At 38.4% G+C, this 71,883-nt stretch overlaps 2 protein-coding genes and 1 long non-coding RNA gene across 3 annotated transcripts in view; 2 read left to right on the top strand and 1 right to left on the bottom strand.

Annotated features, from left to right (window-relative positions):
• Positions 1–9,529, bottom strand: part of LOC143693453 (uncharacterized) — a 19,639-nt gene extending 10,110 nt beyond the window's left edge. The window contains exon 1 of the long non-coding RNA XR_013181148.1: positions 9,409–9,529. This is a non-coding gene — a long non-coding RNA (uncharacterized LOC143693453). The remainder of the gene's footprint in view (positions 1–9,408) is intronic.
• A 14,706-nt stretch (positions 9,530–24,235) lies between these two features.
• On the top strand, positions 24,236–31,245 carry SULT1C4 (sulfotransferase family 1C member 4). Its single transcript, XM_054655052.2, has 8 exons — positions 24,236–24,424; positions 25,254–25,430; positions 27,046–27,183; positions 28,436–28,533; positions 28,845–28,971; positions 30,184–30,278; positions 30,486–30,666; positions 30,825–31,245. Exons 2-8 carry the CDS (start codon positions 25,265–25,267, stop codon positions 30,935–30,937), a joined length of 918 nt encoding a protein of 305 aa, XP_054511027.1. The 5' UTR covers positions 24,236–24,424; positions 25,254–25,264; the 3' UTR covers positions 30,938–31,245.
• Positions 31,246–38,103: 6,858 nt separating this feature from the next.
• Positions 38,104–69,772, top strand: GCC2 (GRIP and coiled-coil domain containing 2). The gene is made up of 23 exons (XM_054654912.2): positions 38,104–38,260; positions 41,167–41,229; positions 41,891–41,975; positions 43,049–43,116; positions 44,255–44,359; positions 45,175–47,637; positions 48,315–48,384; positions 49,065–49,165; positions 49,243–49,341; positions 50,917–51,036; positions 52,423–52,587; positions 53,002–53,106; positions 54,054–54,216; positions 54,761–54,861; positions 54,992–55,069; positions 55,748–55,885; positions 57,907–58,028; positions 59,597–59,773; positions 61,289–61,506; positions 62,901–63,095; positions 63,892–64,031; positions 64,826–65,027; positions 66,132–69,772. Exons 1-23 carry the CDS (start codon positions 38,159–38,161, stop codon positions 66,200–66,202), a joined length of 5,151 nt encoding a protein of 1,716 aa, XP_054510887.2. The 5' UTR covers positions 38,104–38,158; the 3' UTR covers positions 66,203–69,772.
• Positions 69,773–71,883: the final 2,111 nt, after the last annotated feature.

Below are 71,883 nucleotides of genomic sequence, written 5' to 3'. Positions count from 1 at the left end.
AGAGGAGGGAGCTGCCTAGCATTAGGAAGAAGAGCCATGTGATCCTGAACAAAACAGAAGTTCCCAACATGTGTTTGAAACACAGTGAAGTGAGGTACAGCAGCTGCTCTGACTGGCTACCCAGAGAGCTTGGCCAAGTTAGCTCACCTGGAGCCAGAGCAGGGGTAGAGTTCAGTTTAAGATGCAAGCACTTAAATTTAGCATTTGCACGTAAATATATTCATGTGACCAAGGATTTGAAGCACATACTCTTTGAGTAAGTGGAGACTTTGAACTTAATGCAGCTGCCAAAACACCATGCCTGTTCCAAAGGCACGCTGGCTATTGAGGTCTCCCTGGGAGGGCTGGAAAATCCAGCAAGGCCAGGACATACCAGAGGCCCAGGGCCCCTGGGACAGCCACCAGAGGCCAGCAGAATAACTGGGGCATCTCACCAACACTTCAACAACAGAACCGTGCCTTTGGCTCACAAGTGGAAAACTGCTTGCCTGTATCTAAATGTAGGTGTTTTAGTCTGGATCTGAGTAAGACTCATTAGAATCTACACATGGTACCTCTGCCATGGTAACACTCCTGCCATGCGTTTTTCTGTGTCCATATGGGATCCAAGACATGAAAAGCAAAACTGTTCCTGTGTCCACAGGCACTGATATTTGTGCATGCAGTATGACACATCTCTGCCACTATTTTAGCAATCACAGGAATACTAACTTTGGGCAGGAGAAAAAACAGTCTTAATTCAAGAAACCTATCAATAATGACAATGTCTTCTATGTATACATCACTTTTTTTTCCAGAAAATACATTTACAGGTATCCAAAACACGTATGCAAGCTGCTCATCTCCCCATAGAACACTTCTTTTTATTTTTCAATACCTAGCATTTTAAAAGGTCTGGCCAGTCTAACAGCATTTTTACAGGCAAAAAAAAATAAATAGAAAACTTTCTAGTAAACTGAAATACATATCTCATTTCATGTATTGATTCCTCTCAGAACACTTTGAGGCTTGCAGAGACCTTGAATAAGAAATTCTGATGAATGCTTTTTCTCATTTCCCTCTCAGAAACTAAACAGCATAAATAAAATAAATAGCAAACCAGTCTCTTTCTACTGCATGACACACAAGCAAAAATGGCATTAATCATATTTAAGATTTCCATGGGCAAAGTTTGCTCAGTGCTCTTTGACTATCAGTTTACAAATGAGAGTTTAATCTTTTACATGTCAAAGGTAACAAGTAGGACAAGGGAAAGGTTTATTAAGAGTCATTATCAGTTTGCTTCATGTCTGAACAGAATCTGCTTCTTGGAAATCTGTTCAAAAAAATACCCAGTTGTTCATTTCAGCCCTAAATTGAGTGACCCTGAACACAGCCTAATTGGCTTCTCCATTTACACTCAATGCATTTGCAGCTTGCTGTTGCAGCAGGACAGAGCCAACATTCCCAGGCTTACCACACCCAAAACACATCTTTTGTTTATAAACCAAAATCTGAATTTTATCTTTGTCTAATACTTGATTTCAAGATTATTACACCATCTAATGTCTTTTCTTTTTCCCCTAAATTACTGCTCTGTAGCCTCAACCTTAACTGCAAGCTGAAATGATTTGTATACTGTGAACTGTCAGAGGACTGAATTTTTATTGCAGATGGGATGACTGCAACAAATGTGTGACTCATCACCACATCTTTTATTGATGGGGCTGGGGGTTACACTGCAGGACACTAGCAGAGAAAGAAAGATGATTTGCAAATTAAACTCTGTGGAAAGAACAGCATCTTGCAGGAGACTATGGCCAGAAATTAGGTGCCTCCTAGAGGGGTTGATCTTTTACAATCATATTTTCATTGGTTTAGCATTTTTCAATCTTTAGTCTGATTTCATTTCTTAACAGTCAATTGTCTGTCTCTTTGCCCAGCCATGTTGTCATTGCTTTACACCAAATAAAACCACTTAAATACAAAACACACAGTGGCAGGCAATTCACAATTTGTCTCTTCTTGAAAGCATTCTCACATACAGTCAATCAATGCAGAAGCAAATCCCTGCTCCTGAATCTCTCTTCTCCAAACACCTAGATACCCTCATTTCCTCACCTACTTTGTTTTTCTTCCCCAGCTTTCTAAACCAAACCAAACCAACAACTTGTGGCACTACCTGTGGCCATGTCCTTCTGTGAAATAGCAATAAACAAAGCCAGAGCCTGATGAAGACCAAAGGTTTGACAAAGACCATGCATTTCTCATGAAGGAACAAGATCTTTCTCAGCTCCCCTGAATTTCCACAGGCCAAACAGCAGTGAATTAACAGAGCCTTGTAAACCTATCATTGAAGTTGGCAACCTACAATTATCTCAGGCAAGGCAGACTGCCTAAGAGGAGAAAGGGCTGCAGGTAACTATAAAATATTCATGCCCCTTCCCAGTGACAAGCTGGTTCAGGAACGGTGGGATAGTTAGGAGCCAATTAGAGAAGTTGCTGTTCTGGCCTCTGGCTAAAAAGACATTCATGAGAGATTTTGTCAGGAGCTGTTTTAGCACTGTGTGTGAGATAGAAAGTGAATTGGAGAGGATGAAGGATGGGACAGAATCACAGAATCAGTGAGGTTGGAAAAGATCTCTGAGACCATTTTCTCCAACACCACCTTGTCAAGTAGACCATGGCACTGAATGCAATGTCCAGTCCTTCCTTAAATACCTTCAGGGACAGTGACTCCAACACCACTCTGGACAGCCCATTCCAATGTCTAATCACCTTTTCTGGGAAGAAATTCTTCCTAATGCGCAACGTAGTCCCCCCCAGTACAGCTTAAGTCTACATCCTCTTGTCCTGTTGCTGGTTGCCTGGGAAAAGAGGCCAGGTTTTGATAGCTGGGAAATACAGGGGTGGCTTCTGTAAGAAGTTGACAGAAGCTTCCCCCATGTCCAATGGAGCCAATGCCAGTCAGCTCCAAGACAGGCCAAGGCTGAGCCACTCAGGGACAGTGGCAGCACCTCCGGGAGAACAGATTTTAAGAAGGGTGAAAGTTACAGCACCACACCAACTGCAGACAGAGAGAGGAGTGAGGGTATGTGAGACCAGTACCCCTGCAGACACCAAGGTCAGTGAGGAAGGAAGGGGAGGAGGTGCTTCAGGAGCCAGAGCAGAGGTTCTCCTGCAGCCTGTGGTGCAGCCCATGGTGAGGCAGCTGTGCCCCTGCAGCCCAAGGAAGTCCACAGTGGAGCAGAGATCCACCTGCAACCCCTGGAGGTCCCCATGATGATAACTGATGAGTGATGGCTCCCTGTTCCTTATCTCAACCCTCAGGCCTTTCATTGTTTTATCTTTCCCCTGCCCAGCTGAGGAGGGGAGTGATAGAGGGGCTTTGGTGGGCACCTGGCATCCAGCCAGGGTCAAAACACCAGAGGGGAAAGTAACACTAAACTTGTGGTAAATTACTTGGGACTGAAACTTAAACATAATATAAATCTACTTAATGTTTCTGGCCATTTAAATGAGACATTAAATAATAAATTTCAGTGTGATAAGTAGTCTGAGACCAGATAAGGATGCAGAGATCAAATAGGAAAAAAAGGCTCATGTAGAGCCCAAGGCAATTGTCAGGACTCTTTGGAGCCATCACATATGCTAACTGCTTTGGAAAGATCAGACACAATTTGACCTTATCTAGGAAGTCTTCCTTCACTTACAGAAAATGATCCCACAGGTCCCATCATGCAAGCACTTTAACCAGAATAAATTATACTACTTAAAACCAAACACACTGTTTTCAGCTTCACTCAGTGCTCACAAAGCTGTCTTGTTGCCAGACACACAGCTCTTCAAAAATTACAATATTGGATTTTGCCATTTTTTAATTGTTTGTTGATTATTTGATCTTGCTTTTCATTATCATATTTTTGAAAAGTTTTGAATACCTTGTGCAGTTGTCCTTTCAATTTATAGGTCTAGATAAATTCATAAATAGTTTTTCAAATATTCTAGTGTCCAGAAAATATCATCATTCACTCCAACTAAATAACAGACATACTGAATGTGTCATAAGTTCCTTGTGATCAAAAGAATATATTTAAAAGGCAGAATGAGCAAGTTTAAGGCAGAGGTACTTAAAAAAAAATAAAGAAAGAAGGGGAAGAAAGCAACATTATTTAACATTGATTATTTTGAGTATGCCTGAATGAGCAGACAGGGCTAACCACTCAAGGCCATCACTAGTTTTAAGGATATGCTGACATCACCTCTACCTGTTCAATGCAGTGCTACAATTGGCTTAATTTTGGGAGAGAAAAAGGTTTGCAGGGGACCTTTAGCAGCAGTGGCCTAGTAACCAGCTCATCAAAATAGTGTCAGAATTTAGACTGTCTTCACAGACAATGAGGTACTGTCCATGACTTCTGTAAAATTGAAAACAGAAGTGAAAAATGTGGCTCTGATGAATATCTAAGGCATTTCACTTGAAACAGCTATTCCAAGAAAGACTACCTTGCCATCAGTTGAGGGTATGTGGCAGATTAAACATGTTTTTGGAACACACTGGGAGCCCACTGAAACCCAACCAGCCTATAAATGACATACAACCTTCTTTTTTTTCCTAATATTGCCCATGTACGTCTCTTTGAATTCTTTTTAAAGAACTATTATTTTAGCCTACAAAGGGTTTTTACTGCTGTTAGCTTCCACAGACACTGCACAAAGAAAGAATAAACCCATTGCACTCATGTTTTTCTGCTTTTATCCTTTGATGAGCTTGGGGAGGGGAAAGAAAAAAAAAGAAAAATCTCCCACAGGCAGAAAGTATTCCTAATAACCATGCTCATGTGCCTCTAACAGGAACAATTCACTCTCATTTTTAATGATAGTTACTTCTTATTTGCCCTCACAACTTTATAATAGATTTGAATGCTTACCACAATGAAACCTCAAGTCCTTACCAATGTACAAAATCCGTATGTGCAAAAATGTAAATTATTCCACAGCTTCCCTTGCTGAATGGTATCACATTGAGCCATGTTTTATTCATCAACCACAAGCCTGACTTTTTAAAAAAATTCTTCCCAGCTGTTTAAAACTGCAAAAAGACCCTTTATGTCAATTTATTGCTTAATAAAATGCAGCTCAGAGGAAAGACCTTGGCTTTGATAAATGCATCTTCATAGAAGTCCATGTAGACATCATATAAGAAAGCTGCTGCAAACCTGTTTCTGATGAATCCTGTCATCAGAAACAGGATGGAAATGGCAATGCTTTCTGCCAAAGAGGATGCAGCTTTTCTTACCAGACTAGAAATCATGCTCTGATTTTTGATTTATGTTTTCCACACCCACTTTCATTTCATCTTGTACCCTACAGTCTCATATGGCTGTGTACACGGGTTTCCTCCTCTTCTGAACGTGTCCAAAGGCATCTGTGGAAAAGGCATCACTGGAAAATAACTCCCTTTTGGCATCATCACTACAAGTTGTTTTTTTAAGTGTACTGTGGTGGGTCAAACAAAAAAGTATGGGCTTTATACAATTTTGAAAAAAACCCACCAAGTAATGCAGCAGCGAGAGGGAACACCTCATCTCTCCTAGCCTGCATGGTCAAGAATGGGTCTCTGATCTGAAGATACAGCTAAACACCTAAGAAAGGGGTCTTCAGCAGTCACAGCTCCATCTGGCTTGGGCCTCAAGGCTCACCAATGGCATATTGGTATTTTAATTACGTCTGTCCTAGGTGTGCAATAAATCCATAGCTTTGCAGTTACCCCTGACATACTTACTCAGCTGTATAGGCAAAGACTAGAGAAGGCAGACACAACATGTCCTTCTGATGTATCTGCACAACAAATAACTGCACCAAAGGTAAGACAGGCAAGGCATGAAGACTTACTCTGATCCTTTGTTATTTCTGTGTGCGTGGGCTGTGTGCAAGCCACAAGCTATTGGTTATAAACTGTGAGAAGAATGGACATTTAAGGATGAAAAATTATTCTATGCAAATTTTAATATTTATGACTGAGGATGTATCTAGGACTAAAACAAATTGTGCCTAATTACTACCTGTGGAGCCATGGCAGTGACTCTATTCTAAGTTAATAGCAGCCACAGATGGACAATCAAGAACAAGATTTGGCCAGAAATCAGGATGAGAACCTGTGAAGAAGTTATGTTTACCACATCGCAGGCAATACACTAGGGTTAAAAACAACACCATCAATAATTCAGCCACCAGACAGATTCGCTTCTGCATCAGAAATCTCCTGCAGGACAAATCTAATGCATATTCTTTATTCTGGCATTCAGCTATGTTTACTGCTTTATTAGAGATGGCAACAGGAAAGTGTTTTCCCCCTCTCATCTCACACTGATGAATATGTCTTTCATAAGGAATAAACTGGAACAGCCACCAGCTGGTTGAAAATAACTGATTGTTAGTGCTGACTAGGACTGACTTTGAAACCACAAAGTTCCTAAGCTCCTTCTATCATTTTGCAGCAATCCCTGCCCCATATCCAAGAAGCTGAGAGTGTGTAGCTCTCTTGGCTGTAATGTTTATGGGGGGTAGTTTGTTTTTCATGGCACCATGAACAGTCTGCCTCAGCAGGCTCTACTAAACAAAGTAGCAAAGTGCTTTGGTCTGCTGAGGAAAACCAAACTCCCTTAACAGCACTTTCCAGAGTCTCAGCCAAGTACCTGGTAAATTGCTCAAAGAAACAAAAGTCATAAAGCCACCAGCTGCTGGTGGATCATCCTGCATGGTGATACACAGACAGTGCATCTCATTGGAGACCATATGAGCCTGGTGACCTTGATTTTGGAGCATCTGCACAGAGCTGGCATGGTTCTGGATATGTTAAAGAGAATGGAATAGAGATGCCAAGTTAGCTCCCCTGCAGCAAGAGTTCTTTCATTTTTTTTACTTGCCTTTCACTTTTTTTCTTTCCCCTTATGTAGGCAGTTACGTCTTCTGGCCTCTTGTGTGACAAACCAAGAGCTGGGGTTTTATAAGTGATTCCAGTAAAGAGAAGCCAGTGAAACAGTTAGCCATCATTGATATAACTTTTTATTTAGAAGAATTCCCAGAGAGAAAGAAAAAAATCTAGGTTTCTGCTTTTGTCTTTCCACCCTTACATAAGTAACATGGAGGTGACTGTACTACACCCTAAATACTCTTCCCTTCTAATTCATACTGCTACTTGCAACCTGCTGTTGTTTTACCTTTCCCATTTCAAGGTCCAAAGAAGATGACACCAATTGTTTCCACTCTGCTGGCTGCAAGAACCAGAAAAACTAATTCAACTTCTTCCTTCTGAGAATTACCAGCCAGTGGTGTATGATTCAAGGACCTTATCCTTGCTGAGAGGCAAAATCTGTGGAAAGCCTTCCACTGAACCTGATTAGAGCCCTTCTTGGGCTACTGAAAATTATTTGTGAAACAGTTGAGCAATGAATAATGTGCAACAGTAAAGCTGCACAGCAGCAGCTTCAGAGGACAATCTATCCTCAAACAGCTTCCCTGATGCTGGTTGTCCCAAATTAGGCGACTCACTGATTCAGCCTCAGGACAGGATCTCTTTCTCCCTTTTCACCCCTGAACTTCAGGATGTTGTTGCCAGGGTAACTTCTGAAGATGTTTTAGGTTCAATTTCCAATATTTGCATGTTCGGTGTTTGTCTCTCCCTTCACTCATCCTTCAGTAAAATTCTCTCAGCAAATTCATCTGCTAGGAATTTACCAAACAACCAGGTGAAAGGGACATGGCCATGGGTGAGCAGACTTTTTTTCCTAAAGCAGAAGAGAGCTGTGCAAAGGAAGTTCAGCCAGCTACAAAACTTCAGCCATGCTCATCTCATGATGGGTGGTACCCTCAAATCCCACCACTCCTACCCTCACAGCTGGTGTTAATCATGCTAGATTATTTTCTGCTTTTCTGGGACCAGGAAAGTTTGGATACACACTGAATATTAACACAGACATGGGCATTACATGCATGAAGAACTGAGCTACAAAAAACATACAGGTTAGAAAAAGGAATTTGAGACTCTGACAAAAAGGGCCAAGGTCACCAGGATCCTGTTGAACAGATGTGATGTTCTACTCCATGCAAAACTTGGTGATTGCATTAGGGAACTCTGGGTTAATTTGTCATTTTTTACATTCACAAGGATATACAAAATCAAACTTCCACAAAAGTCAGGTGGACTGAACGCTGAAGGGTTTTCCCCACTCTTTCAATCCAATATCTCAACACTGTACACTCTTGTCATGACAACACACAGATGCTATACAATATTCACTGTGATTTTTTCCTTTATCGTTTAGAGTTAGTCTCTCACCACATACCCTGTACTTCCAAAATAATAGATAGACCCAGCTCATCCACACATATCACTTACATTTCCAAGCTGCCTTGACTGTCTCTACCTGAGGCTGAAATGTATGCCTATGATCTTCATAAACTTATTTTAAATGAAAGATCTACTAATTTCAGCAAAATTTAATCTAACCCATAATGAGATAACCTAGTCTGTCAAGCAGTTAACACATTTTGAATGGCCAAACTGCACCTGAAACCTGCTTATTCTAAACAAGACTGGTTTCTGACTTCAGCTAAATAATTCACACCTGCTAACACTACTATAATTGCAGCCTAGTAACTCTGAAAGTGCTTGTTCCAGAATTAATGTCTGAGGCTTATTGTCAAGCCCAGAGGCAAACACATTTAATGTGTTTTTCAATTGGCAAACGTAGACACAAGAATTAAAATCTTCTTTGAAGAAAAACCCTTTTGAGCCTCACCGGTTTGGGAGATAAAATTTCTAAAGAGGAAGGAAGGGAAATGACAAAAGAAAGACAACAGTGTTGTGCATGCTGCAGAACCACAATGAAGGAGCAGTTAAAAATGTATCCTGCTGTTCAATTAAGGAACAGAAGAAAAGGAAGTGCCCATAGGTTTTAAAATGTCATGACATTCTTATTCAGAAAGAAAAAAAAAGTAAGAACAGGGTGCCCAGAAAGGCCTCTGTTTTCACATTCAGGCAAAATTGCAACAGACCTTACAAATTTAGGCAACCAAATATATTATTAGATTAATGATCAAAGTTTCTACCAAAGGCTGAAAAGGACTGGACAGTGGGTTTTGCCTCATCCCTTTATGATGCATAAATTCCACCCCTGCATTAAATAATTTTTAAAAGAGCATTACATTGTGAGCCTGGCCAGTGAAGGCTGTGTCTTGACTGGTAGAGTACTCTATTCCCCAGTGGCAATGGCTGCCTTTTTATATTTAATTTCTAAGCCATCCTTTATTGCAGCACATATCTATGAAAGCACTCAGACGTGCAAACAATAACAAAGCACAAAGGGTGTTTGTATTTTAAGCCGTACATTGTAAATACAGAAAAGATGACCTCAAACTACTTACCTCAGTAGGAAATGGCAATAGACAATGTTCATATTCACTTGTCTGAAATTTTGTTTTTAGGGAATCATTTGCCTGGGGTAAGAGATGGGGGAGAATTCAGTGTTTCCTGCTCTGGCTGGTCTTATTTTGGTTTTTTGAAGAGTGGCACACAGCACAGTGAGCCGTTGTATGCACTTGGAAAACACCAGCTCTAATTCCCACTGAAAGTTTTAAAAATAGAAATGTTGGAGGAACAAGCTGCTCAGGACTGCTCAGTGAAGGCTATTTTTCTTGAGCCTTTAGAAAGTGAGAAAAAAGTGCCTAAGTTATCATTCTCCCCTGCTAAAGCCTGTGCTTTACACAACTTCAGTTATGGAACAGCTGCTGAAGGCAACACTCCCCCACCTCCATGTCTGGCCAGCACCAACAAGACAGAACACAATTCACAAATAGCTAAGTAGGGTTGTGTCAAAGAAATAATTTGCCAGGTTGCCAGGTTTCTCTTGTTAGGGATATAATCCCCAGAGCCTCCCAATCAGGGAATGAGTCCTTCCAAGAGTGTCTTGCCCTCGGGTGTCTATAAAAGAGATGTTTTGCTCCACTTTGTTTTTCCTAGCAGTCAAACTAGTCAGGAGAAAAATAATGCTGTTTCCTTCAAGAGGCTGCTGACTCGCGCAGCACATTGCCAGCAAGTTGCCCCTGGGGGTTGCTGATGGAAGATGACAAAAAAGGGGGGAAAAGGGGAAGCTGGCATTTCTAAGTCTTCCATGTGAGAACTGAAATAAAACCAGTTAGTGGCAAGAAGAAAGGAGGTAAAAATAAAAAGGAATACAATGGATACAGTGAAGGCTGGGACCTGCAAAAGCAAAGAGGGGTGGATCTTACACAGGGCTAAAAGTAGGAGCTACCAAAACCTGCAGGCTGAGCAGGGAGCTGCCTGAACTGCACAACAGGGGCTTGATGGAGAAGGGTAGGGCTGACCTCTAGTCTGCCACCAGCAGTCCTGCTCTCTCCTGAAAGGACATATCAACCTACAAGGGAAGGGGCTACCTTCAACTCCAAACAAATTCTCCTTCCACTTTCTTGGAGCACCAAATCCCGGGAAGATTTCTTCCTGCCTTTCCAACAACAAAATGGAAATTCCAACAAGGATATATGATTGTGATCCTCCCAGTCTACTCATTCCATTTTATATAATTTGTCTTAATAGATGTTGGCCCAAGTGCTGGAGAGAATAATCTGTGCAATAGGCTAGTGATTACACCAGTTACTCAGCTTCAGTTTTAGTCCACAAGTAAATAACTACCTCAGGGGAAAAAAAAAACAAAAAAAAAAAAAAAACCAAAAAAAAAAAAACAACCCAGCACTTGTTTCCCAGCTGAAGAGGACTGGGTCCAAAAGAAGCGAACAAAGACCAGAACTCCTCATGCTGTTCTCAAACTGAAGAGAATTATCTACCTGTAGAGACAGTTCATCCCAGGTGATTGTGGCCACTTGCAGAGAAAGTGCAGGTCCTTCCAGCACAAGGATCCAGAAAGTTTGTGGTTTGTAATACCCAGGGGAAGAAGAGGGAAGTGACCTATTTTCAGAGTTCTCACCTGCTTGATAACAAGAATTAGCTAAAAGTTAGATCCCTCAAATTACAGAATCCTAAGAAGGAAGCTGTGTACTCCCTTCAGCAGCTCATATCAAAGCCATTCCTCAAGTTAATGTCTACTTCCCCTCCAGCTCAGAGGTACTGAAGGCACTCACAGTTTCCTTCCCAGAAATCAAATTGCCAAAGCCAGCAGTCAAAAAGTGATGCAAAAAATGTCCCTGTTTATTAACCTGAGAAGAGTGGTGTGATTGAAGCACCAAACTTAAGAAGGGAATTCACCAATAAAAGTAGGAAACAAAACCAGAAAAGGAACTCTGTTCACCCCGAATGTGAACACCGTGTCCAGTCTAATGCCAAAAGTACTCTCATTCAAGGAAGCCTGAGCTTCTAATTAAGGACAAAAGATTTTTCTAGGCAGTAACTTATCTGAAAGTTAAATTTCCCAGTCCCTGAGGGCATTTGCAGGGGGAGCATTTAGGTCCCTGTTTCCCTTTATGGAAGCAAATCAGCAGCACACGCACGTCCAAAGGCAAGCCCACCCCTCAGCAGAGACACAATCTCTCAAAGCAGCTCAGACGGTATCAGGAAGGGAATTCCTGTCCCTGTCCCCATCACCAGTGACCTGACAGAATGAAGGCTGAATCTGCTGAAAACCAAAACGGGCAGAGGGAAGAGTTATCATGAAGTGAAGCAACAGGTACCAGCAGCAGCGAGCAAATCACGATTACAGCAGTGGGTACAATTATTTTTTCTCGCTAGCAACAAACTCTTGATTACTTTAACAAAATATAGCAAAAATCTCTCAGGAGAATGCAAACGCCTTCTCACGACGGTGCCTGGACATGGCTCAGTGTCGCTGCCCAGGTGCGGGGCAGGAGCATCCTGCGGAAATCGCTGGATCCTGCTCAAATTATTCAGAGCAGTGCCATCTACCGGAGCCAGCTGCCGCCGGAGCCTTGTTTTTCTTGCGTTTTGTTCCCGTTTCCAATTAACTTGGGTGTTTTGATAGACGAGACAAAGGCTGATGAATGCTAAGGATTTTAGAAGTACCCTTCACATTTCATTAAAATGCCTCACAAAATGTTTTCTAAAGGTTTGACTTCTCGGTATGGTGCTCGCTTTCTTTAGATGTTTTGAATCATGAGAGAGACAAGGGACTTTTTTTTTTTTTAATTGATACTCTCCAGCACAATAAAAGCTCAATCAGTAAAGCACTTAAGCAAATCCTCACCTTTAAGTGATTTCTCCGATGGTGGTAGAAATAATTGCAGATCCTCAAAGTCCTGTAGAGCAAGGAGTGAGATCAAGGGGAAAAAGAGAAAACATAGTTCTAAAAGCACCTGCCTCTTACCTACCAAAGAAAAAGTATCTGTCTGTTATTTACCAAGGAATCTCCCAGAAATATTCTGGATTCAGAACCATCCATGGGGGGAAAAAAAAGCAAAAGGAAGAGTATGTGAAGTAAAACTTTTATTCTTATATGAAGAAAAAACACATATTGCAAAATCACTCCACTGCCTGAACTAGAACTAATCGACAATGGAGCATTTAAAGTCATTAACAAGTTAGTATTGAGGAATCCAAAAATTTTTTCTTATGTTTTAAAATTATTCATAGACTTTGCAGAACTTATAACCTGAAATTTTTTCTGAACTTTTTAAATAATTCTAATTTAGAAACCTGTATACCAGTTCTACTTTTACCCTCTAGAAACTCAGACACAGAGGGTGTCTAAAGCTAGAACTTAAGCTGTGCTAATCAATCTTGGGTGACCAACCTGAGTAATCAGTGGAGCCTGTGGCAAATATAAAAGGTGTTTGCCTTACCACTTTTTAGACTGTACAAAGAAGCTGATAAGGAAATAATTTTCAAAAGAAAAATACAGGACCTTTAGTGAAACTTTCCTGCTTATATTTTTAAAGAAATAAATTCTTTGAACAACTTGTGGACTTCTGTGCAACACTTTGTTAAAGGTATCAAAAGTATAGAAATATGCTCCAAAAGTACTATCTTAATTTATGGATGATAATTCCATCAAAATAGTTATAGTGCCACATTCTTTTTTTTTTTCAAAACGGCCTTTTTTAAATTTTTATGTGTACTTAAAACACATTTGCAGTCAGCTCCTGATCAGTTGTGAGTGTGCTCAGCACCACCACAAATCTGTCCCTAGGTCTTTCCCTCTGTTCTCCAGACAATGTGACACACATCATTAGCGGCCAGCTGTGATCATTTTGCCTTGCAGCTTACTGCCACATCTACAGGAAGGTTTTGAGCACTCATGTGTACTGTGATGGCCTCTGTTGGCAGTCTCTGAAGAGCCAGGCAGCTCCTTCAGAGTGGTGGAAGTTGCTTAAATCCCTGGTATGCAATTTTAGCCAGCACATTTTCCTAAACCCCACTAGGATGGAATTTCCTCAAGTGCTGGTGATACCTTCAACATCTAATCCAACAGAAAGCATCAGAGCACTCTTTTAGGATAAGCTTCATGCTTCAAAGGGGAACCATAGCTCTGGAAGAAAAAAAGACTTCTGAGAGAAGGCTGGTTGGTTTAGGACCTGATGAGTGGCTACAGCTGGCACAGGAAGCTGTACAAAGTGAGAGAAATAAGAAATATTTACTATCTGTCCTGACTGCATGCAGGCCCACAAACACCCAATTCCAGCCATGCCAGAGTCAACCAGCAGTGCTTGCTGTCTGTACCAAATCCATCAGGGCCTGGTGCAGCATTGCAGTTTTTGGGATTAGAAGTCTTCATCTCAATATTAACTTCCTATATCAATTCTCCCAGCATCCTACATCATGATTTGAGGGCTTTTTAAAGATGAAAGTAGGGGGTTGTAAATTCATGAAATAATAAGGCATTGAAAGCAGCTCCATGGTTATGAAAGCATCTGCACTGATCTAAGAGCAGAGGAGAAGTGCAAGCAAGAGAAGGCTCTGGCAGAAAAGCAGATACAGACAGAAAAGGTCTGGAGATCAGCCAGTCCTTCTTATTGGAACAAAAAACATCTCATTTCAATCTTGGAGGATGTGATTGCTCCTGTGGCTTGCCACCACTGTTGAGTGACAATAAGAGAGCTGGATTAGTGACCAGTTGACACGGAAAATAATATTAAATAAAAAAATAATATTAGGTTTTACAGTGAGAAAAGTGAACGTGCAGTGAGGACAGTCACCCACTAACTGGAACACTTCTGAGCACTCACAGAGCACTGGTCAAAGGACATTTTTGCTGCCTGTTCCCAAGCAAACTGCAGAGGTTTTAATCATTTAGTTGCTGAAGAACAATGGGTTTTTACCAAGAAAGGAAAAACCAAGTCCGTTTGACAAGATACCAAGAAATAAGCTGAATTTAGAGGGAAAAAATGTGCTTATAATTCCTTTCCTTTCATTTTCCATTTTACATGTAAATTGCATGATATTGTACTTTATCTTATTCTGAACTACAACACAGAATTGGCAGGAATATCTTTGTCTGGAATGTAAGCACAATGGGAGTCCTGAGGCATCCTTCAGTCATACGTGACATACACACATATATGTACACAGTCACATAAATGACTCTACACATACATGTAAATGCCCATAATTTGAGATTAATAAATACATATGACAATGTCTCTTAGCATTAATGCATTGTCCTGGAGCAAAAGGACAGGATTGTAATTTATTTGTAAGATTAGTTTTTGCAATGTGCAACATGGCTGCAACAGACTTTTTAACAAAAGGAAAACCACACTACTGTACAGTTACACTCACCATGCTGAATTTAATCACATGTAGTTTTTATGCCTGCCATAAATTGATAGGATTATTACTGGGAGACATCTACAGGAAGGAATTGAATGTGTTATTAAGTCTTTAAAATGAGTGATCCTGTCACAGATGCTCTAAAGCTCTGTGCTGAATGCAATGCCTGGTTGCTCCCTACTAGCTCTCCATTGCTTCACTCCCAAGGCAGAGGACTGTGATGCTAAGGATCACTTTTAGATCCCTGGGCTCAAGAGAATCCTGAACAATCCATTCTGAGGGACAGTCAGTCTGAATGGGTCTTAGGAAGCACAGCCAAGGACCAAGGACAAGCACTCACTGGTGCAGCCTTGCTGGTCCAGCTCTGGGATGGAGGCAGGATGGATGATGGAATCCAGGGCATGTGGAGGCTTCTGGGTTACTGCAGACCTGGCTTCCTCCATGAGTGTAATTCAGTCTCTGAGTGCAGGCTTGTATTTGCTGGGCCAGGAATCTCTCTCTCATTCTCTTTTATTTAATTCTGTACTCCCTTGGCACTGGATTTTAAATAAACCTACAAGCAAAATACAACATAAATAGAGCAAGAAAATCTGCTTATGGATTTAGTATCACATATCCAACTGTGATATATTACAGAAACCTAGTCTCTTCAGCAGCCCACAACTGAGTTACCTTCTTGCAGATACCAGGGATAGGACAAGGCAGCTGGTGGGTGCTCAGGTCACTGTAGATGACATCAGGTGAGATGTAGTCCCTGGATTCAATTTAGACAGAAGGCTTCTTTCTGCAACAGTCCTCATGATAGTGCTCCAACCCACTTCTGACATGTGGGAGATCTAGAGACACACTAGGAATGTTGATAAGTAGTGCTCTTGGCTTTCACATGCTGGAAAAGGAAGAAAATAGTAAATAGTACATAATCCTACTGTAAAACAACAAAGTTTAAGTATTTATCCCTGTAAAAATACTGGCGGAAGCCTTGCCAACACCAGTTGCTTAAATAGAGGTGGCCACTTGGTTTCAAATTTTGAGTGAGCATTAACATTAAAAATAAACGTTCACTTATGACCTACTTCTGCATGTCTATCATGAAATGCTCACAATTCTGATAAGTATGAAAAGGCTTCTCATATGAGTGTTTCCTGACCTTACTTTCTGAGTTAGATTTGCTGCATGTTGGCTGCCAGCTGACGAGTTAATCCAGTCATGTGTTTCTACACTGGCTGTTCTGGGACAGCAGCTTCAGGTGCTAAAGTCTTGAAATTGGCTCTGTGCAGTTTTAGACAATAATTTAGGGGGTTGCATTTCCTACATCCGTTGGGATGTATCCACTGTCTTTGTACACTGATTGCTGAGTTACATACACAGAGTCCTTCAAGCAGGTCAGCTGCTAATTTAGCATATTTCCAAGATGTTTGCCCATGTCTGACAGGCATGACCCACAGGAGATTTCCCTCCCTGCAGAGAAACAACTGGGGTCAGATTGGGGTGTCCAAGGGGATCAGACCCCTATTGCTTAGGCAGTTAAATTCACATAACCCTTTATGCTATTCTGGCCCCAGATTAGCCCATCCCTACACCCCAGGAACAGCCCCTCCAGAGCTTCACCACCAACCACAAAACTCCCTGGAGCAAGCAGCAGCTGCCATCTGCACACAGCTTTGTGACCCTCGGTGAATCACAAGAAATTCCTGTAAATTTATCTCCGAATTTTCCAGTTTGTTACAAGGTTTACAGCAGAGACCAGACTAGGACAGCACAATGAGCAAAAAAAGTCATTCAAGTGATGACAAACAAGCTTAAGAAGTAGCTGCAGTTATCTAGAAGTACGTCTTTGTGGTTTACAAAAATGAATACTTTCTAATAGAAAGGTGTGATCATTGGTCATATTTGGCAGGCTATTTACAATAAAAGTTTTATTAAAACTAACCAGCTATGCAAAAAAGAAAAAATAATACCTTCTTTGAGGAAAAAAGAATAAGGAGCTTTATTCTCAAACTTTTGACCCCCCCCAAACAACAAAACAATTACACAAATGCTTGGCTTCAATCATACGCTGAAGTTCCCATAATCATTGAAATAATGGAACTTTGGAGTGTTTTGAATCAGCTACAAAACTGATTTTCCATTGAACTCTGTTTCAGTTATATTTCATCACAAAATAAGAAGGTAATGGGGAGGGAATTTTTTTATTTTCTAAATAAATTTCTTGAATTGGTCAAATTGTAAAATAGGGGGTTCAGAATTCCCTAAACTGAGTGGTCATTAAAAGTCACCTGGTATGACAAAATCACAATTTATCACTTTGTCAAAATCCAGGTCCAGTTTATGGAGAACAGTATTACCAGTATTAATTAGGTTATAGGTTTTTTTAATAGTTTAGTTGAGCTGAGAGATTCTGTTTTCCCTCAATTAATTTAGAAAATCTGTGTGGGTGACTGTATGGAGAGGGTGCAAAAGACAGTCTTACATAAAACCTGGAAATAAGTACAGATACTTGTACAAATCAGGCAGATTATTTCACTATTTTAATTTGCCAAACTTCACATTTGGCATATATGTCAGTATTTATCTTATAACTACTAGCTAGTGTTACAGCAGAAAGAATAAAATGAATGATCAGCCTGAAGAAAATCATCATCATACAGTGGCCATTTAGCTACCAAAACCCAGGATCAATCATGGCTCATTGGTTTGAATGCCATGTCAATTAAGGTATAACTCAAAAACATTTAGAGGCTTTCTTACAACTGAAAACACCATGCCTGAAGAAACAATGCTGTCAGGTAGGTCACAGAGCAGTTAAATGTTCAGAACATGGAGAAGTGAGCAGGAACTCTAATCTCAGAGCTTCACAATCACATGATAAAAATGATTGATATTCCACAAGCTGAACTCTGAACATCATGTGCAAAGATAGCCTCAAGAATTCAAAGCTTAGACAAGAGTCTTTGCATGTTGATTGATGGCCCCATGTCACTCTGGTATATGGGTTATGACCATTGGAGACTTCAAAATGAACTAAGCCAAACATAACAGCATCCTTGCTCAGTGAAGCAAGGATGCAGGACTCAGAAACCAAACTGTTCTGTCAAAAAAGAAAATACTTAGCTCAAAAAATCTGTCAGACTTTCAACACTTTTGACAGCTTCCATATTCAACGCATACAAAAGAGACTAAGACAAATGCAATCAAAGCATCCAAAATATTTCTTTGACATTAAAAATCCCTAATTTGGTATAATAGCCTTAAATAATTCACACATCTCTTTTATGTAGTTCCCCCTGTCTTGGTTGTTCTTTAGAAGAAACATCTTCATTAAAGTAAACAAAAATAAACTATTCTTACACTGGATAACATTAGAAACTGTTCTTACATACAGTATAAAAGTATGATAGTACTTTATTTACACTGATGAACAGCATATTTTAAAATATGCTGGAAAAATAGCTGTCTTTTAAGCACACAAATATCAAGTGTGTTCATCTGGTATTAGGACTGTCATTTCATGTGACAGGAGCAATTTTTCTCAGAATCTAAAATGAAATGTATATTAATGGTCATAATTACCCAATCCTTGAAATTCAGCCACTGTTGTTATAAGAACATTGCTTTGTAAAATATTGGCCATTAATCTGCCATCTTCCGTTCTTTAATTTCATTAGGAATCCACATGTCTGACATCATTCTAGTTGAAAAAGAAGCCACATGAAACTGGATTATTAATATGTTGCTGGATTTTCTTATCATTTGGAAAGTTGCAAAGAGCATAGAGTTTATGAACTTTCACTAAATTCAACAGGAGAGTTTGAGGTCAGACATAAGCAATCTAAGGAAAGACACCTATCCAAATTTATAAAAAAATAATTGGCCATATTTTCTTAATTTTGTAGTGAAGGTACACTTAAAAGATTTGAACTGAGATTTAATCATCAGTAGTGACTTTCTAGGAGATATTTTTCAAGACAACTAGAAGAATGAACATTGTTAAAAGGTAAGAACTTCCTAATAACTCAGAAACCATCCTGTCACACTTTTGTCATTTGTACAGTTTAGATCAAAGCACAAATACATGACTGGTCTTTTTTTGTTATTCCTACAGCATTGTTGCTTCATATCTGTTTTGACTTTAAATTCTACTTTTCTTGTTGGGAAAAATTGACAGCTGGATCTTGTCTTTCTGTCTTGCAGATGACATGTGCAACCATGTAGCTCAGCATCCCAAGGAACAAGGCTGGACCTGCAGGAATAGAAAGTATGACACAAAGTACACAGAGAGCCAGAACCTCACATACCTCCTTTACACTCCCTGGGCAAGAGGATTGTAATCTATGAGAAATGCCATTAAGCAGAGTTGAAAAAGTATCTTGTTTATTGCAGAATTTTCATATGCCTGTAAGATATTTTAAACCCTTAAACATTACAATAGTTTTTAATCCCCCACCAAGCTAGTATTCCAAACTAGCTCTTCTCTCATTAAAGTGATATGTATATTACTCTGCATTTTTATGGAAGCAGAACTCTGGCACGCACTTTAGAAATGATACAATTTGTACAGATTTTTTTTTCAGACCTTCTGTTCAGCATTTGGTTGGACAACAAAGATTTACACTAAAGAATTTTGTTTATTTCTAGATACAGATTTGCTTTTATATAGGACACTATTCCTCATATGTCAACTTGCAGGTGAGATTATTTAGTATTTGCAGTTCAAAATCTATTTTATTGATAGACATAGTTGAGTCTGGGTCTTGCTTGCCTAACTTCAGGAGCTCAGGCCTTTTGCAGCTGCAGAGGGCATTGCCACAACATTGTTCTCTCCACAACTTTCTTACTGGCTACACTCATGTGCTTGGCACCTCAGAAAAATGCAGCTTTTCCTGCTCTGCCTAGGGTTAGGGTTACATTTAGGTTTAGGGTTTAGAAAACCACAAAGCATTTTATATGCATATTTTATTGGAAAAAGTACTTTAAAAAGCTGCAGGATTTCAATTATACTTTATCAATTGAGTATGCATGCCCACAATAACAAGATTTTATAATAATATTACTGTGACCCCAACACATGTGGAGCTGGTCAGTGTTATACACACTGTAGGCTCCAACAATTCTCCTTGGAGGAAACTCTACTGGAGAGAGAATACTTAAAACCAAGACATTTCAGGAGTTTGATGGTAATGGAACATAAATGCTTTACTGATAGAGATCACACTTAGGTGTGGTGCTTAAACGCGTTTCTTAATTAAAGCCTTAGGACTATTCATTCCATGGTTACACTTACAATATCCTTTAGTACTTACTTTGCTACAGCATAAATATATCTCTGACGATTATTTCACATGTATCTGGCTGGAACCCAATACTAAATACCCACCACAAGATTGGTGGTGTTGGTAGTGTTGGTAGTGTTTGGTAGATTGGTAGTGTTTCTATTTTACAGACAGCTGCAGGATCACTCTCCACAGCATATGGAGGTAGCCAGGAGCCTGTGGCAGGATGTATTTGTGATTGAGTCTAAATGGATCCCACAGTACCAAAAGCTTTTGTCGCCTAAGGTTGCTCACTGACTTACAGTCAGATCAAGTTTAATTCAGTCACCAAGAGATGAATGCAGTTTTAAAATTCAAGAAGCCTCAAAGTGACACCTTGGTATGTCCAGAGTGTTCTTTCATTCTCCAAAGTACGCATTTTTCTGAATGAGGAATACAGGTTGGTATCTAAGGATAGCAATAGCTATCAAATGTAATTTTCAACTCAAAATATTTTAACATCTTTTGGAATAAAGAGATTGTGTTTTGTCCAGCAGAGGGAGACCTGAGTTTAAGAGAAATGTAATATAAAGTATATAAACATGAAGCATAACACAGAAACACATTCATTCAAATGTATCCGATATAAATTTTAATTTATAAGAAATAGTACCTTATATTATATAGACCATTAAGTGTAGGCAAAATATTAGGCTAATCAAACTTAAAACCACATCATAGTGCTTGATACTGATGTAGGATTTGTAGTCTTCATCCGAGTTGAAGTCTGATACTATGGAAATAATAAAAGAAAACAAAGACAAGCAAAAATAAAATCAAATTCAATAATAGAATAAAACAAGCACAGTGTGTTTTGGATGAGAAAACACCAGCCGCCACCAGTTTGCACTCAGGAAAAGGTGAAAGGAAACCTGGAGGAAGATCTCTACAGAAACTTTTTCTTATAGTGGTCCTGTAAATCATGGCTCCAGAGAAGAAATCCAGTTCCTGGACCAGCCAGTTCCACCTTCATCTCCCTTTCTTCAGAACTGAAGAAATTCATCACTCATTGCCTACTTCAAAAGCAGTTTTAAAGCTACAGACAGTGATTTTTGACCTCACTGCAGCTTATCTATCTGGCACAGAGCGTTGTCCAAGGGCTACTCAGATTCACAGCTGCAATACAAAAGAGACTCAATAAGCAGTCTTGGGTTTTCTTTGTCATACACACAAATGATATGCTTTGAGGATTACTGCATTATCAGGATGGTTGCATAACTGAGAGTAGTGAGCAATGTTACAAACCAGTAAATGACCTGCCAGGTACGAGAAGAACAAGCAGAACCAGCACAGGGCTTAACACAGAGAGGAAAATAGCAAATCTTCCCATGAGACAACTTGAAAGTAAAAAGAAAAATTTTGTACCTTACTCAAATTTTGTACCTTACCCTTCTCTGCTTGTTGTGGTTTAATTAATCGTTCTGGTGTTGTCAGCCTTCAGAAGAAAAACTTGGTGTAAGAGTCAGAAAAAGATCAAGTGGTTGACCAAAGACCAAAAGAATATTCCATAACATATGATGTGTACTCAGCAATAAAAGCTAAGAGAAAGGAGGAGGAAGAGAGGCATTCCTAATTTACACTGCTTGCCTTTCAGAGCAACCAATACATGTCCTGAAGCCCTGATTCCCAGGAAGTGCCGTACAAAACCTGCTGAGGGGAAGTAGAGAATAAAATCTTTCAGTTTTCACATACATGACCCTTGCTTTTGCTTTAGTAAACTGCGTGATCTCAACACAGAAGGTATTTTTCCCTCTTATTTTCCTCCCACTGTCCTGCTGAGTAGGGGAGTGATGGAGGAATTTGGTGACAACTGGTATCCAAAGTCAACTCACCACAGTCATTTTTGGCACCCAACATGGGGCTCAAGATAACAGCAGTTTTGTATTAAGTGTGCTGTAGCTATAGCAGGTATTACATGGCAAGCTCCTGTGCAGGTCACAGCTTGTTGGCTGTGCTGCTTCTCTCTTTATTTTGTGAACATGTTAATACAAATAATGCCTCTGTATTTTGCCCTGGAATTGCTGGCTTTGCTGTCCTGTATCTGCCTTGTGGGGATGATGAGGGAATACATCTCTCCTATCGAGGACTGATGTGGATGGTTTATTAGTCAGGCTCACAAGGTCCTTGTTCACCCTCCCATGAGCTTTCATACTAATAATTAATATTGTCAGCATATTATGGACCTTATGGAATCTGGTATCAATCCCCAGGAGCAAGAAATCAAACAGAGGAGACAAGAGACCAGCAGGAATGAGTAAAAAACTGCTGATCAGACTAAAGGGAAAGAAGGAAGTCCACAGATAGTGGAGAAAAGAATAGGTAACCTGGCAAGATTATTGAGATAGGTTATATGGGGATGAGGTGAGGAAGGCCAAGGTAAATCTGGAACTGAACATGGCAAACAACACAAAGAGTAACAAGGGCTTCTCTAGGTATGTTAACCAGAAAAAGAAGGTTATAGAAGGTAAACTTGCAACAATAAACAATGATGGAAAACTGGTAACAATGGAGCAGGAGAAAGCTGAGGTGCTCAAAGACTTCTGCCTCTGTCTCCAATGGCAACTTCTCTTGCCACTCTCTTAAGTTGATGGACAGCAGGATGGGAACTGAGGGAACAAAGTCCCTTCCACTGTAAGGAAAAATCAGGTTCATGATTATCTTAGGAACCTGAACCTAAAGTCTGTGGGACCCAAAGAGCTACATCCCAGAATCCTAACAGAATTGGCTAATGCAGTTGCCAAGCCACTCTCCATGGCAGTCAGGTAAAGTCTCAGGTGACTGGGAAAAGGACAAAATTGTACCTGTCTTTAAAAAGTGCAGAAAGGAGGACCCTGGGAGCTACCAACCTGTGTAGAAGCTGTGCTCAGGCACATGGAGGACAGGGAGGTGATTAGGGACAGCCAGTATAACTTCACCAAGGGCAAGCCCTGCCTGAACAATATGATGGCCTGCTCTGACAGAGAGACCATTTCAGTGGAAAAGAAAAAGGTTACAGATGTCATTTATCTGGACTTATGTAAACATAAGTTTTAACACAGTCCCCCCCCAAAATCTTTCTCTGTAAAGTGAAGAGAGTTGGATTTGATGGGTGAACTGTTAGATGGATAAGAAAGTAGTTGGACAATAGCATCCAGAATGTAGTGGTCAGTGGCTCTCCTGATGGACATCAGTGACAAGTAAAGTCTCCCAGGAGTCCATAGTGGGACCAGGGTTATTTCATATCTTCATTAATGACAAAGGATTGAGTGCACCCTCAGCAACTGTGTCAATGACACAAAGCTGAGTGGTGCTGTTGACACATCTGAAGGACCAAATGCCATCCAGTGGGATCTGGACAGGCTTGAGAAGTGGGCCCATGGGAATCTCATGAGATTTAACAAGACCAAGCACAAGGTGCCACACTTGGGCTGGGGCATCTCCCAGTATCAATACAGGCTGGATGGGGAGAACAGATGGAGAGTAGCCCTGGGGAGAAGAACTTGGAGGGTGCTGATGGATGAGAGCCTGGACATGACCCAGCAATGTGCACCTGCAGCCCAGAAAGCCAAATGTGTCCTGGGCTGCATCCAGAGGAGGCTGGGAAGTGCATTCAGGGAGGTGATTCTACCCCTCTATTCTGCACTGGTGAGACCCCACCAGGAATGCTGCATCCAGCTCTGGGGTCCCCAGAACAGGAAGGGGCTGCCCAGAGAAATTGGAAATGCCCCATCCATAAGATGGAGTTTATTTTCCCCATAGCATTCCCACAGTGCTAGTAAGTATAAGTGCAGTAGGCTTACATACAGCAACCACCTGTGGACTGAAGCCCTGCTTTCTGCAAGGTGGCTGGATCACCTGCTGATCGGAAATAGAGAATAAAATTTTTGGGATGTTTTTTCCTTTGCCTGTACACACGGGATCTTTGCAATTTAGATTAGATATTAGGAAGAAAATTAATTATTCCAAGACTGCTGACAACGAGAGAGACAAATTAATAACCTTGCTGGAGTTATTGACTGACATTTTATGTTGTTGCCAGTAAAGAATCATTCTTTACATGAGAATTCCAAGTGTTTTTCTTTCACAGGATTTGAACAGATTTCGCAAACCATGCCAGAAAAAGTGCTCAGCTGTTGGTTGCTGCTGCACTTCCTCCTTTACTCTCCTCATACTGATAGGAAGAATGGAATCTCCACCCACACAAGTTTTCAACCTACTTGTGCCTGAAGATTTAAGTTCCTGCGTAGTTGTCAATACAGCCAAGGACTGAAGGTATTTAAGCAGGAAAAATTCTCGGGCAAGTTTCTTTTTCCTTCATTTTTTAAAAAATTTCTTTAGTGACTGCCCAGCCACCAATCCAACATCTCACTCCGCTCAGCTGAATCTGCAGGAACTTGCTGTGAGTAAACAAGGAAACTAAAGAAAATATTCTAGCGATATTTGCTGTTGTGATTAAAAAGTCTTTTTTTCTGGATGATATTTTTAGTTGAGATTATTTCTATAGCCTCCCATTAAGCACAGCTTTCTTCTGACCAGACTCTGGAGCTCTGAAAGTTATGCTTAAGAGGACTTCCTGAGAGAAATTCAGAAATCAATAACTAGTTATTGTAAACCAGATTGATTCACATAATTAAAGTCTAACAACCTTTAGTTAATGATCAATCTAGTTCAGGTTATTTATGGGCAACATATTTCAAAACATAGCAAAGAGCTCCAAGAGTGCTAAGATCCAGGAACGAAACACGGAAAAGGTCTGTAAATATTTTTGTGAGTATAAGGCACAAAGGGTGTTAGCAGGCAGTTCTGTTTATTTTCTTCACAGAGGAAGGGCTGGGTCCTGTGTGTTGATTTCATTACCTGCTGTTATTCTCTGCCTTCTTTTGAATCACACCTCTGATTACTTTTTTTTTTGCCTTTAGAAGCCTTCATACCAATCATCAGAATTTTACATGAATGTGTTTGATATGAGAATAATGACTTTTTTCTCTTCTTGTATCTGAGTAAACAAAGTGATTTTTAGAGACACAGAAAACTACCACTAGCAATACACCATGCATTTCTGAAAATGAGATCCATCTTTAAGGGGTCTATATATATCCAGATAGACCAAATCATGGCAAAAAGAAATCAGAGGACATGGAATTTCGTCAATAAGAGAGACCTCAAGATGAGTAAATTCAGATTTTTTTCAGAGCAACCATGTTAATTCTAAGCCTTTCTTCACGCAGTTCTCATTGCCATGAATAAAATGAAAGATTTGAGTCTGGAAGAGACAATGATTCGACCTGGGTTATTTGAATTGGATGGTGTTCTCCTCACACAACCAATTGCCAGCATTTGGGACCAAGTGTGGAAGTTCAAAGCCAAGCCTGATGATGTGCTCATTGCAACCTATGCAAAAGCAGGTTGGTATGGATAGGAAACAGAATAGAAAAGTTTGGCATCATGCTTATTGATGGTATTGAGATTTTTTTTTTTATTGTGACTGATATTTAACTCCAAACTAGACATATTTTAATGAAATGAAGCTGTGTCAGCTGTGACTAGTAACTCCTGACTTCTTTGGCAGATGCATCAACTACTAAAGTACAAACACCCAAAGTCTAATGACCTAAAATTGTTACCTTTAACTGAGATTATATACATTTATATTAATGGTGACAATAGGAGTTTTCCACCAATATGTAGTAATTTAACAGTGCCTAGAAATAAGTGATCGTTACTAAGAAATAATAGAAACCAACTGTATGACTATGAAACATATTATGTATTTGGAGAATGATTTTTTGTATAAACAAGTAGTGATTTTTGAAAATTGACTAATTCTTTAAAATAACCAAATTAATTTAATAATTTTGGTCAACAAACCAACAAAGAAAAATACCACCATTATTATTAGCTACCTGGCATTTTACTCAGTGACTGGACAATATTTCTCCTCTTCATCAACCCTTTATACTTACTACACAAGAAAACAATTAATAACAAGCATCAATATGAATTCTGTATGAATAAAAACATACAGTTTTGGAGATTCAGGAACAGATATGGGAGAATTTGATCATCATAAAAAATAATTATTTTAATTAGCAACAATTTTTAGGGCTTTTTTTTTTTCAGTAGGGGAAAAATATTTTTAATAAAAAAATCCACCATTAGTTTTTTTGTAAAACCTGAAGGCTTTTGATTTACTACCTGTATACTAAAGGCAAAACCACATTATTTTACCCAACTGGGATTAAAACCTTCCAGCCACTGAACTGAAAATAAATAAAGTTAGGATTCCATTTGACATTATGTCATATCTGTGTGAGATGCACAACACAAGCATCTTAAGAAGGGCTGAATCTCCTGCCTAAATTGCTTTCCAATTTATCCCTTAGCCTGTTCTCTAGCTGACCTGCCACAGTACCTCAGAGGAGATGTGGCTGACACAGAGATGACAGCTATAAAATAAAAGTGACACATGAGATACACTATACTGTAACTCTCACAAATGCTGCAGTCACTCAGACAGATGAAATGTACAGACTTTCATTAACATGGTTCAAAGGAAAACTTTGCAAATACTTCCACTTTTTTATATTTTCACACTGTATGAAATTTTAACTCACTGAAGTTCAGGTATCACATTTTGTTATTCAAATTCAGTATGAAAACAAAATAGCTGAATTTTTGTGAGGGATTAAAGGAGGGTGTTTCATTCCTCTGCAAATAATATTCTCCCAACAATAGTCAGCTTATCCCAGTGTTTTTTTCAGTACTGGTGTGGGGACTTATTTCTTCAGGCAAGAAGAAGTCTGTCTAAAATGGAATTCCTGAATTGAGCTTTGAGAATTACCTTTGTTGCTTAATTAGGCATTTTGCCTGTATTGCACTCTTTTTCCATTTTGTCTATTATTTTCTTTTGTCTATTCTTTCCCCCATTAGCACAGAGTCCATCCTTCTGGCTTTCAGTGCCCTAATACAGAAACTCTTGGCTATCCTGGATAGAAGCATCTAAACACTTGACATTTTCAGGTACCACATGGACCCAGGAGATAGTGGATATGATTCAACAAAATGGAGATACTGAGAAGTGTAAACGTGAGACTACTTACAAACGCCACCCTTTCCTCGAGTGGTTTTTGGCAGAGCCTCCGTCTGCACGTTACTCAGGTGAATATTATCTGTATTTTAAACAAAATGAAACAAAACAAGCACATAGAGCTGATGCCACAAGCGTCCTGGAAAAGGTCCTACTTGCTTTGTTCTTGAACTAAGCACCATTTTGGCAATTAAGGACCAGTTCAGGTGCTTTAACATAAACATCTAGTGCTACTCAAGGTGCTGCAAGGCTGGCAGATGGGATTGCTTCAGCTGCTACTGAAGACCACGATGTTTTGTAGTAGTATCTGAAGCTGTGTTTGATACTCCACAGTATCTAAACCAGCAGCAGATATGTATATAATGGCAATTGAATGGGGCACAGAGGCAATTGAATGCCATTCTGAGACTACAGGGTGTATGGAAGGAAACATATGTCATGGACCTCTTTCTGAGAGGTGCATAATGTTTTTAGTGGTTTTGCTACTGTTTCAAGTAACTGCTGCTCAGCTCCAGGGTCTAGTCATCTAAACAAGCTATGGAACATTCAGGCAAACAGCAGGCTTCACTGGCTTGCAGCTTCTTACAAAAGTCTCCCTCAGCAAGGGCTCCATTTCCAAACAAATTGTTAAGTCAGACTCTCACATCTGAAGCTAAAAAGCTTGACTAGCTCTGCAGAAGTGCTACTTTTTCTCTTCTAAACTAGACTGTGTTGACTCAGAGAGAGACAAAAATGATAGATGACAGAGGATGATACATGATGACAGGGAAAAAAATTATGGAGGTCATGATAGATGTCTAAAAGGGAAAGGGAAGGAGATAACACATCTCCAAATATCATCAGATATTCCCAAGTAGTCCCATATATCCATAGCTACTGAAAATCCACTGTCATTCTCCTACTTTCTCTTTATGTGCTATCCACAAAGTCAAGTCGGCCGTCATATTCTTGTATCCTAGAAAGAAACTAATATTTCTTACCTCTAAGGTGGAAGGAGACCACCAAATATTGCAAAGGAAAAACTTTGGTTGGATAAATAGAAATCAGTATTTATCATAATCCCTTTGAAAGAAAGTATGGGCCCAAGAAAGCAAAAAGATATAAATCTTTTCTACTCAAATACACAGGTCAAATTTTCTCTAGAAACACTGAAGATGCTTAAGTAATGTTGTATATGTTACCCTGCTATTAAGTGCTTTGGAGATGAGTGATCAGTCCAAGGTGAACTGCTGGAAAGTCACAGTCACAATCACATGTGTGAGCATAGGAAAGAAGTGCTAGTTCAATTTAGAGAACAACTTTTCATAATTAAACATCCCACAGGTGTGGAGTTAGCTGAAGCCATGCCATCTCCACGGACAATAAAAACTCATCTGCCCGCGCAGCTGCTGCCTCCATCCTTCTGGGAACAAAACTGTAAGGTAAGGCTGAAGAGCCCTATTCTACCTCACAGACAAAGAAAGTGACATAAACTAGGGAAGAATATGTTTTCCAGAATTGCTGGGAAATCAAAAGGTGTTAAAAAGTATATTCCCTTTAATGTGTGAAGTCTGTGGGAATCTAAAGTCACAACTCAGTTACCTGAGCTGGATTCTAGAAAATGGCAACTTCAAAGCAAAATCTCTTAAATCTCTACCAGCAGGCTCTAAGAGAAAACTCCAGGAGATGCTCAATAACTATATTTGTATATGCAAGTTAATTTCTTTCTCTCTCTCTTTTCATATCAATAAAGATAATCTACGTGGCAAGAAATGCAAAAGACAACCTGGTGTCATACTACCATTTCCACAGAATGAATAAAGGATTGCCTGATCCAGGAACCTGGGAGGAGTTTGTGGAGAAATTCATGGCTGGAAAAGGTGATTAACTGCAATCAGTTGTATATGAGACTTTGATCATTTTAAGAATGCATGGCATTGGTTTTTTAATTTCAGTTATGGTTTGAAATCCTGTGCAGACACTGAGGAAGGATATCTGCTGAAGGTGTTTCAGTCATAATTTTTCTTCATTCACAAATTTTTATTATTACCTAAAGGATTAAATCTATCTTAATGCTTCAATTTTGAGAAAAAAAATATAAACACTAATCTTTATTCTGTTGTAATTCAGAAACATATATCACAATTTTCAGGCTTCATCTCTTCTCTCTGAGATTAGAAAAGGAACAATGGTTTAACTGGTCTTACTATAAACTGATAAAATTTGAAATTTAAAAAAGAAGTGGAGAGTTAATTTGGATAGAAATGTGCAGTGTGAAATTGAGATAAGGAAGTCTTTGTACCTAAATTAATGTACATAAAAATCAGGTGTCGGAAAAAAGACAGTTCTCTAACTAAGGGCAGGCAACCCCAGAAGCAGATTCTTCCCTTTCTAAAAGAGGTGCTGATATCACAGGATATCCAAGAAATAAAATTTGGTCAAGTGGATGGCAGTTTACAGTTTGAGTCACTAAAGCTTGCTTAGGTCATTTTTGCCACCATGTAGGCCTAGAGATACCACTGTCTGAACCAACATGAGAGTCACATGTCCAAAGGAGGCCTTATGCCTTGTGTTTGACCAGCTCAGCTTGGGAGCTATCTGTCTCAGAGCAGACATACAGTATAGAACATATTTACTTCTGTCTTAGCTATCATTTTGACATTGCTTGAGAGAAGCAGGCATTTCTGACAGCATAGCAAATATTGAAACCAGGTAGAATCATAGAATCATGCAAGCTGGAATGGATTTTTGTTGTCCATACATTCCCAACCCCTGCCCTGCTCAAAGCAGGGCTAATTAAGACAAGCCTTGTCCAGATGATCAAATGAATACTGGAAATGTGTGTTTTCATTGACTATAATGCATCTGCATTTGCTGCCCTTGAAAGTTACACGAGTCCTATTCTAAGCATCCATAAACCTGAGGGATTAATAGCAAAAATGCTGTAGCACTCTCAGTGCTTATTACCACAGCCAGACTGATTCAAAACCAGCTTGGAAATTCACAGGTACTGGTTAAGAGGCAAACATGAGTGCCAGATGTGTTAAAGACACAATCAGCATTTATAGCTGCTGATGTTACTTCTTTTTCAGTCCTCTGGGGGTCCTGGTATGACCACGTAAAAGGATGGTGGAAGGCAAAAGATAAGCACCGTATACTCTATCTCTTCTATGAAGATATGAAGGAGGTAAAAGGCTGAACATATGTTTATAGAGCTCTGAAATCTGTAAGTCTAGTAGAAACTAACTACAAGCAACAGTTTTATATTATAATGCCAGTATCAGTAAATACAGTAACCTGATCTTCTCTGTGTGAGGATTGCAGCTCCCACATGACCTTTGATTTCTTTGCTTTTCCTAGCTCTGTGTCTTATCCCATGTAATTGTTCCTGCAGAATCCAAAGCGAGAAATTCAGAAGATTGCAAAGTTCCTAGAGAAGGATCTGAGTCAGGAGGTTCTAAACAAGATAGTCCATAACACCTCATTTGAGGTAATGAAGGAAAATCCCATGGCAAACTACACTAAAGATTTTCAAGGAATAATGGATCATTCCATTTCCCCATTCATGAGAAAAGGTACTGAGGTTTGTTACTGACATCAACCCTCTCTGGTTGTCATTCAGTCATTTTGAAATAAGCATTGAAGTACAAGTATCCAATAAGTTGTGGATAATGAGCTTCAGGAAATACTGGTAAATCAATCTTTTCTCTTTTTTTGCTTTGTAATTTCTTAGGGACCGTTGCAGACTGGAAGAATCATTTCACTGTGGCACAGAATGAGAAATTTGATGAAGATTATAAGAAGAAAATGTCTGATACCTCTCTTGTTTTTCGCGTGGAATTGTAATTACTTGCAATTGAAATTTATGATCTTCATCTTTTTCCATGTTATATATTTTGCTTTTCTTTCACAAAATGCCAGTGTCCCTAAGATCTTCCTTTCACACATCACTGATTTTTCATTATTGGGAGAGTGCCCAAATTATGCCAAAGTTTAAATCTCCCTCAAGAAAATAACTCCACTGAACAATTCTCAGTCACCCCCACCACAGTTACTTTCAGCATTAATAAAAATATTTCAAAGATGCTGTGGGTTTTGATCTTTGTAAAACTGCAGTTGATATTACTGGCATTTTCAAATCAAACTCTAACAAAAACTAGGAGCCAACAGGAAAAAAGGTGTTAAAAGAATGCAACAGATTGTATGAACATTAATCAATAAATAACAATATATAAATTTAAAGGTGGTCAAGTATAAAGAGAGGAACAGAAGTGCACAATGTAGAATAAATTTCATTTTCTCGCATTTTAAGTTGGACATAAGAAATGCTGTTGAAATGAAAGCAACATTTCCAAAACACCAAACACCCATTACTTCCTTTGATAAAAATTGCTGAAGGGCTATATAGAGGCATTTATTTACAGTCTAGCTGTGGGCACAGTAGTCCTTATTGCATCTTACATTTGCCTTCTGAACTGGACATCATAATGTTCTTGTAACATTTGGAAAATTCTGAGTTGGTATGAACCAGGTGAAGAGTCAATGCTGCAAATGCCATCTGTCTCTTCACTGTTGTAAAAGTGTTCATCAGATACTTCATGTCATTGCCTTCTCCTTTACCTTACCAATCAAATATATAAATAGCTTGTTCAGGCTCTTAGTTGCAATAGGGCCTGGTAGATACTGGAAAATAAAAACCAGTTCTGCTTCAGCATTAGTACCATAACTACAGGCTTGCTTTGAGCTTGTGCAAAATTAACTAAAGCAATTCATAACCCATTTAATTATAGGCAACTGTTACTAATCCACTTTTGGATTTAAAGTGCCATCATGGAGTTGGCATGCAAAAAAGGCCACTTCCTGCTTAACTGAGTTTGCACTCTGAATGTAAGAGGGAACAGAATGTAGATTACAGCAGCTAAGGAAAGTATGCCTTGGTCTCATTTATTCTAGTTTAGTCAAGTTTAATACAAAAAGGTTTGCTGGGGATATTTTCTCTTTGGCACATGGAGAGTTAAAAGTAAGCTAAAAAGCTGTAGCAATATGAGCAGCTGCAAAATGCAAAGCTCATTTCAGGCTACTTATTTAATCCACATATTGCAGTCATTAATGCAGCCATAAAGGGCAGCACATATCTAAAGTGAATGCAATCATAAAGGGCAGCAATACCTTGCATCAATTTGAAAACAAACAAAAAACTTGCCTGGTAAATGTAGGAAGTTACATTGTCCTGGCCCATAGAGTTTTCCCCAAAAATGCTGGAATCACTGAAACTAGAAGCATGTATTTACTACATTAGTATAATTATTTTTTTTTAAACTTCAGGTCCACAGATTCCTGCCCACAAACAAAGGATGTCTCAGTAAAATGACTACTCAAGAAAAAATTATCTGTCAGAGGCACTGCTGTTCATCACAGCAAGAGCAAGGCTAAATACCAGCTTGAGGAGCTTTCTGCTACTTGTTTGGGTTTTGTTTATGATTAACTTGATTTACTGTCTCACTTGTATGAAGAAAAGGTGTTGCCTGCTCTTTCAGATATTTCCACTCTCTTGGGTTGCTCTATGAAACTACGTGAGTCAGCACAGTTTGTCAATCTAATCCTCATTCAGTGCCACAAGAGGTATCAGTAAATGGAAAACATGCTTAACTCAGGAGCTTGGTGACATTTTATGAGCAGTGGAGTACAAAAGGTCACCCAGCTGCAATTCAGCTGCTATAAACAACAGATAAAAAGTACCACAGGTCAGACTGCAGTCCTAGAATACAAAAGGGAAGAAACAAACACTTGATGTGTGGCTACATAAGAAGTGGCTTTTCTTATGCTATTGACATTATCTGTCTATATATTCAGACAGGAATCTTAACTATTTTGACAAAATATAGCTGGCAGGAGGATAGAAAAGTGGAGACTCTCTGCTTTTTAGGCTTTCTCAAGCCACCATAGCTGAGAGATCAACTTATGGATTCAATCATGATTTGGAAAATGTTCACGAGTGTAAAACTACAGGGAGTAGTTTATTGTTACCAGTGAAAATTATTTGACTTGTAGTTATGAAGAAAATTTGGGAAAAAGGTTAATGGGTTGTATGTATGCCTCAAAGTTCATGGATTCTACCATGGTTTGGTGTCTTTTTTGATTGTATGTGACTGTAAGGCTCATCTAGAGTGCCTTTAACTTCTATATCTTTAGGTCTGACAGTTGCTATGTACAGAAGAGCTTTAAATGATGCATATGGAGATTTTTTTACTAATACCAACAAAAGTAGATAAGAAATTTAATATATTTTTATGTAAGATACTGTAAATCAATGAGCACCTGCAGAAGGAGATTGTATGTGTACAGCCACATTATTTCAAATAATTAAGCTATTGTCACACTTCTGATGCAAACACATGACTCTGTTTACTGTGGAGATAAAACTGTACAGAAATATATTAGACTTAAGTCCTAAAAATACATCCATGCTTTATTTTCATCCAGTTATCTAGATGCACAGCTTTACTAACCTTCTCAGATGCAATATCTTCAATGTCAGTTTAACAAGACTTGTGTCAGTTCAGCTAATGCAATCCCACAGCAACTTCTTTGATGCTGCTTGTTTCTTCTTTTAGAAGAAAGTGTCCCTGCTGGGTTTTGATAGTACAGAAACTTTGTTATTCATCTCTAAAAAATGTTTCAGGGTCAGTGTTGATTAAATTCATGTTAACTGTTCATGTGGTTCTGTTTTGCAGCTCTGCATTAACAACTACCAAAACAAATCCTCCCATGGGAATGACCAAAGATTCCTGCTTCAATACAGACTATGTAAAAGACACTGCTGTATTAATTCTAGAATAGTCATATTCCCCCTTGAGCTTGGCTGTCAAAAGCATCTATGGGAGAAATTTTACCTTCACATGGAATGCAACCATTTGTGAAAGAGAATGAAAGAAGCACAGAGCTCCAAAAATATTAAAGAAAGAAACAGAGAAGGGAGCTGTTCTATCATCCTAGCTAGCATTCAAAGACAGAGGGACAGTGCTTTCCTTTTTACTAATCTAACTACAGATGATCTGCTTCATACTTGAACTGAAACTCTCTGTTTCTCCAGTTAGGAAAACAGACCATGCAGAGGAAGAAGATTTTATGTAATTTGCCCTATCCACACTGGATATGGATATCCTACTTTATATTAATGGTTTACATCAACATGTTCAGAAAGTGTTTTACCTTGACAACAAGGTTAATTATCAATTCTGGCATTTTTCAGAAGTGCATTAACGTATTTTAAGCCTGGACTGAAGCTTTCATTTCCCTCACATCCTCAATGAATGCTGCAAGGTCTCAGTGTAGGCTGTAGGCCTAGAGGCACATTGAGAGTGAGAGTTAAGCTCTTCACATTTCTAAGATGCAGCCAAACTGTGCTGCCAGACTGAAAGTAATGGGCTTAGGCTGGATAACAAACAAGGTTCTGCCTGCCCTCCAGACCAAGCAGTGTGTAGGTAGATCAGGAAAGCCATCATTGAGCAGCACCCTGTGGCTAATGTGAAAGAAGCAGATTATTCATGGATTCTTTTGCAGAAGGGCTTTGGCATAGGCTGCTGCAAGGGCACTTGGTATCTATCAGCTGTGTGAGCTCAGACTGCCTTCTGAACTGAAGGCTCCCAGTACAATCATATCCATCTACCATGACTGTGGAGACAGAAACATCATTTCAAAAGCAAGCTACCCTAGGTCTTGCTCTGGTACAGGCAATATAAATACAGGTAGAATTTTAGGTCAGGCAGCTAAAAATTAAGGTAACTGATTTTTTTTATTTGTTAAAGTTGGGCCTTTTGATTCACAGTAATTTGTTATTGTACCAATATCACTCAGCAACATTTGCTACTATCTCTGTGTGGAATTAAAGGTTCTCCATGTGCTGTTAACAATAGAACAGACTTTTGCAGCCAGACCTCATACTAGGTATGAAAACAAAATGTTTCCTTGTGTGAGTTTTACATTAATCTATCAAAAGGCTTGTTGGCTTTTGCTGGTTAGAACAACAAACTACCCATCTCTGTTTCTTACTACATTTTAAGACTAGAATTAAGGACTGTATATACAGTCTAATTTTTTAACACCTAACCAAATCTTTCATACACAAAATAGTACTGAGGTAAATAACTCTTTTTTCGCTGTACCCTTCCACTCCTGTGGGAACCTACTGAACCTCAACCCAACAAAATGGCCATAGTCAGCCAAATAATTTGCATTTCATCTGCACAGGGGGGGTGTGCTCTCAGTTTCCAAACAGATGAGAATAGTTAACATACTATAAATTCATGTGTTGTTTTCCTTTATATTAACCTGGCATGTAAAAAAGGCATAGAAGCAGCTCAAAGCAAGAACTCTGACTGGCCCAGCATAGGTCAAAACTAAGAGTCTGCAATCCTCAGAACTTGCTGCAAAGATTCTACAGTGGCAAGTATTTAAAGCATCTGCTCCTTCATGCCAAAAACACATTCCCCAGTAGGAAAATTACAGGCATTTTCTCATTCTGTGCACTTCAGAAAAATCTTGCAGGTCTAATATTTCCAATGATAGTGAACAAGCATTTGTACCCTACCTTGATGTAAAGACTAATTACAGCCCTGTGAGACTTGGCTTCTCAATGAAAGCAGAATTGAAAATTTGTTATGCTCTGCCCCAACACATCTCATAAATCTCTTGGCAATCTTGTTTTATATAGACAATGCTATTTAAAAATATGAATTAATTATCTTTTACAAAGATAATAAAATCATGAGATATATGGACTATGTAAATTATTCTTGTTTTTCTCACTTATCTTGTCTCGAGTTAGCTGCATTTATTATTATGTATCAGCTTACTGTCTCCTTCTAGAAAGGTAAGACACAATTCTTAAATTGTTTAAGAAAATTTTATCAGACTATTGCAGGTACAAATAAACATTTTTCCCTGAAAAATTCAGAGCAACTTGCACTTTATTGTAACAAACTGAAACAATCAACAGACAAAATCCTCAACCTTTTTTCTTATAGTTATTCTAGAAAATTTTAAAATTCTTCTACCACTCCCTAACCAGGATTCTTTGCAATTGCTGTTGCAATTCAGGACCAGAATGAAAGACTGTTAAGACAATCTCAAATGTATAATATGCCTAAACTCTGTTACATAAAATGGAGGGAGGGCTGAGTGGTCCCTAGCAAGAATCAGCTACAGAAAGCCTGCAATGAGTGAGCTGGTAGCTCACTGTCTTCAGTACTAACACCTCTGAAAACTCTTTTGTGTCTGCCTTGGATGAGTTCCAAAATCAATTCCCTTGTAGGTTAAAAAATGAGATGACCCAAGAGTTGGTACACAATACATACTGTCTGAATATAGGCAGAAAGAACAAATGTGCATGAAACATTGTTCTCTCTGTGGTTTCCCAAAAAAGAAGGTTAGTTTCCTACAGTGTTCTTCCCAAATATTCAAATTCAGTTGGAGGCTGACCTCAAAGCACAGAGCCGTGCAGTATTGCACAGTTTGGGGTGAAAAGCTTCTGCTCTGGAATGGTGTTGGAAGGACTCTATCTCAAAAAGCTCTTATTGAAATTGTATGAAATCCCCACCTTAGATCAGAGCAACACAGGCATAGGTAACCTGTTCAGAGTACCCCACTGTGAAAGGGGAAGGAAAGAATAAATCTGTTTAATTTCCTCTGAAGCTCCTAAAAAGTATAATAATAGAGGTAATGAAAAAACACTGTCATGCTTTTTGGTTAGGGACATGTGCCCCTTGCCAGCAACCTCTGTGAGCATGGAACCATGTGCTCCTGCTACTGTTGTGTAGCTGCATAAGTAGAGATATATGAATATATATAATGGACAGTGAATGCCTTGGAGGTGGGAAAAAAAATACTTTCTTAGGTATGTGTGAAGAAGCTTTCTGCTTTTTCTCACTATTTGCCATTTGAATTTTAGAAGAAGAATGACAGTAAGCAGACTTGGAAAAACACAATTATTCTTCCAAGACAAGCATTTCAACAAACTACTCTCCTTTCATATTAAACTACATATTCTCTCATGACAATATAATTAATTCGATGATATTCAGTATTCACCCAGTGAACCATAAACAGAATAATATGCCTAAATTGTTTTTCCCAGGCAACTTTTCATCAAAAATCAATTACTTACCATGAAATGTGAAAAATTATTCAGGCACTACCAAAGTGTATGAATGGGTTACAATGAAAAATGTGTGCCCTTTAAAGTAGGCATTGTTCCCCTCAAACATCTACTCAAACAGGCATAAAAGGTCTCTTTAAGAACATGCAATTACAAGCCATAACACCTAGGTTCTGCTATTTGCTCTGGTAGTCCTTCACATCCATTTTTGAATTTGCAGAATCATGGAATTTTTAGGGTTGGAAGGGACCTCTGGTGATCATCTCATCCAACCCCCGAGCCAAGGCAGGGTCACCTAGAGCAGGTGCCAAAGAATGGGTCCAGGTGGGGTTTGAATGTCTCCAGAGGGAGACTCCACAAGACCCCTGGGCAGCTGTGCCAGTGCTCTGTCACCCTTAAGTAAAGAAATTCTTTCTCATGTTGGGGTGAAACTTCTTGTGGTTTTATTTAAGGCCATTGCTCCTTGTCCTGTCGCTGGGCACTGATGCAAAGTCTGGCACCATCCCACTGGCACCGGCCGCATTTATTTGATAAATAATTTAAATCAATTTGTACTCCCATCAAGGTATTAAAAACAGGGTCTTAAATCGCTCTGTTTCTGCCCGAGCACGTCACCCTTCACCTCACACTCTCCTTATGGCGGCAGTGAGAGACGCGCCTGCAGCACTGCTTTGCCCTTAGGAGCCCTTCGGGAACAGGGAATAGCGGGGTGCACTCGTGTTGCAGTTGTACCCCTTCCCCTTTTCATAAGGCGGAGAACACGAGGTCGGCAGCGAAACCGATTCCCGGCCCACGGCCCGGTTCAGGTGGGCTCAGCTGCCGAGGCCACGGGCTCTTGGTTCAGCCCCGCCCGGCTCCGAGGCGGCGCTCCGTGACGGACAGGCCGAGCCCGGCGAGCCCGGCGTGCGGGGATGACGGAGGCGGAAGCGGCTCGGGGAGGATGTAGCGGCGCTTGCAGCGGCTGTGGCGCCGCGATCTCCCCGCCCCTGCAGCCGGCCGGCCCCGCCATGGAGGTAACGCGGCGGGCTTGGGCAGAGGGGCCGCGGAGCCCTCGGGGTCACCGCAGCTGGGGCGGATGCGGAGGGGGCGGTGCGTGACCTTGGCGTGCGGCACGGGGAAGCGGGGAAGGTGCGGACCAGCCCCTCCCACGCCGTGGGCTCCTGTCCCCTCCCGCGGTGACGGGCGGTGAAGCCCGTGGGGCACTGGGCGCCCTTGGCCGCCGCCTCGCAGCCCCCGCGGGTGGCGCAGCTGTGAGGGAGGCCGGGGGTGGGAAGGGGGCCCTGCCGCTGCCTCTGCCCTGCGGAAATGGCAGCGCCGGTGCGGGCTGCAAGGGGCTTGTTTAGTGCCCCTCATGCTTAGGAGGTGAGGACGTCGCCCTGTTGGCACGGGCTGGGGTGAGCGGGCAGCGCTGACTGCAGGGCAGCGACACTCGGGTGACGGACCCACGGCCAGGGCTTCGAGTGGTTACTGTGTGACAGCACCCACGGGCGAACAAGGGTTCCTTCTCCACTGAGGTGACCCGATGTGTTAACAGGACGTCAGCTGTGAAACACCTACCAACGCAAACAAATAAAAGCACCGAGGCGTCTGTATCTAGTGTAGCTTTTATAAACACCAAGGCAAATCCAAAGGCAACATTGAGGAATTTTGAGTTCACACATTAAATTAACTTTCCTAGTGTCTGTGCTGCTTGTGTGCCACGTTCTAATAGAGGTTCAATGACGCTGTTGGTTGAAGCAATCACAAGTCAAAATGTGTTTTGATGTGACTTGGTACACTTAGGGTTGGTGATGTCTAATAGTTGCACACTGCTCAGAAAATTGCTGTTCATGATGGCCACTACTGCCACAGTTGACAGCAAAGGCTAGTATATTGCATTTATGCATTGGGTAGGCTTTCTAAGAGGATGTTAAGCTATTGCAAAGGTAAGGGATAGATACCAGTTAAAATACATAGAACATCTTGAAATGTGGCATGGAAACCCCTTAGTGCAGGGGGTAAAGTAGGCTTGAAATAAAATCTAATAAAAGAATGTGTGTGTGTGTGTGTGTGTGTGTGTGTATATCTATATCTATCTCAGTAAACTGTGGAAGCATCCAGAATTCAGAATGATGGACTAGAAACCATGCAGGATTGTATTGGGCTTAAAAGCATACTTAGTAGCTGCTGGCTCACAGCTCGGATGCAACTAATCAGTGAAAAGTTCAGGGTTTTTTGATAGCTCATCTTCATAATTTTTCTTCTAACTCAAGTGGGTGAAGCCCTCTACATGAGCTGCCTCTGGGTTCAGTTACCAGAACAGCAAAACTGGATGCATTGCTTTACACAGTATGTGATTCTGCTTCTGTATGTGTTAGCTTAAAGGAGTAAAAGTATTGTGAGAAGAAAATCTGTCTGACCTTGCTGTAGTATGGAGAGTGGTGAGCTGTCATTTTCTGAACAGTACATGCAGTTTGTTATAATTCATTTTGCTGTCCAAGTGCTAAAATATTAGGAGTATAAATGTTGACAAAGTTACATCCTAAGAAAATCTGAAACTTTATAGCTTTTTTTCCTAATGCTGTACAGCACATTTTTTCTAATAAGTTTCTTCTTGCCATCTTAAAAAAAAAAATCAAACATTTAGCATATGTGTACATAGATGACTATAACTGCCTTTGTCCTTCGTCTGTACTTGAACTCATATTTCCAAAGGTGATGCTTTTTGTTATCTGTATCACCTGTTCTGTCCAAATTATTAGTGATTGTCCATTCTCACTCATAGTGCTCAGATCCAGTTTGGTTCTTCCTTAGTTTCTACCATAAGGGTTTTGATTTTTTGGCAGAATGAAGAGAGTAGCAGAATGAAAGTGAGGGTAGGTGTGTATACATACACATACACAAACATCTAGATATATAAAAATACAAATATTTATATATACACCTCTTCACTTTTATACTTATGCCCATATGATAGATGTTATGAAGAAAAAAGTAGGGTAAATGTGAAGGCTTGGAAATGCTATTCCTGATATATTGGAAGCGTCTGTTCCCTTTTCCTTTGCAGCATTGTGGCTGCATACATTTCTTTGTGTTCCTGATTATACATAAGCATATCCCATCTAAACCACTGTAAAGCAACAGTCTCCCAGATTAGATCTGTGAAAGTTTACAGTAGAAGGCATTTTGCATTTATTTTAGAGATAGAGAGCCCAGAACTTGCAGAGCCTTTTCAGATATGTTTGTCAGGCCAGCAATCCTAGTGAGGACTTGCATGCTTAAAAAAAAGGAAGAGAAGGGTTATAATTTGTCCAAATGAGCCCTGACTTTGCCGAATCTTTTGGAATATATTTGATAGGCTAACAGTTGTAGAGATAAACCAGTGTGTTTAAGAAGGAAACAAAAAAAGATTAGGAGCTTATGTGGTTCAAAAGTTCTCAAGGTTTGATTGAACTGCAACTCTCTACAAGTTTTTTTGGTTGTTTTGTTTTGTTGTTGTTGTTGTTTGGGGTTTTTTGGGGTGGCTTGTTTGTTTGTTTGGTTTGGTTTTCTTTTGGGTTTTTTGTTGTTGTTCTTGCTTTTTTTTAATAGTTCTTTTAAGAACAAAATAGTGAGTCATGCTTTTGAAACTGCTTGTAAATAAAATTAATTTGCAGTACTGTATAAGCTCTAGATGTCCATTCAGTAATGGAATCATAAAATCATGGTTTGGACATTGGGAGCTTTCCATTCTGCTGTTCTAATAATGACAGTAGATCTTTTTCCGCTATGTTTCTGACTCATCCTACAAATACATGTTGTTTTAAAAATTTTGTTTTGCTTTTTTCCTTGTGCTTTCACTATATGCAGTTCCTCTCAGTTTGGAGACCTTCAATTAGTTCTTTTGGTAGTCTTACACCAAAAAGTCTGTTACTGCAGATTGAACTTTATTTTGTTGTAGGTTCAAGATGCTGGGCAGGAGATGGTGGCATCTTCTGGCACGCCAGGATCAGGCAAATCAAAGGTAATCAGTCCTCACAAACTTAATTTATTTGGATAGCAGTAGTTGCAAGGGTTAGCATGCAAGCTGTGACTAATAGGAAGACAAAGATATTTTTAACATTTCTTCTAGACAGGAAAAATGAACTTACAAACATTAAGATAAAGTGTTTTGGAAACCATGAGAAAAAAAAAATCTCTTTTTGATATGTTCACTTCCTGTTATATTTGATAAATTATTAATAGCATCCAGTTTTGGCAGCAGTCTTTTTCATAATGGACACAGACATCTTTGCGTACAGTGGAAGTAAATTTAAACAATGACAATGTTAGGTCAGCATGCTATTTTCAAAATATTGTTCAAATTGTATTACTGAATTATAATCCTTCCTAACTGAGTTTTCCTAACCAATGCTGCCCAATTGTGTGCTTCAGAATTGTTTCAGAAAAGGTACAGAATGAGGAGTAGTTTCTGTTACTGTAATTGAAATAACAGAATTGGATAACAGAGCATCAGTAACTTGGACTGTTATTCTTCTTTGAAATGTTGCACTTCTTGCAAATGTATGGTAAGAGTTTCTTGTCCTAAAATTCAGCTTTTTGGAAGTTTGATGCTAAAAGGCCTTGTTTCTATTTCCGTCTGGGTTAGAGGAAACTTGTTTCTCTGATATATACTTTCTTTACAGCTGGACACATTGCCCAAAGAAGACCTCATCAAGTTTGCAAAAAAGCAAATGATGCTTATACAGAAAGTGAAGTCAAGATGTGCAGGTATCTTACTGGAAAGTGCAATTTCTGCCTTAATGCTTGGCACTACCTGACCTTTTCAAATGTCACTGTGTGATTTTGATAGGTAGATTTAAATTCTAGGCAAAAATACTAGATTTTATTTTTCTTCAATTTTGCTTTTTTTGGTGGGAGGATAAGGACCGAAGTAATTTGATTAAGAAAAAGAAAAGAAGCATTGCTTTTGTCAGGTATTAAATTCATTTTGGTCTGACAGTATGGCATGATGGAACAGTGTAGCTTGTGGAAAAGTTGAAGTGGGATTTGTCATTGTCTTTTCCCCATATTGGTGCAGGTTGATTTTCAGGAAGCAAATAAGAGGAGGAATGTGTGCTATTTTTTTTTGCATAATTAGTAGAGTTTAGTTTGTTGTAGAGTACAATGACTTCTTTGATAGATTGCTACTTTATATTTGATCATTTATTGCTTTAACAAGAAATTGTAAAATATACCAAACAAATTTTTATGCTTAACACCTAAAAGTACCTGTAAATCTGTGCTCTCATGTGCTGTCCTTGTCCACTCTGCAGTCTCTTTTCCTCCAGTGGCCCACTACTTGGACTGGTGTCACTTCCCCTTGTTTGGAATTACAGTTATGCTGACTGCTGGTAGCTGCCCTCTGAAACAATAAGGATACAGAAATGGGCTGTACCAGGCTTTTCCTCAGTGTGGTTATTCATAAGATCTTGTTCTTCTGCTTGCTGCCTATTTTTAGAGAAACAGTAGAAACTGAGTATCTTTCCTCTGATTTAAATTGACCATGAAATAGAAGGTAAGATGGATGATCTTCAGAAGAATTTTTGTCTGTTCTCCCTCTATCCAAGCCCGGAAGTTTTTGCTTTCTCAGGAACCCATGCTTGGTGTCAGGACTGGAGAAGTAGTACTGAATATTTGTTCTCTTTCTGTTAGTCCTGTCTATCACTCAGTAACAAACAAAAATTGGTGAAGTAAAAGACTTCTCTGATTTGAATAGAAGTGTTGTCAGGCACAAGATTTACTAAAATTTGCTACTGTGATGCAGCATCAATTCATACTGTAACGTTTCTTTACATTTTAAGAACTGGAGAAAGAAATTGAAGAACTCAGATCTAAAGCAGCTACTGCAGGATCTGATGATATTATTCAGGTAGGAATATGTAATTGTTTTCTATTGTATTATGTAAAGTTAGCTGAAATAAATCCACTGAAATAATTTGGTAAAAAGTTAATAGCTTGAAAATCGTTATTCAAATTGAATGGAATCAATCTGCAGGAGTCCAAGACACTTCCTAAAACCGTTTTTTCCTTCTCCCCTTACGTCCTTACTCCACTTGCCAGCAAACACTCTTGGCTCTGTGAGGAATAGTACAAAATAGTACACTTTCCAGACAGAGCTTACCACAGCACTTCAGTACCTGAAGGGAGCTTATGAGATGTGGACGAACTTCAGAAGGGCCTGTTGCAACAGAACAAGGGATAATGGAGTTTTAAATGAAAAGAGGGTTGATTTAGATCAGATATAAGGAAGTTTTTGGTTTTTTTTACACAGAGGACAGTGAAACATTGGAAAAGGTTGCTCAGAGAGGTGGTAGATTCCCCACCCTTGGAAATATTCAAGATCAGGTTGAATGGGGTTAATTCAACCTGAGCCACCTGATGGAGTTGAAGATGTCCCTGCTCACTGCAGGGGGGTTAGACTAGATGGCCTTTAAAGGTCCCCACCCACCCAAACTATTCTGTAACTCTACAAATGTCCCCAGCAAGACTTTTCCTTGTTTGGCTGGTTAGACCAGCTTTTGTTTATTTTGGAGTGACCATTGCAGAAAGACTTTAGCCATTTAGAAAAGTTCTGAGACAATCATTTGATGAGATTAGAAACACATAATTCAAGTTGCTTGTCACAAGAAATACTTTAAGGATCTGTTTTTCTCAAGATACGGGTCATAGCATACGAAAGTGAAAATTGGTATTGAGGAGGAATTTCTCAATTAGAGAATTGTTTTGACTAATTTGGCTGGAGATTTCTTTTCTACAGAAAGGGAACTTCACCACCATCACCTGGTAATCAAAAGTTAGCTGATCACAAGTACAATTTTTAAAAGAACCCAAAATCATTGTTTTAGTCTCCCTATTTCATATCATTTTTATTTGGGCCGAAAGCAATTTTTAAATTGCTGACTGATGTGTTTATTTGACAAAAAGTGTCATAATCTATATGTGAGTTTCTATACTGTTTCCATTGTTAAGAAACCCTTCTTTCAGTGTTCTTTTTCATTTAATATTAGGCTCTCACAGAGAGGCTGGATGTGGTGCTTCTGGAAAAAGCTGAAAGTCAGCAGCAGTGCATAGCTCTGAAAAAAGAAAATGTTCAAATAAAGCAAGAAGCAGAGGTACTGAAATGAGCCATGGAACATTACTGAAATATTTCAGAATTTTATTTATTTTCCAGGTTTGCTTGTTGTGTATCTAATTTTAATCTTTTTCTTCACTTACCTGTGTTCTGTCTCTTTAAAAATCTTTAAAAATTTAAAGGCTATATACATTAAAGCATATTTTCTCTGTACCCCCTAGCTTATAGTAATAAATAAAAAAATCTTATATATGCTGTCTAGATCCACAGCTGCAAGAAGAATTCAGTCTGTGCATTAAAAGCCTACATAGGCTTCAGTCAATCAGCTCTGTCTTTCCATGGGAGCACAAGTTTACCTTTACAAGGTGAACCTTTAGATATTCATGTGAGGCTTACCTTTAGATATTCATAAGAAAGAGCCTGTCAGCCAAGGCACCTATATTATATTGAGATTATATCAATAATCTCAATTAATGATAAAGTGAAGACTGAATTGCTTGCAGTTGATGGATATTGTTATATTCCAGATACCTGGATTTGATGCTCTAAAATTAATCTGATCTTTAATGTATTATCAGAATAGTTGCTAAAGCTGAAGTGTGTCGTGACCATTTTGTGAAATTATGCTGGTAAACATGATCTAGGACTTAGTTTCCCTTTCTCATTTTGCAAATGTTCTCATGCTCTGTGTAGTGTCTTCTGAATCGAGTTGTCCTGATACAGTTAGATATTTAAAGCTATAACAGTTCTTAAAACTGTGGACTACTACATTTTCTAATTCATCATTGTAAACAGTTTATTTGGAAATATTGTGTGCTAAATTAGCAGTATTTAATAATTTGCTTGTTTCTTTAGGCTGCAGTGGCTAAAACAGAAGAATTACAGAAGCAACTGGAACAATCAAGAATTGACTCTATGGAAGAAATAAAAGCTCTGAAGAGTGAATTAGCAAATGCACAATGCAAGCACAATGAGGATTTAAAAAAGCTGAAGATGGAATTAGATGAACAAGTGAAGAAACAAATGGAGCTGATGGAACAGGTTGAATGTTACAATGATAGTCAAAAAGAAGTTAAAAGATTACAAGATGATGTCCAAAGAATAAAATCTACTTATGAAGAGCAAATTTTGTGTCTGAACAAGCAGTTGGAAGCTGTGAATGAAGACAAAGACAAAGAAGTGACAAATCTGCAAGAAACTATTAAAAGCACCTCTCAGTGTTACCATAATGAAATAAAAAATCTGAATGAAGAGCTTAAAAAATTAAAAACTACTCATCAGGAAGAGGTGTCAGAACTAATGCATCAGATTGAAATATCATCTAAAGAAAATGAAGAAAAGCAAAATCAAATAAATCAGTTGCAGCATAATTTGGCAGAGAAAAATGCCAAGGATGAAATGCATGCTCAGACTGACCAGCGTGAATATGACTTGGAGCAGCTGAGAGAAGTGCTACATAAAAATTTAGAAAAAAAGATAGATGTTGCAGATACACAAGAAGAACCTTGTGTAAAAGCAAAAATGGAGGAAAAAGTTAGGTACCTGGAGCATAGTTTAGAAGAACTCCAGTCCCAACATAGTATATTAAAAGATGAGTTAACTTATATGAGCAATGTCAAGACAAAACTGGAAGAGGAAATCCATCGTATGAAGGATGAATACTTTCATGAGCGGGAAGACTTGGATTTTAAGATAAATGAATTGCAGCTCACTAAAGAAGATTATTGCTGTGTAATTGAAAAACTGAAATTGGAGCTTCAAGCAGCAGGACAGCACTATGAAACTGCTGCAAAAGAGCACAAATTAGAGATACAGACTCTGAAAGATCAGCACCAGAGAGAAATTTCTGAACTAAATGAAACTTTATTATCTGGTTCTGAAAAAGAACAGATGGCATTAGTTTTTGAAATGCAGGAACTTAGAGAACAACTTGAAAAGGTAACTCAGGAGAAAGAAGAAGCAGTGTCCAATTACAACAGCCTGAGAGAAACAATGGAAACTCTACAGGCTGAGCTAGGTGAATCTGCTGGAAAGATCAGCCAGGAGTTGGAATCAATGAAACAACAGCAAGCTTCTGATGTCAGTCAGCTGCAACAGAAACTCCGGGCTGCTTTCAATGAAAGGGATGTTCTTCTTGAAAATGTAAATCACCTTCAGGAAAAAGTAAAAAAATTTTCAGAAGAGACAGAAGAACTTAAATGTAAAATCGTTAGTCTTCAGGAGGACAACAGTGCAATGGCAAGCTCCATTGACCAAAAAGAGATTACTGAAAGAAAACTGGAAGACAAGATCACCGCTCTTACTGATCAAAACAGGGATATTTTAAATGATGTAAAATGCTTGAGTGAAGAGAGAGAAACCCTTCAGGAAACATGCAAGCAAAAACAAGTTAAAATTCAGGAACTTCAGCAAGAAGTAGATTGTGCTAACCAGGACAATAATGACCTGAAGCAAAAGGTAGAGGAATTAACAGAGAGACTGAATGAAGCTTTAATTTCTAAGGGTGAAAATGCTCAAATGCTAGAACAATTAGAAAAACAGATTGAATCTCTGATGCGTGATAAAGAGCAGCTTTCATCTGAAGTGCACACTGTCCATGAGGAAAATAAGAAACTCATTCAGGAAAAAGGTGAATTAAGTGAAGAGCTGGGAAAGACTACATCTGAAAAAGATAGTTGTTCAGTATTGAAAGAGCAGTCTGAAAACTTGGAAAAGAAACTACAAATGATGACTGCAGAAAAAGACCATATATCAACATTACTTGAAAATGAACAAGTACACACATCCCTTGTAAGAACTCAGCTGTACCACTTACTTGAGCAAGTGGGGTTCAGCATTTCAGATTCTAATGAAGAATATGATTCTCTTAACTTGTTAAAAATTGCAAATGAATGCTTGTCAAAAATTAAAGAAGAGCGGTGCCTTGCTCTTCAAAAGGAGGAGGAAGTAATTAGTTTGCAGCGAGAAGTTGAGAGATTAGAGGAAGAAAATGCAGCTCAACATAGGGAACATAGATCCCTGATTCAAGATTTTGAAAAAGAAAAGAATCTTTTGAGAGAAGAACTGGAAGGAGTGTTGTCTGAAAAAGAAGCGCTTCAACGTGATATCCAGGAGTTGAGAAATGCCAGTGAAAAAACAAGGATTGAAAATCAAGATCTTTTAGCTAATACTGAAGAGATGAGTCAAAAACTTGCTCTTTATGAAAATCAAATACAAGAACAGCAAAAAGGATCTGAAAAACAAGACGACTTAAATTTCATTCTGGAACAAAAGGAAACTGAGCTTAGAAATGTGAAAGACGAACTGAGTTCTCTAAAGGTTATATTTTGTTATTGAAGTATAAAGACTAAACCTCTAAAGTCTTCAAAATTAAGGTTCAAAAAATACTTTCAATTCTCTCTTTTCTGTTTTTTTTTTCCTTTTTTTTTCCCTTGGCCTGAAAGTGAGTCTCCCTTGTAGAAAGCACATATTTCTGAGTTTCCTAGCAGTTCAGAATTCCCTTCTTCCCCCCAGGAAAAAAAAAATGAAACAAAACCAATCATAATGCTTTTTTGACAAAAGTTGCTTGCACTTGAACCTTTATTCCTATCAATATCCCTTGAAACAATCAACTGACTAGATGGACTACCTAACCTCCTAATCTTTCACCTCTTAGCTTTCTGTGGTTCCATCTCAAACAAAACTTCTTGATTTGCATTAGCTTCAGGTCTTGGGAATTGCTGGTTTTGTAAAGCTGACAGTTGCAGAATGAGGGTGTGTCCCCTTTTTTATCCTTGAACAGGATGGAAAGCAGCTCTTAAAAGATTGGAATGTTCTGCTTTCAGCATAACTGTACTTTCATCAAGCTGATACAAAGTTGCTCATAAAGGCTTTCCTGGTCCTAAGAACATGGACAGTTTTAACTGTAGCTGAAACTTCTGGTGGCTTGTTAGGGACAAAACAGGTACCACAAAGAAATGTTTGTAATACTTCTTATATCTTTGTTTATAATACAGAATTTAATGGAAACAATGACTGAGAAAACTGATGAGCAGTCTTCAGTAGCAGAGCTTCAAGAAAAAATTGGTATCTTTCTCACTTTTTTTCTTTTATATAAATGATCTGGCTTCTTTGGATTGTTACTTTTTCTTTCTTTGCATGATTGCCCTGTATTTCCACAAGTCAAGGAAGATGGGGATATTAATGCATCTTCCTACAGTATTCCTGCCATTAGGAATTTAAAATGTTAGCATTTTTAAGTTGGATATGATTTGATATTTTAAGGCTTTTTCTTTTTCTGTACATCTGTCTATAAGCAGTGTAGTGGATTTAATCTTTAGTTTTTAATGTGGGAAATTTATCAGTAAGAATCCCCAAGGGTACCAGAAGGAAAGGGAAGCAACACTGCCAAAACTACTGTTGTTTTATTGCACTTATTCCAACACAAGAGCAGGAAAATGCTTCTGAGTTGTTAAATTTATGTAGAAGTAGACAGTAATATCACTCTTAATTGTGATGGAAGCTTCTGAAACAGGGAAAGATTGTCCAGGGAAAGATTGCCCCTAAGTTCTCTGTATGTCTGGATGTTTTAACTTCAAATTAAATGTTTGACTGAATGAAACACTTCAACACCTCCCCATGCTTTATATTTTGTTTGGTTTTAAAGTCATGCTGATGTTTGTGTTCTAATTGAATTTCATTTAATTTCATTTCTTGGGAAGAAATGGAAGGGTGTAATTTTTAACTTTCTTGTGGTTTTCTTTTAGGGATGCTTGAAAAAGAATCTGCTGAAAAAGGAGAGAAGCTAAATAAAATTAAAGTGGTTGCTGTGAAAGCCAAGAAAGAATTAGATGCCAGCCGAAAAGAGGTACCCTGACTAATTCCTAATATGAAGAAGATTTTGCATGGAGGGCTTTGTTTTAATGGCACACACTTTTTAATAAGGTGCAGACTCTGAAGGAAGAGTTGGAGTTGGTTCGATCAGAAAAAGATCAATTGTCTGCTTCAATGAAAGATGTAATTCAAGGAGCTGAAAGTTATAAGGTAAGAATAGTGCTGCATTCACAAAAGACAGTAATCTGTCAGAAAATACTTTGGGTTTGAAGCCTAGCCTGGAGATACATTGCTATTTACTTGCACAATTGTGATTCGCAAAAGAAATTGTGCAGTTGAATACCAGAATCAAGAAGTGTAAGGTTCTCTTAAGGGAACCATGCAGCTGTTGTCAGAAGAAAATGAGACACTTCCTTTCTACTGGAATGCTATTTTTAACTCTTTTGAATCTAGCATCATGCATACCAAGCAATGTGTTGCTAGGCAAAACATAAATCCCTGTGAATTCTGAAAAGTTCAAAAAATTGAAGATCAGTTTGAAAACCCTTAAATGATGAAGACAAACTTGTAATTTCCTGGGAGCAAGTCTTCTTGGAGCACATCTCTGGGCACATGAAGCAGAAGCAGGTGATGAGTCAGCATTGCTTCCCCAAGAGAAAGCTGTTCCCTGTAAGACTTAGGAGGAGAAGCTGAGGGAACTGCGGTTAGGTAGTCTGGAGAACAGCAAGCTCAGGGGAGGCTTATCACTCTCAAATACCTGAAAGGAGGGTGTAGTCAGGTGGGAATGAGTCTTTTCTCTCAAGCAGCAAGATAGGACAGAGGGAAATGTCCTTAAGTTCTACCAGGGGAAGTTTAGATTGGGTATTAGGAACAATTTCTTTACAAGAAGGGTGCTTGAGCATTAGAACAGAGAAGCAATGGAATCACCATCCCTGGTGATATTTAAAGTACAAAAAGTAAACACAGCAAGCACATTATATACAAGTATATGAGGTAAACACGGCACTTCAGGACATATGTTAGTGGTGGATTTGGCAGTGCTGGGTTTACAGTTGGATTCAATGATCTTAAAGGTCATCTGCCATCTAAATGATTCTGTGACATCATTGAAAGTATTACATTGACTCTTGTTCCTTATTCTTCCCCCGAAATACAAGAAAGACATTGATAACTTGAAGTGATTTTAGTGGAGGGATGACAGGTTGGTCAAGGGACTGGAATAAGTGATGAGAAGCTGCTCAGCCTGCAAAAAGCTTTGAAGGAACCTGATAGGAGTCTTCCAGTACCTACAAAGACATTATGAAGGGAAGAGAGTCGGCTTATTAATGGTGGTGCAAGATAAGACAGTAGTCCTCAATTGAAAGGAGAGATTCCAACTGGATACATGAATAAACATTTTCATGCTATGAGAATGGTCAAGCTTTGGAATAGGTTGCTTTGTGGAATAGCCATCTCTATTCTTGGAGGCAGGTCCTTGGAAAGACATGATTGGACAAAGCTCTGAGCTACCTGGTCTCATCTCACTGCTGATCATACTTTAAGCAGGAGGGTGACACCTGCTCAGCTGTCTTCCAAACTGAATTATTCTAGAATGTCAGGAACTGAAAGGGGTTTCTCCCAGAGCCTGTAGTGGAATGATAGCTTTAATTTCATTCTGATATTTCTGATGTTGCAGTAAGACAACTCGTATAATGAAATACTAGGTAAACACACCTCAGAGGTATAGAATGTGCTTATGCAATACATCTTGTCAAAAATTATGCCTTTGTGTTTGTATGTGTTAAGAATCTTTTGATGGAATATGACAAACAAGGAGAGCAGCTGGATTCTGAAAAAGGCAGAGCAAATAATCTTGAACGTCAGATAGAGGACCTCACAAGACAGCTACAGGTGTCATCTGAGCAGGTCAGTTCTGTATCTGGGTCTGATCTATTGATAAGTACCATAAAAATTAATTCTGCCTATTGGGTGCAACTCCTAATCATGTGATTGTTACTCTAGTTTCATAACCTACATGTGTTTTAAATAGTAACTTGAGATTCAGAGTGGTTTGTTTGTTTCTTTTCAACATCTGATACCTTACCTGGGCAATGACAAAGATAAATATATCTAGAATGTCTGACTTTGTCAATAGAAGAGTTTAATTTATCCCAGGTCAACTCACAGAAAAAAACAGATCATCTCTGGCTTGATTTTGAACCTGTCTACTGCAACCATCAGACTTGCACTGTTTCTCTGACCGCACACCTACACTTCTCATAAAGTGCAGTAACCTTTAACTGAGACATTTTTTCTTCTATTTCTTCAACAAAATTCGGCTTTGGGGTTTTTTATTTTTTTATTTAATCAACAGAATGTTTAAATATACTAAATTTGTTATGAATTTTGCATTTTTCACAAGGATTAGACTTTAAGATGCGTTGTAGAGTACTACAGTGGCATTCAGAAGAGTCTAAAATAGTAATTAAGGGACTCTGAGACACATTTTTGCAAAGCTAACTGCAACGGGTTTGGTATTTAGGATTTAAACTCCCAGGCCCCATACACCGGAGATCCACCTAGGCCACAGTTTCCTTATAAGCACAAGCCAATAGTAAATAGCATAGGAAGAAATAAGAAATAATAGTATATATTCTGCTGATTAAGCAAACTTTGTGCTTTTCAAGTTTGTTATAAAAGAATTTGTAAATAAAACAATGTTTAGGTAGTTGACATCTTTCACTTATACCTCATTCTTAATAGGCAAAATAAAGAATAGGATGCATCATTGAAAATGTCAAAATTAAATCTATTAAAGTCATTGCAAAAGTATGCCTGATGCAGTAGAATTCTTACTTTGTACTGGTGGACAACTTGGTGGTTCAGTCAAAGTTTGCAGTTCAGCCTTTTTAGGAGTTAATAGTATGTTCATTTGTTTATAAATATAGCAGCTGTATTTGAAGTGTGTATTTGAAATACTGTATTGTTGCAAGGAGAAGGTGATAGTGCAGAAAGCATAAGTTTTTGAGTATTTTTTTCAGATTTCTTTTGATTCTTGCCATTTTATAGAAAGCTGGGCAAATTAACTGAACAAAATAACCAAAATATGCTAATGGATTTAATTTCACCTGTTTATTAATGTGGTTTAAAGGAATTAAGCTGGAAAAGACTCATCTGTAGGAGTGTTGTTTGTAAGGGATTTGGATAGAAATCAGTGTTGGGTATTTTTTTTAAATACAGAAAATATTTTATCTGTTAACATTGCACATAAATTCAGCTTATGTTTTTACCATTCTACTGTGCTAATTTCAGCATGATCAGTTACGCTCGGCTAATGAAGACCTCCTGGCTCGTGTTGAAACAGTGCAAAATAATGCTAAGCTGCTGGAAGCTCAGATACTGGAGATACAAAGAGCCAAAACAAAGGCTGACAAAGAGCTAGAGGCTGAAAAACTTCTAAGAGAGCAGAAAACAAAGGTAGTGCTTCATAGAGATGGTAAATGAGCTGAAACATTACTTTCAATGGATGTGATTTCTGGTAAACCTTTGTAAACTCTGTTTGCATAGACCAGGTTCTGCACTTTCCCTCCGTGTTACTTGACTTTTTTGAAAGCTTGGTCTGTTCATTGAAAGAACTTTGCAAAGCTGTCAGTTCAGGTTAGGGGTATTATACAGAATATGAAAACCACTTCATAGTAATGTTGGTTTTTCTCTGGTTCACAGTGATTTCCTAAGAAAGGAATCAGCTGTCTTTGTACAACACAAGTGTGTGTGTGTGTGTGTGTGTGTGTGTGTGTGTGTGAGTGAGTGAGTGTATGTGTCTAAGTATAGAAAGGTGTTGGCATCTATTTTGAAATTGGACTGCATAATTGACAACTACTTAAATTTCAGGAACATAGCGGCACTCTCCGAGAAATGGAGGAGCTTCAGATGCAACTTCAGAAGGAAAAGAAACATCTGCAGAAAACTATGCAAGAACTAGACCTGGCCAGAAAGGTAGAGTTGCTATCCATGTTGGTGCTTCATGGACTAGTAAAGATTTTGGCCCATCTGTCTGTGTTGAATGCCTCCCTTTCTGTTCTGAGGATTTTAAAGCTGGAAGTTTGCAAAAGGGAGAATGTGAGGGCTTTTGCCCCCGGCTGTGTGCTTGAAGAACTGAAATGTACTTTTGGAATTGATTTTGGTTTTGTTTTTTGTTTGTTTAGCTTGGGTTATGTGGCCTTTCATGAGTAGAAATAAGAATAGAATTCAGATGTCTGGAGTACATGTATAGTGCACTGTTAAGAAATTGCCTTGGTTGTAAGGACTGAAGATGAAGGGAGCTGGGGTTGTTCAGCCTGGAGAAAAGGAGACTCAGAGGTGACCTTATCACTCTCTTCAGCTTCCTGAAGGGTGACTGTGGTGAGCTGGGGGTCGGTCTCTTTCTCCAGGCAACAACAGACAGAACAAGAGGAGACAGTCTCAAGCTGCACCAAGGGAGGTGCAGGCTGGAATTAAGGAGGAAGTTTTTCACAGAAAGAGTGGTCAAATACTGGAATCATCTACCCAGGGAGGTGGTGGAGTCACCATCCCTCAATGTGTTTAAAAAAAGACTGGATGTGGCACTTGGTGCCATGATCTAGCTGAGGTGTTAGAACATGGGTTGGACTCGATGATCTTAAAGGTCTCTTCCAACCTAGAAATTCTGTGATTCTGTGACAAAAACTAATACATACAAAATACCTACTGATAAAACTAGCCACAGGTTTTTCAAAGCTTTTGATTCTTCTTTGAAAACAGATTATTTACTGAGGATGTGGAAACCCAATGGATGGATGATGTTTGTGGATATGGGTAGAGACAAAATCTTTGTCTGATGGGCAATATAGTTTTTTACAGAATTACAAAAGTCTTAGCAGGCAAGGCAAATTGTAAGCTCTAACTTCATTTTGTGTACCTTGCAGGATGCTCAAAAGAGTACACTGATGGATATGGAAATAGCTGATTATGAAAGGCTAGTAAAAGAACTTAATCAGAAGATTACTGATAAAGACAACAGAATAGAAGATCTTGAGCAAGAAACAGGGATTCAGAAACAGAAACAAGAGACCCTACAGGAAGAAATAAGTGAGTAAACTATAAACAGAAGAGTCACTATGGTATAGCTAGCAGTGGTAAAAGATACAATTCAGAAACAACTTCTCAAGTCAGAAAATGAGGGTAAGCTTTGCAGGGAATACTAAACAGTTGTATTAGGAAAGCAATTTTCTCTTAGAGGAACCTTTACTAGGTTATCAATCACTTAATCCAGTGTTCAGCACTTATGAGCCAATTTACCTGCCTGTCATACTGTGTTTATTACCTGATAAAGTTATGAATAAGTTCTAAATATTGATGACTGACAAGGGTTTCATTCAGATATACCACACTCATAAAACTTTACTGATTACCATGTGAAAATTCCATTTCTTCCTATGCTCAAATGTAAAAACATTTCACTTATTTTAAGGTCTTTGTGATAACTTAGGAAAAGTTCACTAAAGTTAGTGTAAGTTACTTGTTCACAGCTCTTAAGGAATCTGTTGGAATTTTTAAAAATATTTTCCAGCATTTTTAAGGAAATATAACAGGGGAAGTTTCCTATGCATATAATTGTTTTTCTCTGCCTTAGAGTCACTTCAGACAACTATGCAACAGGATGAGGAAAGAAATGCCAAGATAAAACAACTCCTGGTGAAAACCAAAAAAGAACTGGCTGATTCAAAACAAGCTGTAAGTCCATATGCTAATGGCTGTATTCTATTTTTAAACTAGATTTTTAAAAACAGCTGGTAGCTGAATTTTTAGGTTACTGAGGTTTGGAGGGTTTTTTTTTTAATCTCCGGGTAATTTTATCTTGCAGGAAAATGACCACCTAATGTTGCAGGCATCATTGAAAGGGGAACTGGAAGCCAGCCAACAGCAAGTGGAAGCTTATAAGGCAAGAAACTTCACTTTTTGTTAGTATGAGTTTTCTCATTTAAGTAGTGAGGTAGTGATTTGTACTGGGCACATGGAATATAGGCTGAAGAATAAAGAGGTGCTGTTTTTACTTTTAGGTTACTGGTTCATTTTCATAAATGAGTTTTGTCTGTTTGCTGCTTTCCCCAAATATTATTTCCTGTGATTTTCATTAAGTAGATTTACCTTGTCTTTTTCCTCTTTCCCTTTCCACCAAAGGAGAGGACTGTGGAGTTTGAAGCTTGTAACTGGAATATATTTTTTAACGTTTCTTTAAAAATTGAAGTTTCTCAGTTTAAAAACAGAAGAGCACAACATTGTCAGCAAAAATCTTAAGTGTTGTCCATCTGTATACAGAATAGAAATGGATTAGAATGTAATGAAAGAAGCAGACAAGGGAGAGAGGTTGGCTTTCTTAAATGCTTCCACCCCAGCATTGTAATTGTATCTTCAATTCTCTCTTTAAACAGCATCACTTTTTAAAAATTATTATGTGGTAACCCATGTCTGTTTTTTTATTCTATTTTTATTGGATTTTAATTTTGTATTCACCAGTGCAGGAATTACTGTAGTAGAGTCCTAGGTTCTCAGTGGCATGTTGCCTTGGAGAAGTAAGAAGAGTTTTCATGATAGTGAAATTTTCAACTGACTTTTTCAGATTCAAGTGGCTGTACTGACATCAGAAAAGCATAAAGTTCAGGAGCAATTGCGAACATCTTCGGAGCAGCACCAGCGTACGATGAGTGCTTGCCAGCAAAAAATTGCAGCCCTGCAAGAAGAGTGCAGAGCAGCCCAGGTATTCCAGTGGAAGAAGTAATCTTAGAGGCTTAAGAAGGGAGGTTACCTCCACTCTGCTTCTTCAAAAATATTCTGCAGATTTTTCACTCTTCTCTTTTTGTCTGCCAAGAATTGCAAACTATCCCAGTATTGAGTGGTGGTATAAAGGACAGGCCAGACTGTCCTGGTTGATGTGTATCACTTGGGGTGGAACATCTGGCCTTGCATACTGCTGTTTACAGTAGGGAAAAACTTGTGGTAGTGGGGACCTGGGGTTTATTTAAGGTGCTCAGAAGGTGTACACTCAGGGAAAAGAAGAGTCTTTAAAGAAAAGAGCACAAATGAAAAAAAAGAATATATCTTGCTTTATATAAAACCAATTAACACAGATGCCAGTTTAAAAAAAAAAAAAGCTGTGAAAAATATATTTGCAAGCACCTTTTAATATGCTGAAATATGAGCAGCTTCTTAATTGGCAGCTGAACTACATGGAAAGCTGACACTGTTGCTGAAGTTTATTATTGTTTCTGGGATTTTTTTGCTCATATAACCCTGTTTGATGGTCCTGGAATGCAGTGTTTGCATTGGAGACAAACAGATTCAAAGTATAGTAGGACTCTTGTGTTCAAACCACCTTTATGGGGATTATTGTACTACTCTATGGCCACTGTTGTAGGTGTGGTGGTAGGTGCATCCTGCAGGTAAACAGCTGAATGCAGCCTCTCAAAAGAACTTCTACATTTTAAAAAGCTGAACTGAAATGGACAAACTTTGTGATTGTTGCTATAGGAGGTTTGCCTTTGTTGTGCTGGTACACATGGATCATGGTTTTACAAATGTATTCTTCATACCTGGGTGTTTACAATACCTGTCTATGGTGGTTGCTCTGTGATGCTGTGAAATCAGCAAGATTGTAGATCTTCCATATTGGCATGGCTAGAACCTCTTGGAGGATTAGCTTTCCTATTTAGGTGCCCTACATATGGAAAATAGATATTATTACAAGGCTATTAGCAAAGGAAAATCCCTCTAAAGGAAATGTGGACACCAAAGCAGATAGTAGAAAACAAAACAGAAATCATGCTGACATTTAAGACTGTGTACCTGAGGACTTCAGAATATTCACACAGTTTGACAGGAAGAAAAGCAAAGGATTAATGTAAAGAAAATGGCTAAAAAATGTACAGACTCTGAAAATCTGGACCAGTGGCTAATCAGAGTCAGTTCTGTAGAATTTCAGTCACCAGTTCACCTGAAGGGAAAGTTTCCAAAATCCTCTTCTTGGAGATGAGGACATTTTAGTTACCTGTAAACGGGATTGACTAATAATCCATGAGCTTGTCCTAAGATCCAAGAAAGAAAACCTGTGTCAGTGCTGTTTTGGTATTTTTTAAGAGGAGTATGCAACATGAGTACTGGAAGGGTGGCAGTAATCTTTGCTGTATAGTGTACAGTCAAGGATGAAGCTACTGTGATGTGAGGCAGCTTTCTGTATGTCCACAGAACTCAGGCAACAGCTGAATTTAGAAGAAAAGACAGACCAAACACCTTTACAGTCAAACAGAATATTATATCTGGTGCTGTGTAATATCACTGCAAGACTAACTTAACTCCTCAGAATTATGCATAACTTTATGGCACGTTAGAATTTTTGTCACCCTTGTAGTATTGGAGAGAAACAGAATTATACCTCTTGTATTTTCTGTCACCTTTGCTTTCATTTAAAGCTGTTCACAGATCCCCTGGCTTACGAATCTCTCAGTTGAATGCAGTTTTTGAATTTTCAAGTATTCTTCCTTTTCTTTAATACTGGTATGTTGAAAATCTGGGTCTCAAGTTTCACATTATATGATACTCAGTTAAAATCTAAAGAAACATCGGTATAGTCACTGTTTTAATAACCTATTTTGAAGAAGGAAGTGCAGCTGGTGGTTTTAATTTTTTTCAGTGTAAGATGCATTTCATTATAGAGAAGTAAGGGAGCAATAGTCAATAGTATAACTTACAGCTTTGTTTTCTGTGTGATTTTCTGTGTGATAGGCTGAACAAGCATCTGTTACATCTGAATTTGAGAGCTATAAAGTCCGTGTTCATAATGTTCTAAAACAGCAAAAGAATAAATCTACTGCTCGGACAGAATCGGAAGGAGCCAAACAAGAAAGGTAAAACTAATATTTGTACTTGATCTGTAATCTGACTGTGGCGCTGCCTGGCTGAACAGAAGAAATATTATCAGTTCCTGCTGTTGTGGTGCTATATTAGTTTCTAATAGCTGGATTTGTCTTTTTAACTGTTATTTTTGTGTAGATCACCTATTATTACAGTTGGAAGGAGAAGTAAGGTCTTAGGAAGTTTTTTATGATTTCTGCTCCCATGAGCAGAAATTAGCCTGCACATTCTGTGTAGACTTGACATGTCGTTTTCTCTGATGTGAAGTTGCCAAGCACCGTTTGCAACAAAGAGGAAAAGAGCAGATTGGTTCAGTTCAGCTGAGCTCAATTTGAACTTTTTCAGGAGTGAGTGGTTAAGTGTTAGTAAAGCTCTGGATGCCAATTCAGTCATCAGTTATTGCATATTTTTGAAATCCTGTATATTGTATCATACAAGGAAAGACTTGGAAGGAAAGAATTACACTTCCAAAAGTTCCCTGAAAATCCTTTAAGTACAATCATAAGCCAAGTAAATTCATATTCACTTCAGAAAATGTCTAACTCACTGCAGAAGTCAATCAGTTTGTGCAAGTTATTTTTATTAGTCATCGATGGCTGCCCTTGGTGACAGACTAGGTGTGTATGTGTGAAATGCCAGGGTTCGTTTCTGACGCAGACCCTCAGTCGGTGCCGGCAATTGCAGCTAAACATCCACCAGAGGGCGACTGGTGCCTTGTTGGAGGACTCGGATTTAGGGCTCGTTAAGGGTTTTTGAAACATTCTTGCTTTTGAAGCAGCCAAACTGTAAGAGCTGCATTTCTTTGACTCTCTTATTTGCAGAATTTAAAGAAGTTCTGGTATTGATAATTTTTTTGTGAGAGAGAACCATCTTGGAAACAAATTGGATAAGCAATAAACAGATGACAAACGGTTCCCAAAGAAATTATTTACAAGTATCAACTCTAAGGATTGGTGAGATGAGATAATGGAGGTGTCTGCATATATAAACACAGAAATCAGTAAAAAAAAGAATGCTTTAGAAAACTTAAGATTTTTTTCTTCCTGATATTTCTGATTTTGAATTGTTTCTGACCAGTGAGTTTATCTGTTATGGACTTGATGTTGCTTTCCAGTAATTTGCTCAAAATCTACTCCAACCATTTGTCCCCTGTATTTGGTCTTATTGAACTGATGTGCATTTACTAAACAAATGAAAAAAAGCCTTACCACTTTTAAGAAGAAATTTTTTCTCCCATTTGATTCCCATGTATTATTTTCATTCTGTCTTGTCCCTCCTTGAAGCAGAAAGTGCTATCAGTCATGCTTCCTACCCTAATAGTTGCATTCATAGCAGTTCAGATGGGATATGACAAACTTATTTGTATCTATGTTGAAACAAGATCTGATTGTTTCTGCTGTAGCCACATTCTGAAATTATTTTGGTCTTAGTGCTGTGTTGATTTATTAATAAATGTGCAAATTGGATGAGCTGTCCAAAATGTTGTGGATATCATATAAGTTCTGAAATAATTTAATTATTTTAAATGTGTGTTGCGTATTCCTTTTTCTTTCATTTGTAGGGAACAGTTGGAAATGGTGATAGATCAACTTAAAGTTAAGCTGCAAGATGCTCAGCATAATTCACAGATGAATGCATCTGAACTCCAGGCATTGCAGTCTGAACATGACACCCTGCTGGAAAGACACAATAAGATGCTGCAAGAGACTGTTGCAAAAGAAGCAGAACTCCGTGAAAAGTATGGTCTGCTGATGAAAAGATAGAGATATTTTATTTTGTTTGAATTTTGAAATCTTAACATGTAGAAGCCTGTAACTGTACTTCACAAAAAATAGGCATGTTGGTGAGAAAGTTAAAGGAATTTTGAAAGGATTGTTTGCTATTTTTCACAAGCCATCAGAAGCTTCCACAATGACAATGAAATAGTAGCTGATAGGGGAATTTGAGATTTCTGCAAACCTTCTACTTCTTAACTATCAGACCTAAAAATTAACATTTTTTTAAGCACACTGGCTATTTTTAAGTCTAATGCTCAGCACCACATTTTGTTGTACCACTCTACTAAATTTTATGGATGCTTCCTATTTAAAAAAATAAGGTAATTATATGGAAAGGAAACAAGTTCACTGACAAAATACCCAGTTCTTGTCCCCCAAGCCCCTTTCTTACAGAAAGTACTGTACTTTAAGTTTATGCTCACCAGAGACTTAATTTGCCTAATTTTTCTTTCAAAATTAATGGAATCTGTTTAGTCTGTATCACTGCTTGTAAGATCACTTGAGCTCCACAAAAGGAGTCTATCATTATCTTTTCTTCTCCATTTAGGGTACAGAGATTGTCACATAAGGTATTAGTTAGAAATTACTGATTGATATTAGGAAGTGTTGACTTGTCACTGTCTTTGTACAGTTTTATCTGTTCCTGTTTATCTGTACATAGTGATTCACTGTAGTCAACCAAATTATGTTCTGCATTTTTCTGGAAACAACCCATTTCACAATAGCTTCCTTTTATACCTAAACACTGCTCTGGCTCTGTTTAAGTCTGTATGCTTATAAGGGTAAGTCCTGGGCTTAGTTTTCCCATAAATGCATTTGTTTAATTGCTTGTGACTTTATTTATTATATTAGTATATATCATGTCTGTATTGTATATTATTATTTATTTAATATATTTACTTGCTTGTGACAATTTTAGTGTGCTTCTGGAGTACCTCCAAACCAAGTACAACTGATAAGTTACTGACATTTTTCTTGCTAACAGCTACACTCCTCTGCACTGAAAGTTGAGGTTTAAAAAAAATAAACTTACCTTGTTAGAAACCTGTGTTTTTAGAAGTCCCAAGTAAGTGCTTGGTAAATAAATGTTATAAGGAAGTGGAGTATAAGTGATGTGCCCTGTATGATACTATAAACAGTCATGATGCAGTTTTAAAATTTAAGAATGTTTAGACCACAGTGTCTCTTAAGCCTTTCATTATTTTGCAAAGATGTCTGAATTTTTGTTCTGAAATAGAAGTCAAGTTTATATAGCACAGTGCATTCATATAATAAGTAATGTGTAGCTTTTTCAGTTTCAGATTTTCCCTGTAAAAAGAGGACTTTAAATGAAAGAAAAGTTGCACACATAGTCGTTCTAAGATAATCATACACATGAAAACTGAAAACTGCCTCAAACTGTAAAAATTTTGAGATGTAAAACTTACAGTGTTTTACTGCTTGTGTCTTACTGTTTGTGCATGCACTGTTTTCAGACTCTGCACAATACAGTCTGAGAACATGGTCATCAAAGCAGAGCACGCCCAGGCATTGAGTCAGCTGACAGCCCAGAATGAAGCTCTCCGGAACAACTTCAGAGATCAGGTCAGGAACCTGCAAGAAGAGCACAGGAAGACAGTGGAGACACTTCAGCAGCAACTCTCCAGAGTAGAAGCTCAGCTCTTCCAACTCAAGAGTGAACCAAGCACTAGAGGTAACTTCCAGGCAGAATACCAGGTTTTCATGGGTTAGTTACCAATTTGTGTACCTCAGTCTGAAACTAAAATGTGCTTACAGTGTTTGCTTTTGTAAAATCACCAGCAACTTTATCTAGGAAATCTGCAGCATGCTGTATCAGTCCACAGATACCAAGTCAAGAATACATCTTTGTTATTATTTACTGTTGCTTCAGAATCCTAAGGTCCTTGAATACATCCAGAGGAGGGTAACAAAGGTGGTGGAAGGGCAGGAAGGACTGTCCTATGAGGAGCAGCTGAGGATTCTGGGTTGGTCTAGTTTGGAGGAAAGCAGGCTGAGGCCAACCTCATGGCTGTCTTACAGATTCCTGAGTGGGGGAAGTGAGGAGGGAAGTGCTGAGCTCTTCTCCCTGGTATTCAATGATAGGACATGTGTGATTGGTTCAGAGCTGCCATGGAGAGGGTCAGACTGGACATTAGGAAGCATTTTCTTACTGAGAGGGTGGTCATCCTCTGGAACAGGCTTCCCATTGATTGATTTGATTGATGCCTGAAACAGAGGCATTTTGACAATGTCCTTGATAATGTTTAAACTTTTGACATGGTCAGGCAGTTGGACTAGATACTTGTTGTAGGTCACTTCCAACTGGAACTATTCTGTTCTAGAATCTGCACTACTGATACCTGTTCTGCAGTATCAGACAGATGGAGGAAAACTACTTTGAAAATATTTGGTGTTCTTGTCATGTTTCAGGTTTTGGAGCGTGCTGGACATCTGCCTCAAGTATGAAGTGTAAAGCTAAAGAAAAGTGTTTTGGAAGCTGTTTTAAGAATTTTATTTGTATACATGCTCTTTATTATACTTGCTATTTGATCCTTCTTCCAATTTAAGATTTTACTATCTTCAATCTCAATTTTTGTATCAGTATAGTCACTAATCAGGATGTAGTTGGACTTTTGCCAAGCAGCAGTAGCAGTTTAAGAAGTTGCTCTGTTATTACTGAAGTAGAAGGGTCATGCACACAGTAATAAAACAGAAGAATTTACACTTCCCACAGGACTGGTTGAAACAAAAGCAAATTGTTTTCCATTAAAGATATTTGTTACTATTACAGTAACTAAAACACATCTTCAGGCAGATGTGCTTGAAGGTTTCACAGTCACTGAAATAAAAATTGCCAGTCAAGTTTGGGTTTAGAACCAGACTTTGATTGGAATGGCAATTCGGAGGTGAAAGGCTGTATTTTACTATCATAAATGTTATGTGCATAGTTGGCTTTTTCTTTTGGCTTCACCTTCCCAGGCATTTTGAAGACTATTTTATGTACCACTCTCAATCCCTGACAGTCACACCTAGGAAATAGCCCTCCCAATTTTCATTCTGATATGAACATCAGTAAGTATCTTTCAGGTCCAGCTGTTTCAAATCCGGCAACGAAGAACTTGAGAGAGCGGCGGAACACTGACCTTCCTGTGCTCGATGTGCACACTGTGGCTAGGGAAGAGGGAGAAGGTATGGAAACAACAGACACAGAGTCTGTGTTCTCAGCCAGCACCTATGTTCAGTCCTTGGAGCAACTGCTGAACTCACCAGAAGCAAAGCCAGGTAGGTAGGACATGGCTGTCAGAAGTGCTTGCCTACAGAGGTTGCAGAAGTTTGTGCCCTCAAAGTATTTTAGAACATTGTGTTTTCATGCTTTTAGGGGAAAGACACAAGTCTAGTCAAGTGCTACTGCATTTACACTGTCCTGAACTTTTGTAGTTTTGTCATTGATTAAGGACTTATAGTAGGACATTTCTACAGGTTTTAGTGATTTAAAGATGAGCTTTTAAAGGGAAAATACTGGGTGAGCAACTCAGTGAATAGTTACAGAAATTTTTGTATTCTGGATAAGTCTCTACTAGGGACAGTTAAGTACTGATTTAACCATGTTAGTGAAGGGATAAAATTTCTGTTTATCTTAATGAGGCTTGTTAGAATAGTACATTATTCATAAGTTTTTTTTTCCTAGGCAAGTGAAATCCAGCATGAAAAAGAATGTTTTAGGAGTCCCCAAAAACCAGAAAAATACATGCTAGCATATAATCCTGTTTTAAATGTCTACTGAACACTTCATGGATAAATGTTGAAAATCTCCATTTATGGGTAGGAAACAAGGAATAAGTTAAAACCAGGTATCTTGAGGTACTCTAGCACTATTTTGCCAGCCCTCCTCTAATATATAAACAGAAATAGATCAGAAAATAAGCATGCAGCAGCAGCATTGATGCCTGTTAAGTCTGCACTCTGCATGAATTCTGTTCATAAGAAACTACATTAATCAAGTTCTGATGTTAAGTTAGTATGAAGTAGATGCAAGTGCTTTTTCCTTCTCTTAGTTTTCTTTTCCAATTAATTGCAGAACCATCTCAGTGGCAAGCAGATCTCAGCAAGGATGAACTGATTCAGAAACTAAACACAACAACTAAGAGTGCCGATCACTTGAATGAATTACTTCGTGAATCAGAAGCAACCAATGCAATCCTAATGGAACAAATAAAGGTAAGCAGACACACAAGAGATGTGAGGACAGCTCTAATTTCCATGGTCTGTTTCTTAGACCAAATATCTTTCAGAAAATCCCAGTCTATAAAATTTAGTGATGTATAACTTAATTGGGGAGGAGCTTTTATTCCACAGGTCTAATTAGTGCTTCTAGAGTATACTTCAGTTTTTTGGGGTTTTTTCCACCACAGTTTCTAGTTGGCTGAGGGGAAGGGGGAGAGGAGTGTAGTAGTAAAAGCTTCTACAAAAAACCTTATTGAGTTGGGAAGTTTAATGTTTAGTAAAGGGTCTGTACTATTTTCACTTAGATAAAAGCAGAAATTCCCAAGTAAAGCATTGTCTGGTTTCTGTTCCTGTAGCCTGTTTTAGCTGTCTTAAGTTAAAAGAAGACACACGAACTAATGTATGAGTGAGCTTTCTGAAGACATTTCTATATGTACTAAGCTTTCTTTTGTAATAGGCTTTTAAATTAATATCATCAGATTTCTGAGTTATTTAACTCTTCCACTGTTATTACCATTTTATCACTGATATTGTATCTCTATACTGCACAAATTTTATCCAAAAAGGATAAAATACCCAAAAAGGATATTTTTAGTCAATAAGTTATTTCTTACAACATTATCACATATTTTATTTTCACTGAATTTTTGTCCTGAATATGTTGCTAAACATGCATTATTCTTTTCGAAGCAAGCTGCACGATTCATTTTTTAGCTCTTCAAAAGACCCTTGTTCAATTACTCATTAAGTGAGGCAAGCAGTATTACTTTTTTTTTCCTCATCTGCAGCTTCTTAAGAATGAAATAAGAAGATTGGAAAGAAATCAAGAGAGAGAAAAGTCTGTGGCTAATCTGGAGTACTTGAAGAATGTTCTATTGCAGTTCATATTTCTGAAATCAGGAAGTGAGAAGGAACGGCTGCTCCCAGTTATAGACACCATGTTGCAGCTCAGCCCTGAAGAGAAGGGGAAGTTGGTTGCAATTGCGCAAGGTAGGTGGTGTTCAAAATATTGTCACAAAAAAGAGGAAAAGTGAAAAGGGAAAGGGATAGTTCTGTGCTGTCTGTTGTATAGACCTTTGAAAAAAAAAAAAAACTTAGTATCATCATGCCAATGAACAAGTCATAAAACCATTTTCTTTGTCAGGAAGTTACTATTCAATTTTCAATAAACAGAACAAATACCATAAAATTGACATAAAATATAATTTCTTCTGAAACATTCACATTTTAGGAAGACAATGGTAAGTTGAAAATTTTCATGTGTTCATGTTTTAAGTAGAGTTAAAAAAAATTGTCAAAGTAGAGGTTTATATAATTGAATTTTTTTCTTTGCAGATGTTCTAAACAGATAACCAAAATGGTCCTCTCAAGGCAGTACTGCAGATCTAATATTAGTTTGAATATAATACATTTAAAAATATCTTAAAATATGCTCTTCATTGAAGAAATAAAGGAACTAGAGAAGGACATAAATAGAGTTAGGCATTTTCAAGAAATAAACACTGGATTTCTGTGTACAGTAGTGTTCTGTTTCTGCTTCAAATACTTTCATCAGCATTTTTTCTCTTAAATGCTCTTTAAGGTATTGTTTGTCTCTTCTCAATGACATTAACTGTAGCTTCTTGTACTTCATTAGCAAATGATCTATACTTTATCTTAGAATTAATATAAATAGTAAGCAATACATGTACATATCAGAACTTAAAACTTGTGAACAAAATCACATTAAAAAGGGAAGTGTTCAAGTATTGCATTCCATGATAGACTGCATTTGGAAAAATAACATGTAAGTTAACTTAAAAGCATGTTGATGTTGTTCTGGCCCTCTGATGAAGAGTGATTGGATTTTTCTGGAGAATGGTGATAAATTACCTTTTTCAGACACTCGTAAGTACCCAAAGTCAATTGGATTTGGTGGTACAATCCATGTCTATGTCAGCCCAAGAGTGAATTCCTTTCTCACCAAGCTTGAGGGCAGTATTTGAAAAAGGATAAAGGCAAGGAATGGGGGCAAGGATATGTAACCAAATGATGCACTGTTTAGTATAATCAATGTCTAACATAATATGAAGTATGTTTTTCTTCCCCCTTCAGGTGAAGAAGAGAGTACCTCACGGCCTTCTGGGTGGGCTTCCTACCTCCACAGCTGGTCAGGACTTCGATAAAACAGTGGAAACACTGAATCTTTAAAAACATTCCACAACTGCAAAACTGAGAAACTCTACTGTAGATCTGTTGGTGTTGTATCATTGAACTACAGGGTTTTATTTTTGTGTGGTTTTTTTCAGCTTTTTAGGCTCCACTAAGAAAGAAGCCTGCAGTAGCTCTGAAAGATGGTCCTATGTTATGCTCTGGCAGCAGTGAACTATTTTTCTTGTAAATGTTAAAACAGATAATAAGAACTATGAGAAGTGACAAATTCATTGCAAATAGTTGGGAAACAGAATTTGTCAACCTGTGATAGTTCTTTTGATATCAGATTAAAAGTTTGACCTTATATTAACTGGAATAACTAGAGTTTAGATTTTAAGCATTTAAAAGTGTTTACAGTTGCTTTCATATATCACTGTCAGCTAGCTAATCTATATGGTCAGTGTTACTCTCTGCACATTTAAGAAATTTAAAATTATTTCCCCTATTGTGAAGGCTACAAAATGTAAGATAATTAAGAAACAGAAAGGGCATTTTCTGCTTTAAAGTTGTTGTCTTTCTTAAATTATTTTGCTTTTGCAGAACATGAAGGCAAGAGTTCACAAAATGTAGAGGCTGCAGAAATGCAGAAATGTGTATGAAATACAGTGCTTGTCACACCTGGGCATGGTACTATAGTAGAGATTAATGGCATCTATGGAAGCCTTAGGATAGTACTCCAAGAGTCAGAGGTCCTAAGTGAGCTGAAGCTTTGTGAGAAAGGGCTTAAGCTAGGGCTTTTTAATCTGAGGTTGGAAATTTATGGAAAAGAACAGGAAAAAATGTTCCATTACTGTCACAATGTCTCTAATTGGATGACAAGACTACTCATACTGACTTAGTCCTAGTGAAGACACTAAAGAAGGAATCTGAGCCCACAGGTCAGACTCCTAACATTAACTTCTGAGAGAAAAGAATGAAGCTTTTGTCAATAGATGCATTTTTTTTAAATGTTCTAATGATTGAAGATCTTATTCTCTCCATTGTGTGTGTACATTGTTTGCGCAGATATTTGCACAGATGAGATGGTCTCTGTTCCAGGTTACTCAACAGAATGTTATAGGTTTTTCCCAAGAAAAATAAATTTCTACCATCTCTTCTTCAATTATCAACACAGCACCTCTTTTTACCTTCAGTTGTCTGCTCCCTTATACAGTCCATAATGCCTTTCACCATCTTAATTTATTTGTAAGGTTTTAAAAAGCATACACATGTTTGAATCCTGCTTCTGTTTAAACCAGTCTTTCTGTCTTTTTCACTCATATTTTCATATTCTCTGTGTTGTTTTACAGAGAGTCTTTCCCTGGTACCCATACAAATACTAAACAGGGCTCTTCCTTTCCTATCTATCTTAGCTCTGAGGAAATGATGCTTGTTCCTTTAATATTGCCTTATTTCAGACTGAGATTAATCTGAACATATGAACAGCTGAATGGCAACATGTTGAGAATAAACTGTTCAGTAAGTTTGTTTTTGGTTTAATTTTTTGCTTGTTGTATATATTTCAGTACACAATCAACAAAGCCAATGGGCTTTATTTAGGTATTTTAATTCCTTTTCACTGCTTTTAGGCACTTCTATTTTCTTCCCTTCCAATATATATTTTAACTGGAACCTTTATGGTTTGTGCTACTGGGGAAAACATCCTCTGGGAACTTTCAGAACATAGAACTGATCAAGAGTAGTGTGATGGACAAGTCTTTTAGGTGTCTGTAGGTAGCAAATAGGAGGCTGTGTTTAGGCTTTCTTGCATTTGCCTTTGGAATGATTTAGACCAGATCTTGGATGCTGGATTCCAACTCTTTATTCAGCTGGATTTGGGTAATGTCACTCAGAAGAATGCCAAAACAGCAACAGGAGAGATTTGAAACACATATAAAAATAAGTGCTAGTCATCCTCCTGCTGTGACTTTAACAATGGAAGCACATGAGTAGAAGGGTATGGCTTTGTCTCACTTAGTTCACACTCTGTTTGCTGCTGACCTGATTTAGTCTCCACTATTGCTTAAGAGCTGTGACAAGTTCCTCTTAAAATGCACATATTTCAGAACTGTAAATTATTGAACATTGTAAGCTGTGAATAAAGGTGTGCAAGTAACATATATCGCTGGCTGTATGACATACCAGTTGCTTGTTGACTACTTTCAAGTCTGAGTTGCATGCTCACTGTTTTTAGTAAAACTTGAGTACTGTATTTACGAATGGAGTGAACAACTTGCATTAATATATTTTTTTTACAATGAAAGATAGATCTCTTAATTAATATAAAAATATTTTAATAACTTACTTAACTGTTTTCTGTTGCTAAGATTGCCAGAACTTACCTATATGGCAGTAAACTGACTGTAAGAAAATAAAGTTTAACAGACAACTGAGTAAATGGCATAGAAGAACTTGAACTGGAAACAGGATTATTTTGCATAGAGAAATTTTTATATGTCATATATTTGCATTTTAATGTACAGCATTGTAGCTGTGATTTGCTTTCAAAAAACAGTTTAAAGTTTTAACTAGTACTGCTGCTTCTTGATGTAGTGTGGTGCTCTTTTTTGGAAGAGCACTGTGCTGACTTTGCTTTCTGGTTCCTTATGTTTTCTTTACAGTGCCACATTTATTAGAATGTTTCACAGAAAATATCACCCTTGCCCAAAATGTTTATGAGCTTAGGACCGATTTTTATCTTTTAACAGCCTTCCTTCAGCCCAAGCATTAGGAGAGCATAATAATAAAAATAATAATAATAATAATGGTAATTCTGCTGTCACTATACAGATTATATATTAAGTAAAAACCAAAAATGGGAGTGATTCAGCATTCCCAAACCTGCACTGTGGCTGAATTTTCAGCTATCTAATGCTGACTTAGAAATGGGTTATATATCTTCCATTTTCCCTTTACCCAGAAGGGAGACTCATCTGTGCAAGCAAAAAGTGCTCCAGCTGAAAGACAGGAAGATCAGAACTTGTCAGGCTGTTGTATAGATGTGGCCAGTTGAATCTGGGGTTCAGGATGGCCAAAGGGAACCATGTTAGAAATTATACACAGGAGAGTAAGGTTGCTTTTTTTCTTTCATGACTCTCCTTCCCCAAAGTATAACTGTGAGAATACAGGGTTATATTATTTTCTAGATTTAAATCCTCCTTCATCTATCTCCCTCCATCTATTTGCTGCGATAAGAGATGATATATTATGAAATTGTGGAGGAATGCCTAAAAATTCTCCTTACTTTGTACTAAGTGACTTTGAAGCCAGCTTAAACATACATGCTTCATTTGGCTTATGCCTTAGCTTCACTCAGCACACCAATACCTCCTAAACTACCTGCTAGTTCTACTATTGTTGGTACTGTGAAAATATCTCAGAAGTCTTGCAAATAGCAGTCACCACTCACAAGCTGAGAAACCAAATGTATGAAGAGATAAAAATATATTTGTTGTAGTAATTTCAGAATTGCTAGTCTGGATAGATAAGTATTTTGTTTGGAAATATGTTTTTGGTGGCCTTTTCATGTGGCCATCACTTCAATAAAATTCACCTTTACTCAACAGAGTGACTTTTTTTTCCATGAATGCCTGTTCTCACCCGAGAAAATGCTACTTAGGTGCAAGGTAGAAAACAAGGACTGTCTACCATTGTATTGAAGAGATTTTATGGATCTGGTATAGTATCCACAGCCTGTACTTTGGAAGGCAACTATAGCAATGGATTCTTCTGGGTGAACAGAAGAGAAAATGGTTTGTTCTAGGGTTGTTTTGGTTTTTTTTAAATTTAAAAGCTCATTTAAATGACTTCAAACGTGTTACTAGATTGTCACCAGCAATCTGACAATATTAGGAGGGTTGCAGAAGCTGTTAATGGCCTTATTAGCAGGATTGCACTTAGTGTGTTGGAGTACTAACTACCTTATAAATCAGCATGTGTTTCTAATTGCACTCAACTTTCAAATGGCCATAATTACCTCTTCCCTAATAGGCTGTGATAATTTTTCTTTATCTGTGTAACTGTCCTAGTGCAAAGATTACAGACTCAGTGGATGAAGAGATGCTTGGTTTGATTTAAGCAAGGGTTTGGTGTGTTTGTTTTCTTTCCAACCATTTTTCTTAGACCATGCTTATTACACAAATACGTGGTCAGAGAGAGGATCATAAGCCATGAAAAGAAGACATGATAAATGGATATAAGGGTCATAAAAGAGAGCCTGATACCTGCAGTCAACTTCTAGCAGCTTTCACATGAGTTTATATATGCTATGTGGAAGGGAAATAATAATCTGACTACTTTTTAATTAATTTGATTAAAATTTATCATATGGTTCTGAAAGGATGAGAAGATGCATCTTAGATTCAGAAACTTCTTTCCTTTCCTTCCTGTCCTGTGTTTCTCAGGCTCATTCTGAGGATTCAGGCTGGATTGAATAGTGAAGATTGAGAATAGTAAAACAAGTATGGAAATGAACATGAGTTACTGCTCCAACAAATCAGTGTACCTTGGTGTTGGCAATTTTTTTTTTTTTTTTTTTTTTTTTTTTTCTGTCAGCCTAAAGGCTTCTTAAGAATCCAAGGTAAATGTAATCAGGTAATCAGTGTCAAAAACAGTGTGGTCTTTTGGGCATGGGCACAGTCCCAGTCCTCCCAGAGCAGCCTTTGAAAGTGTTTTAAATTGATAGACACTGGATAGCAGCTGTGTACAAGCATAGGATTTAAGTGGGGTTTATTGTTTCAGTGCCTGAAAATCGAAGCTTGTTCTGAGAACACTCAGACTCTTTCCGGAGGGGAGGTACATATTAGCTCTTGGCTCTCCTGCCACTTGCAGCATGCAGAGCATCTCAAAAATAAAAAGCACAGAAACCATTACAGAGCTTCAGAAAAAGGCTTTTACCCAAATGCTGTTTTCCTGTTATTACTCCCCTTTGTGGAGTTAAGTTGCTGATGCTCAGCATTACTCTTGCCAAGGGAGAAGGCCAATCGCATCATTTTGGCTTTAGCATCCACATATTTATACAGAGTAGTTAATGTCCCCCTCACATCTAGTCACAGCATTGGCTTAAACCTGCAGCTGTAGCAGTCCAGGTGAAGCTGCCCACCTTTGCAAGGGACCAGGTGGGTCTCCCTCTGCTCCAGGGGCAGAGGGCTACACCCTCTGCAACGGGGAGAAAAGCAGATGGTGGCAATAAAACCCTAAGCAGTTCCTGTTGTTGACGTGGCAGCTCTCTGTCCCTGCCCTGACTACCCACCAGCCTTTCTCTTGGAAACTGGTTAAACCAGTTGATTGCAGTGGTGGGGGATAGTGGAAATCTTGCAGGAAGAGGATTTTCAGAAAATGCAGAAAAGCTAAGGATAGGTTCATAACATTCTGGGAAAGATGGGAATTGCAGTGACAAAAAGCTTGAAATAAAAAAATGACACACTTTTGCTATAAAAAATGTGAGAGTAATACCATGATCTCCAAGAGTCTTAATATCTTAAAGTACCGGTTTTGTGGTGCTGCTGTAAGTTTTTTCTTTAGCCTTTACTGTGTCTGCACAAGTACTGATCTTGTCATGAAGCAGAAATTTATAAGCTGCTAAATATGGAATTTTATTGATCAATTCTGCAGAAGTTTGAGATTGATCAATAAAATTTATATCCTTGGTTTTGCGGTCTCCTTTCCTCTTCCA

This window comes from Agelaius phoeniceus, chromosome 2 (genome assembly GCF_051311805.1).
Source record: "Agelaius phoeniceus isolate bAgePho1 chromosome 2, bAgePho1.hap1, whole genome shotgun sequence".
NCBI classification, from domain to species: Eukaryota; Metazoa; Chordata; class Aves; order Passeriformes; family Icteridae; genus Agelaius; species Agelaius phoeniceus.
This window is presented reverse-complemented; position numbering and strand designations above follow the sequence as displayed.

Excerpts from the sequence above, each read along its gene's own strand:
- SULT1C4 (XM_054655052.2), top strand. The coding sequence starts at position 25,265 with ATGAATAAAATGAAAGATTTGAGTCTGGAAGAGACAATGATTCGACCT. Across the intron at positions 28,534-28,844 it reads TCTGGGAACAAAACTGTAAG|ATAATCTACGTGGCAAGAAA; the intron begins GTAAGGCTGAAG and ends ATATCAATAAAG. Across the intron at positions 28,972-30,183 it reads GAAATTCATGGCTGGAAAAG|TCCTCTGGGGGTCCTGGTAT; the intron begins GTGATTAACTGC and ends CTTCTTTTTCAG.
- GCC2 (XM_054654912.2), top strand. The coding sequence starts at position 38,159 with ATGACGGAGGCGGAAGCGGCTCGGGGAGGATGTAGCGGCGCTTGCAGC. Across the intron at positions 55,886-57,906 it reads AAGAGTGCAGAGCAGCCCAG|GCTGAACAAGCATCTGTTAC; the intron begins GTATTCCAGTGG and ends TCTGTGTGATAG. Across the intron at positions 59,774-61,288 it reads GAAGCAGAACTCCGTGAAAA|ACTCTGCACAATACAGTCTG; the intron begins GTATGGTCTGCT and ends CACTGTTTTCAG.